Source organism: Ammospiza nelsoni, chromosome 26 (assembly GCF_027579445.1).
Source record: "Ammospiza nelsoni isolate bAmmNel1 chromosome 26, bAmmNel1.pri, whole genome shotgun sequence".
Taxonomy (NCBI): domain Eukaryota; kingdom Metazoa; phylum Chordata; class Aves; order Passeriformes; family Passerellidae; genus Ammospiza; species Ammospiza nelsoni.
Window position 1 is genome coordinate 4,426,516 of NC_080658.1, and position 69,699 is coordinate 4,496,214.

Genomic DNA, 69,699 nt, shown 5'->3' on the forward strand with positions numbered 1-69,699 from the left:
CCTGGATGTCTTGCAGGAATTTTTATTCAGTTTTTTCCTGGATGTTTTGCAGGAATTTGAAGTGTCTCCTCCTTTCTGCTGTGTTTGAGGAACCCTGAGCCCTCTCTGCCCCACAACTGGCACTCCTGCTCCCTACACACACACACATATTTTTCCTATAATTCATTTTCCATAGAGGAAAGAGCCTGTAGGACACAGGAGCTTATGGGATGACACTTCCAGGTTGCAAGCAACACATTAATTTAGTAAAGAAGCACCACTGACAGAGGTTTCCCAAATCTTTCCCCACCCATGAGCAGCCCAGAGATTCCACTTCACATTCAAGGCACTTTGGAAACGCAGCATAGAAAAGTTTTATAAAAAGTTTTACTTGGAAAACAAGGAAGAACAATGACATAACTGCAGACAACAATAATAAAATTAACAAAATGCTAATGGCTATCCATTGCTTTGTCCTTGTTGATATAAAAAGTGTAACATCAGATCCAGTGTACAAATACAAAAAAAATTGTGCATAATAAATGTACTATAATACTGTACATACAGCATAAACCGTTCAATGAGAATGAATTAAATATACCTATTTGTCTCCTGACTTGGAAGACAAAAGAATAAAGTTCTAAAGTCCTAGAGTCAGTGTATAAACACTTTCTGGGGCTGAATCACGAGCCAACGGTATCCCTGAAAATCAGCAGAGTCAAATATTCCCTTAATGGAAGCCATTATTCATGGGACTGCTGGTTATGATAAACTAGGGGGGGAAAAAACCCACAGCATATCAACTGAGCCAACATTAAATCCAGACCGAGTTCTTCCCATCTCCTGACTTGCTACTGGCACTGCTTTTGTTGGAGCCAGCTTTGGATTTCTTCCCTCTGGAGCTGCTGGGGTTGTTTTGGTTGTTGTAAGCCTGGATGGCGAGGTCCAGGCGGTCCTGAGCCACTTTGATTTCCCTCTGCAGGATCTCCAGGTCGCTGGGGATGTTGCCCTCGTTGCTGCCATACTGCTGTTCCTGAGCTATGTTGGCTTTGTTCTGCCTGTAGGCCATCTTGGCGTTGGCCAGCTCCGTGCACTGCATCTGCTCCGGCTTCAGGGAGATGTTGTAGCCCGGGGGAGCTGAGGGTGTGTTCCAGGTGAAGGGGTAGTTAAAGGTCCCAGAGTCAACCATCTCCTTCTTCTTGGCGTTCAAGGTGTCCCGGATGGTGCCAAAGCCCAAGTGCAGCATCTCCCACACGTTCAGGAGCAGGCACATGCAGCTCACGCCGTACATTATCAGCAGGAAAATGGTTTTTTCCGTCGGCCTGGAAATGAAACAATCGACGTTGTGCGGGCAGGGCTTCCTGCTGCACACGAACACGGGGCTCACCTGGAAGCCGTAGAGGAAATACTGCCCCACCAGGAAGCCAACCTCAAACAGGGCCCTGGCCAGGAGCTGCAGGACATAAATCCTCATGAGCCCGTCCTCCCGGATCTGCCGCCGGCTGTCGTGCTTGGCTTTGGCCGGGCTCTGCTTCTCCTTGCTCTCCCTGACGCTCTCCACCTCGATCTCCGGGTACATCATGGGATCTTCCTCGTGGTCACCCTCAGCTTCCTCCAAGCCCCGGTGCTGTTTCCAGCGGATGGGCAAGCTCCTCCTCCTGGCTCTCCTGCTGGCCTCGCTGTGCTCCACCATCCTGGCGATTTTGTGGATGGCATAGCCTAGGTAGAGCACCGAGGGAGTGGCCACGAGGATGATCTGGAACACCCAGAACCTGACGTGGGAGAGAGGAGCGAAGGAGTCGTAGCAGACGTTCTCGCAGCCCGGCTGCTCCGTGTTGCACACGAACTTGCTCTGCTCATCGTAATAAATGGATTCTCCTCCCACGGCGATCAGGACGATCCGAAACACAATCAACACTGTCAGCCAGATCTTGCCAACAAAGGTTGAGTGGTTCTGGATCTCCTCTAACAGGCGGGTCAGGAAACTCCAACTCATGGTGGTCAAATGAGTTTATCTAAAAAAACAAAGAGCCCCCACATATTTATGAGTTTATCAGCTCGAGCTTAAATGGTTCAAACTCATCTTTTACACCCAACACCCCTCCATGTTCGTGACCACCACCTGCTATCGGGATCCAGCTGCCAGAATTTGCTTGAAGATCCTACGTCTCCACCGCAGGCTTTTGAGGAATCTGCTGGAAGAAAAAGCAACAGTTTAGAAAAATTTCATTTAAAAAGCGCTCCCAAAGCTACTCCCCAGCCCAAGACAGACACACAGCTGCTCTGAATGTCATAGGTTGATAAAAACATTTAAAGTGGAAGCTGAAGACTCCAAAGCACAGTGGATGGGAAGACAAGTGCTCATGATATTTTTGGGTGCTGTTGGCCACTGAGAAAAGGATTTATTTTTATTTGTTAAAGCCTGGGCTGGTGATCATGGTCTCAGCCACAACCCATGGGACACACTGCTGTCCTAATTCAGGAAGGGATGGCCCAGCCCACCTGTGATGCAAAGGCAGGACAACCTGGTGTCACCCTGAGCAGTGCCACCCTGCAGGGCCAGCCGAAGGACAGGGCTGGGCCAAGGAGCTCCTAACTATGCTCGAACCATCCTGTGGATGGATTTGGGTCCAGCCCCACTGGGAGGCTCAAAACCTTCCTCCAAGGGTCAGAAAAGATTTCAGCATGGATTTTGTAGTGAAAACCTGGTTGGAAAGAGTTACCTATCAAAACTTTTAGAGGAGCAGTGAGTGGAGGGGGCTGAGGGGAGAAGGGAGGGCGCTGGCAGGAGCTGAGCGAGCGCCGGAACTGCCGGGGCTGGCCGCGCTCCCGAGCGGGGCTGGCACAGCCTGCCAGGGGCTGCCCTGCCAAATTCCAATGCCTGCAGAGCCCAGGTTGCCCAGAGAAGCTGGGGCTACCCCTGCATCCCTGCAAGTGTTCAAGTGTTTAAGGTTGGAGTGAGCTTGGAGCAAGCTGGGGCAGTGGAAGGTGTCCCTGCCATGGCAGGGGTGGCACTGGATGGGCTGCAAGGTCCCTTCCACACCAAACCATTCCAGGACTAAATTTGCAATCCTAACAGTGAAAATCCCAGCCTTGGAAACTCCAGTCTGGCAAACCCAGCAACACTGCAGGCCCTCCTGGGGCTCCAAGGAGTGAAACTGATAAAACACTGCTGGACACTGTTAGAGCAACAGGGGATGAGGCATCTTTCAGACTTTTGATGATGTCAAAAATATATCAGTTTGACATAAAGATTATTAAAAGAAAGTATTACATCAGAAAAACATTTGGTGACAGATCCTGAACCCAGAACTGGACAAATCTCTAGCACTCTGATCTTAACCTGAAGAAATTCTTATTATTAGAATAAAAATTAAGAATTCTTATTCTTAACAATTCTTACTCTTAACCAGAAGAAATTCCAGGAAACTGGAGGAAAACTAATTCTTGGAACTATTCAACTTCTTCCACGTAACTACAGGGTTGTTTATAAGCAAAATAATGAAATGTGAGGAGATGAAAGCAATGCAGAATTAAAGGATACAAATGTGATCTCCCTCTGGTGGAATTCAGTGTTTCACTGAAAAGCCAAGAGCAGGGATATGGTGTGGATGGGTTGTGCAGGACATTTGATTTATCCCTTCATGACAGTGGGAGAAAAAAAAATAGCACAGGAGAGTATTAAAAAAAGCCATATTAAGTGATTAGAAGTAACAAAAGTCTTGACAAACGATTCCCATATTAGGTGCAAGATCAGCTCCATAATTCCAGCAGCTCTGAAAATCCCTGGCAGCCAGGCTGATCTTCCCAAGCTCAGCTGGGAAATGGGCCCACGGGACACGAGTTTGCAGGCTGAGAACTGGAGATGGGAGTTACCAGTAGAGGAAAACACAGATTGCTGGGGAGGCTGGAACAGCCTAAGCTGCCTGAACCACACTCAGGGCAGCTCAGGAGCAGTTTTGTAACAGGGGGAGAGGTTGCTGTGGGTGCTCTGTTAACAGGGAAGGGAATGAGGCCCCTGAAGGATCAGGGTCTCAGGGAGGGCTGTTGATAGAGCGCAGGGGATGGATGGAGCCCTGGCTGTGTCACCTGCAATCAGCAGCCAGGGCAGTGATCTTACCTCCTTGTCAGCGAGACAGCCCCGGGCGCCTGCGGCTGCATCCTTCAGCACTTGCTCCAGCATCAGAGAGTGGGGACAGGAGGCTCAAAACCAGCTGAGGGACAGGGAGGATGCCTAAAAGTGAGTGATTTACAAAGATCAATTTGTTTAGTTGGGAAACATAGGAGGAAAATGAAAGTGAATCCCAACAGCAATGAGTTAGGATGATGATGTGTCATTAAAATTACCAATTAGGACAAAATCCCCAGCCCTCCCTCAGGTGGACAGGCCACCTGTACTCTGCCCTGAAGAACATGTTTGAGTCATTTGTGTTCCACAGATAACAGCTATCAGAGGTGCATGCAATCCTCCCAAGGCTTCCACCCAAGCTCTCCCTGCTGCCATCACTCCATACAGCACTGGCTGAAATCCCTGCTGCCATCACTCCATAGAGCACTGGCTGAAATAACACATTTTTAACAGGCAAAGGGACCAGAGGTTCCAGTCCCAGATCAGTCCCTTCCTACAGCAATGGCACCCCCATTTCAGAAAGGCACCCAAGAGCACTTGAATTTTGTGTTAGTGGGATGAGACAGTGCTTCAGACACCCCACACTCAGCATTTCCCACTCACATTTGGGGTCCAGATGAGGGGAGTGAGTCTGGGGGTGAGAAGGGCAATGGGCAGCAAAGGCAGGTGAACCCCACATCTGGAACAGGAGGTTAACAGAGAGGAGGAACCCCAAAACCCCTGTGCCACCACATCTCATCATCCTGGGCACCAACAGGACAGGCACATCCTCCCCCTCAAGATTCATAAACTAAAAACAATACAAAACCCACAGGAGTTTAAGAGGCTAATTCTTATTCTCTGAAAATGTCAGGGCCACACTTTTCACTGAAAGTAAACTACTGAGTAAATTTGAAATTAATTAACCACTGTTGCCAATGTAAATTTGGAGTAACAGCAGGAACCAGCCTTTAAATTTTCATATTCTGTCACATTCCTCAGGAGTTAAGGACAGGGAAGTTTGAAATGAGTGCAGATTTCAGTGAGAGAATCTTCACTTTTAGACAAGCTGCTGCATCCCATCTGAGAAATTTCTTCAAGGTACATGCCAGCTTTTCACAGTGCATTTTCTACCTGCAGACAGGTACCAAAAACACCACAGGAATCATTCCTGTGATTCCCAACCTGAATTCCAGCAGTTTTATCAATGCAGAGTGCCATGTACAGATACATACTGGGGCTGCCACAGCCCTGGGATGCAGGAAGATTTACCCAATTTAACAACCAATTAGTGGGTCCTGGCTGTGGAGCTCTGAAGCTGCCCAAGAGCTGATTGGCTTTGCCAAGAAAATGTCACTTTGTCCATTTAGTCCTAGCCCTGACTGCTGGGACAAACACAGGAGGACCCATGAGCAGGCAAAGAACTTCCTGAGCTTTAAGGAAATGTTTTGGTTCAAGCAAAATGACAGTCATTAAGTCTTGGAAAGGTTCAGCCCATCCAAATTCAATGCAGAACAAACCCAAGAACTTGCAAGTGGAATTGCTTCCGTTCTGTGGGATCAGCCAAGGTTAGAGGGGCTCATTCTGCCTCTCCTCTTCCTGATCCTTCTGTATTTGGGATCAGCCAAGGTTAGAGGGGCTCATTCTGCCTCTCCTCTGCCTGATCCTTCTGTATTTGGGATCAGCCAAGGTTAGAGGGGCTCATTCTGCCTCTCCTCTTCCTGATCCTTCTGTATTTGGGATCAGCCAAGGTTAGAGGGGCTCATTCTGCCTCTCCTCTGCCTGATCCTTCTGTATTTGGGATCAGCCAAGGTTAGAGGGGCACATTCTGCAGCACCCAGCCACATCACAGTAACCTTCACCCAATGTACACCCACGCTCCTGCAGCTGCTGTTTCTGGCAACATTTAACTCAATAATTTTCCAATGTTTGAAAGAAAAGTCTATGGACACTGACACGCATCTGAGGAAGGCAGAATGTCAGCAATTTCAGCTCATTTAAGTCATGCCAGAAAGTGCATTTGAGAGAGACTTTCATTTCTTGTATTTGTCATAAGTTCATTTCAGCACTTCCAGCTGAGGAGGCTCCTTGGAGCGGGCAGGATCCATGATGAAATATCAGGAGGTTTATCTGTGACAGTGGGCTGGCTCCTGAATTAAAGCTTTGCAGGCTCTGACATCCAGAGAAAATGAAGAAAAATTTGGAGCAGGTAGATGGGAAAAAAGAAATGAGCTTCAGGTGGAGAATTTCTGGAGTTAACACAGCTGGGAATGGCGCCTCAGGTGTGCCCTCTCCTCTACCCAGCCCATGGGGGGTTGGCCATGAATTTAAACATTTTAACATTCAAATTTTCACCTCCTTTCAGCTTTCTCCTCAAACAGAGATGACCTCCTGCCACTCAGGATGGGAAGAACTGCAGTGTGGAGCAACAGTTATTGTAAAATGCTCCAAATCCAGCCCTTGGATGGGACAGCTGAGGTGTGGCAGGGACAGCAGTGGGGCAGGAGGAAATTAAAATGTTCCAGCAGTGTCCCCATTCCCCTGAGATGGAGAGGACCTGGAGGGCAGCACCATGTGGGTGCCAAGGCAGCCTCATTCAGGGCTGTGAAATCCCAAACACCTTTGGAGCCATCTCCTGGCCTTGTCCTGGCACAGACTGGGCCCAGCTCAGCACAAACTGGAGCCCCTTGAATCCATCCCAGCACAAACTGGAGCCCCTTGAATCCATCCCAGTGCAAACTGGAGCCCCTTGAACAGCACAAACTGGAGCCCCTTGACTCCAGCCCAGCACAAACTGGAACCCTCTGACTTCATCCCAGCACAAACTGGAGCCCTTTGATTCCATCCCAGCACAAACTGGAGCCCATTGACTGCATCCCAGCACAAACTGGAGCCCCTTGGCCCTAGCCCAGCACAAATTGGAACCCTCTGACTCCATCCCAGCACAAACTGGAGCCTCTTGATCCCAGCCCAGCACAAACTGGAGCCCCTTGACTCCAGTCCAGTACAAACTGGAACCCCTTGACTTCATCCCAGCACAAACTGGAACCCCTTGAATCCATCCCAGTACAAACTGGAGCCCTTTGATTCCATCCCAGCAAAAACTGGAGCCCCTCAGCCCCAGCCCAGTACAAACTGGTGGAAGGTGTCCCTGCCCTTTGATAGCAGAGAGTGGTGGAGGGTCTCTAAATTTTCATATTTCACCAGCAGCTCCTCAGACAAGGCTTCTCTGAAGGCTTCACAGCCTCAAGGAGAATGAATATATCTACAGAAGACTTTTTTTCCTCCCTAAATTATGTCTTCCCAGGTCATGCTACTAAAATTTGATTAATTTATTAATGATTTATTTGTTTTGTTTTGTTTTTAAGCAGTTTAAAAAGACGTGCTGAGCAGGGAAAAAAAAGAAGAAATGCATGGCAATTCTGTTGTTAATCAAAAGAGGTTTCATGCTGCATGAAAGTGAAATTGAGCCTACAGGCTAATTAAAATAGTGTTTGAATTAGGACGAATGAATAATTAGCATTATTCATTCAGATCTCATTTACATTGAAAAGTAAGAAATTACATGATTTACAAGTACTTTTCAGGAAGCAGAGGGGTTCCTTTCCTGGAAAATGAGTAAGACTTTACTGCTCAAGAAAGCAGAGAGCTGTGGCCAGACCTGGCATTGGAATGGTGCCTGAATCCTGGTGACACCATTCTGAATCCTGAATCCTGGTGACAGAGGATTCAGGGACCATTCTGAATCCTGAATCCTGGTGACAGAGAATTCAGGCACCATTCTGAATCCTGAATCCTGGTGACAGAGGATTCAGGCACCATTCTGAATCCTGAATCCTGGTGACAGAGGATTCAGGCACCATTCTGAATCCTGAATCCTGGTGAGTGTTGTGCTGATGCCACCTGCATTCCCTGAGCAGGAATTCCATTGTCCTGAGTGACACCAGAGCAAGGATGTGAGGATAACACAACTCACAACTACCACTCTTCTATCCTCTGTGAAGGAAATGGGTTCAAACCCCACCAATTTTACTCCCTTTTTCAGCAATAAAGATGAAAAGGAATAAGAAGAGTGCACTGAATTTTATTTTTAATCTTATAGAATATTTAGGAAGGAAAAAGCTGGGACTTTTTGGAGAGAACACAGTGCTCTTTCAAATAAATCCTCTGTCAGCTGGCAGGGCTCACGTGGCAACAGCACAGAATGGTTTGGAAAAAGCCACAATGTCAATGTCAATTTGGAAACCATTTGTGAATGGTGCCTTCCAATCCCAGGCATGCTAACAAGGCTCTGCTGATTCCCAGACCAACCCACCCCACGCTGAATGATGAGACCACAGCTCCTGGGAGGGATATAAATAGAACAGGAAAATATGGGTAAGAGGTAGGGATATAATAAGATTCTTACGCTGTCAAAAAAATCAAGATGTCAAGTGTGTATCTATTTGAAAATCAACATATCCCCAGTGCAGCATGGAGCTCACAGATAAACTGGAATTTGCAGCTAAGACATGAAGCTCTGGTCGCCTCGGCGTGCCCTCCAGGTACTGCTAACATGAAGCCAAGTGACAATTTTAGCAACACTCCCCCGCAGTGACAACATTCAGATGAAATCACGACGTGTTTTGTGCTGGCCCAAAGCTGCTTTTGCTGCACCTCCAGCAAGAAGGGCTGCTGCAGGAGGCAGCGTGTGCAGGGCAGGGCAGAACCCAGGAAATCTCAAAAAAAAATCTAGGAAATTCCTCTGGCTGCCCCTGCAGGACTCCAGACCCTATTCAGGGCCTCACCTGTGCCTTCAATTTTAGCCCTTGGAAAAAATTACCAAGTAGCTCTCCATGGAAAACGCTCCATTCCATAGCTCACTCTCCATGGAAGACTCACAATTCTATAGCTCATTTTCCATGGAAAGCTCTCCATTCCATGGCTCATTTTCCATGGAAAACTCTCCATTCCATGATTCATTTTCCATGGAAAACTCTCCATTCCATAGCTCATTCTCCATGGAAAACTCATCATTCCACAGCTCATTCTCCATGGAAAACTCATAATTCCACAGCTCACTCTCCATGGAAAACTCTCCATTCCATTTCTCTGCTCATACTCCATGGAAAACTCTCCATCATTCCATGGCTCATGCTCCATGGAAAACTCTCCATTCCTCTCCTCACTCTCCATGGGAAACTCTCCATTCCATAGCTCATTCTCCATGGAAAACTCTCCAAATAACAAGTAATGAAATCTTAAGTAGAATTATAGTTAGTTTGTTACAAGATATAAAAGTAGGATTTTGAGTTTTTAGAAGCCAAGATGGAGAGATTTCGGTGTGTCCTTCTTCCTTCTTCTTCTTGGCCTCCATATTCTGGGTGATGGTGACACTTTTGGATTGGTTTAGAGTAGAAGCTCACTGTCTAACATAGGTGAATATTGGGAAATTATTGTAAATATTGTACATGCAGTTTTTATATAAAAGGTAACACCAGTGTGCCTCAACCCGACCAGCCAGACAGACCTTGGCAGGTCAGAGAAAGAATTTTATAGATAAGAAATAATAAACAACTTTGAGAATCAGAACAGCAGAATCCTGAGTCCTTCTTCAGCTGGGAAAAGAGACATTCTAACACATTTTGAGGTCATCCTGACCACAGAGACCCCAGAGACTGGCAGGGACAGTGGGACCCTCCCAGCAGCACCAGGACAGGACAAGCTGAATCTGACCAGAGTTCATCTGAGAGCAGGAGCCTGCAGTGCCAACAGACTCCAGGTGGCTCTCCAAAATGCAGTTTATTGCACTCAAAATGCAGTTTATTCCATCCAAGATGTTACAGCAGCCCAGGGTCGTGGGTGACAGAGCTGTGCCCACAGGTGTCAGCTCCAGAGACCCCTAGTTTAGGTTACAAATGCATTATATACTTTGGTTTTGGTTACAATGCATTCTATACTTTTCTTTTGGTTACATTGCATTCTATACTTTTCTTTGCTGAACATCTTCATACAGTAGAACCAATCTATACCTTAACTTTTATCTCTAGCCTATCATAACTACTGTAATTACCATATTCATGTTACTGTTCTCCAATCACTCAAAGTTAGTACACTACAGTTTAACCTGGAAATTGTTTTTCAGTTTTCTTGCAGTGGAAAATTCTGAGACCTTTTTCTATTAACTTGTTTGCCTGTCTATCTTTCTGCTTGGTAAAAACATTTTGTTTGAGATGGGTTTATCCTTTGCTGTAAGCCATAAAAACCCCCTTCTAACTAACACATCCTTTGCCTCCTTGGTTATCCAGTAAGACTGGCTCAGCAATTCTTTTCTTTTATATCAAAACTTGCTTTTATTTCTATTCTTTCTTCAAATTCTATATTCAAGAATATTTCTGCTGAGCATCCATATCTGTGAGACTTTCTTGTCAAACTTTCATCCTTCCCAACACCATGGGAAATGGACACTGGGCTCTACAGTCTCTGTCACCTCAGGAGAATTTTGGAGGCCATTGTGGGGTTTGTGTCAGCCTGAATCCCTTCACACACACTCAGCAATCAGCAGCCCTTCCAAAGGATGGGAATGACCATCTCTCCTCCAGCCTCAAACATCTCACAGCTCTTCTCCACCACAGTTTAACCTCGTGAGCCCACATGGTTTGAGCAGCTCCTGTAGGAACTGGGCTCCTGCAGCCCTGGGTCTTGCTGGAACTGACAGGTCCAGCCTGGAGAAAAGGAGACTCAGGGGTGCCCTCATCACTCTCACAGCTCCTGAAAGGTGCCTGTGCTCAGCTGGGGCTGGGCTCATTCTCCAGGAACTGACACAACCAGAGGTCACAATCTCAAACTGCACCAAGGGAAATTTAGGTTGGATATTAGGAAAGAGTTGTTTACAGAAAGAGTGATAAAGTTCTGGAATGGAGGTGGTGGAGCCACCAAACCTCAGGCCACGAGCCCAGGCCCTGCAGCGAGGCAAGGAGGAACAATTCTCTTTCCCCAGACAGAGTCACAAGGGTCCAAAGGGAAGAAAGAACAGAACACACAGAACTCTGAGTGTTACACCCCTGGGAAGCACAGAGGGACAGGCTGCACATCCCTGTGCTTACCTGGATCCCTGCAGCAGGACTGGACCCTTTGGACAGGCTGCACATCCCTGTGCTTACCTGGATCCTGCAGCTCCCTGGCAGTGAGGTCTGGGGAAGCCAAACTCACTCCATACAGCTCCAGTCAGGCATCAAAGACCTCCCTGCCTTGAAACTTGGGGTGAGCAGAGCCTGGACAATGCAAACCCAGCACCTGAGCAGCACCTCAGCCCACCCAGGAGCTCAGACCACAACCCTGAGCCTGCAGTGAGGCAAGGAGGAACAATCTGCTTCCCCAGAAAAACCCACAAATTTCCAAAGGGAAGAAGGCACAGAACACACAGAACTCTGGGTGCTGCATACCTGGGAAGCACAGAGGGACAGGCTGCACATCCCTGTGCTTACCTGGATCCTGCAGCTCTCTGGTAGCAAGATCTGGGGAAGGCCAAACTCACTCCTACACAGTTCCAGTCAGGCATCAGAGAGACCTCCAGGCCTTGAAACTTGGGGTGAGCAGAGCCTGGACAATGCAAACCCAGCACCTGAGCCCACCTCAGACCACAACCCTGACTCTGCAACAAGGCAAGGAGGAACAATCTGCTTCCCCACAAGGGTCCAGAGGGAAGCAGAACACACAGAACTCTGAGTGTTACACCCCTGGGAAGCACAGAGGGACAGGCTGCACATCCCTGTGCTTACCTGGATCCCTGCAGCAGGACTGGACCCTTTGGACAGGCTGCACATCCCTGTGCTTACCTGGATCCTGCAGTTCCCTGGCAGTGAGGTCTGGGGAAGGCCATCTGCACTCCACACAGCTCCATTCAGGCATCAGAGAGCCCTCCCTGGCTGGATGTGACCAGAGACTCAAATAACCACAACACCCCTTTAACTACACCCGATTCCAGCACAGCCAACAGCTCCACAGCGTTTCCCCAGGGCTCCTCCTCTGTGCTCACAGGGATGAGTGGCAAAAGAAAATGACACACTGGAGGCAGCTGACCCAAATATCACTCTCATGGCCATCTCAGGGAAGGAGAGAGAAGCCAAAAGAGAGCAATTCTGTCGGCTCCTGTACATCAAAATCAAAGTTTCTCACTTGGCTGAGCGGGATGGGGATGAACACCTCACGCTCCCACCACCATCTCATGGCAGTCAAGAGAAACCACGGCAGTGTTTGCTTCATAGATAAGCCTCAAAACCTCCCATGAACAGCTTGGAAATGAAACAGACACCACAGAGCCCGACACAGTCTGCCACAACCTCCCCAGTCACCCATCCTGCAACATGGCAGCTGCTTCTCTGTGACCTACATTCAAAAAAATAAAAAAGAGTTTTATTCCCCAGCTCTGTCTGGTCTAGTGGGAGCCACTGCCTCAGCCTGCAACTCCACCAAATCCACAGCACATTTTCTACAAGAGCAGCTCTGCACAGAGGCAGAGGAGGAAACTGCAAACCAAACATCACCACTGCAAACCCTCCCTGCCATGCTGGGGATTTCAGGACACCCAGCACTCAGAACTCTGCTAAACTTGGCCTGGATTGTTCCCATGTTGGGACACAGAGGAGCAGAAAGCCTTGGAGCCCTTTGGCACTTCACCAAACAGGAGGGTAATACATTAAAGGGAAATCTTTGGTATCAGGTGTTTTGGTAAGTCTGAACCTCTCAAGTACCTCAGCCAATGGGGAAAGAGAGAAGGGAAATTGGGATACAAAGGGAGGCTGAGTCCTCCAAAAATTTGAGAGATGCCCCATGGCCTCTCCCTTTATTGGAATAAAGTCAAAGGACTCCTCTGCCTCCTTTTTGGACATAAACCTCTGGTGTTTGTGGATTAATTTTCCTAACAATGGTGTTGGGACACACAGCCAAGGACAGCACCTTACCAGAGAACCACAAGCCAGCATTTCACTCATTTTACTGCTGCTTCAACTTCTCCCAAGTTGCTGCTCAACCACAGAAACAGCTGAAGAGTTTTGTTTCAATAAAGTTGGTTTTACACACAGTTTATTCTGAGACAAGGAGCAGAGTAAGGCAGCAGATTGCCATATTGGCATTAAAATGTTACTCCAGCTTGAGTTCAACAGGAGTCTTAACAGCTTTATTTTGCCAAAGATAAAATTTAGAATATAAATATGCATAGATTCGCTAAGTGACTTATTTGTTGAAAAAAAAAAAAATTCCCTGTAATGAAATAAGAAACATAAAACTGTCCATTTCTGAAAGACTTGAATACTTTGAGACTCCCTTGGGAAGAGACCTGAAGCACTGATGAACTCCCTGTGCTCCATCACTCCAGCTGGGAAACACACACACACCAACTGGGGCTTTTCCCCCTGAGAACAGCTGGAAATAACTCCTGTTTGATGAAAGGAGGCCAGGAGCCTTTTCCCAGCGCCAGGCACTCTGCACCAAGCACACAGTGGCAGATGGGTCAGTTTTTCCACCTGACTGCTCTCCCTTGGCCGAGGATTTTATCTGACTTGTTATGGACACAAATTGGGACAATTAGCAGCAAAGTGAAGGCAAATCAACCTCCCCAGTGCTGAGTCAGGTGTGAGATTTGACAGGGGAACAGCAAAGGGACATGGGGATGGTGTGTACTGAGTTATGGGGCTGCTGGAGGCAGGAAAATCCCACTGAGACTCTGCAGCCACAGCTATGGTCAGGGCAGCAGTGCCAAGATGCCCTCAGGTTCTTATTTCCAAGATTTTAGGGGCTGGCGACATTTTGTTAAGGAGCCAGCAGATCACCTCTACTGGGTGACTTCCTAACAGAGCCCAGCAGGTCTGCCACAAAAAAACCCTAAAAACAAAGAGTAATTGAGCATCTGCCGTGTCACAGTCAGGACAACAGTGCCAAGCTTCTCCCAGCTTCTCATTTCCAAGATTTTAGGGGCTGGTGACATTTTGTTAAGGAGCCAGCAGATCACCTCTGTTGGGTGACTTCCTAACCCAGAGCTCAGCAGGTCTGCTCGCAAAAACATCCTAAAAACAAAGGGTAATTGAGCTGCCGTGTCACAGCTCGCTCACTCTCACAAAGGGGAATTAGCTGCAGATAAGATCGCTCCTGATAAGGAACCGCTGGCTGTTTGGTGGGTTGTCACACAATCACAGCCTGGTTTGGGTTGGAAGGGACTTTAAAGCTCTTGTTCCATCCCCCTGCCATGGCAGGGACACCTTCCACTGTCCCAGGGTTCTCTAACCTCCGTCCTTGGGCACTGCCAAGGATGCAGCCACAGCTTCACTGGGCACCCTGTGCCAGGGCCTGACCACACTCATGGTGGAATACCTCATTTTAATGTCCCCTGTTCCAGGGTGCTCCAAACCCTGCCCAGCCCGGCCTTGGGCACTGCCAGGGATCCAGGGCAGCCCCAGCTGCTCTGGGCACCCCGTGCCAGGGCTTTACCACACTCACAGTGAAATATTTCATTTTAATGTCCCATCTAACCTCATCCTCTCTCAGTTTGTGTTGTCTCTTGTCCTGTCACTACAGGACACAGTAGAAAATCCCCATTTTTATCCTAAAGCCACTTTATAAGCTGGAAGGCCACTAAGGTGTCCTCAAAGCCTTCTCTTCTCCAGCTGAACACCCCCAGCTCATCTCCAGAGCTGTTCCAGCCCTCAGACCACTCCCAATTCAGATTCTCACCTGCACCTCGACAGAAAGCCACCATCAGGAAAGCCACTTTCCCTGCAGAAAGCCACCATCAGGAACAGCTTTATTGTCACTAACAGAGATGACAAAGAGATGACATTTTCCCATGCAGGGAAAATGATGTGACTCCTTTCCACACAAGTCACAGTTCCAGGCTCTCTGCCAGCCCTTTCCCCTGGGATTCACTGGGAAATTGGTTCCCACTGCTGAAGGGACTGGGGAGAGGTTACAGAGCAGAGAGGAGTCACTGCAGGAAGGACTGGACAGATCCACCAAGGGGTTAATGGAGAATGGAGTACAGCCATTCCTGAAATTGTCTTGGGACAGGGAAGCAACTGCAGGTCAACTCTGCAAGAGAGGGGTTGTGAAGAAAATCCTGGCAAAATGAAGTTCTCCAAACCCAACATTCACACAGAGCACAATTAGTGGGCATTGATTCCCTGTATAAATACAATAAACCAGGGGGAAAATCAGCGTGGCTTCTGGAAAGGCACCTCCAGCCCCACAGAGGGCTCCAGAACTTCTGGATTTTATCCTCCCTCATCTGAGGCTTCCTGCAGGGACCCCAAAAAGCCACTGGAGGGACTGGAGGGGAGGTTACAGAGCAAAGAGGAGTCACAGCAGGAAGGACTGGGTGGATCCACCAAGGGGTTAATGGAGAATGGAGTACAGCCATTCCTGAAATTGTCTTGGGACAGGGAAGCAACTGCAAGAGAGGGGCTTTGAAGAAAATCCTGGCAAAATGAAGTTCTCCAAACCCAGCATTGACACAGAGCACAATTAGTGGGCATTGATTCTCTGTATAAATACAATAAACCAGGGGAAAAGTCAGCATGGCTTCTGGAAAGGCACCTCCAGCCCCACAGAGGGCTCCAGAACTTCTGGATTTTATTCTCCCTCATCTGAGGCTTCCTGCAGGGACCCCAAAAAGCCACTGGAAAAGGGATTGTCCCTGTATGGAGACAGCTGGGTGGGAGGGAAGGGAATAGGAGTAAACAATGATTTCCTGCAAGGGAGGGAAGTCACAGCAAGGGTCACAGGGAGAGGCTGGCTGTGCCACACCAGGACACTGCCTGGATGTGACCCAGCATCCTGAAGGAAATATTCAAAGGGGAGGTGGATAAGCAGCCATGAAAAGCAGCACAGGGACCATATGAGTCGATGCAACCTGGAAATAAATAAAATGGCAGATGGAATTCCACATGGATAAAGTGATGCATACATCGAATAAGAATAATAAATCTCAATTTCACCTAAAAATAGATATGTGCCCTGAGATGGCCTCAGCAAGCAGGAGGTCTTGGGGCTGTCAGGCTGCTCTGTGAATGCTCTGGCACAGCTCAGCACGGCCCCAAAACAGTGTCAGAGGACAAGCACAGCCAGCACACGCTGCTGTGCCACCCTGTGCCTGTGACATGCAACCATGGCATGTGGCTCTGGTCACTTTGTCATGCCCTCCTGAGTGCCCACAGCTCACCCATGGTGTGGCTCTGGTCACTGCTGTGTCCCCCTGAATGGGTGAGTGGCTCTGGTCACTTTGTCACATCCTCCTGAGTGTCCATGGCTCAGTCATGGTGTGTGGCTCTGGTCACTCTGCCATGTCCCCAAGTGCCCACAGCTCACCCATGGTGTGTGGCTCTGGTCACTGCTGTGTCCCCCTGAATGGGTGAGTGGCTCTGGTCACTTTGTCACATCCTCCTGAGTGTCCACAGCTCACCCATGGTGTGGCTCTGGTCACTCTGCTGTGTCCCCAACTACCCATGGCTCAGTCATGGTGTGTGGCTCTGGTCACTCTGCCATGTCCCCAAGCGTCCAAGGATCACCCATGGTGTGTGGCTCTGGTCACTGCTGTGTCCCCTGAATGGGTGTGTGGCTCTGGTCACTCTGCTGTGTCCCCAAGTGCCCACAGCTCAGCCATGGCTCACCCACGCTGTGTGGCTCTGGTCACTCTGCTGTGTCCCCAAGTGTCCAGGCTCTGGTCACTCTGCCATGTCCCCAAGAGCTCATGGCTCACCCATGGTGTGGCTCTGGTCAGTGTGCCATGTCCCCCTGAGTGCCCACAGCTCACCCATGGTCACTCTGCCATGTCCCCAAGTGCCCACAGCTCACCCATAGTGTGGCTCTGGCCACTCTGCCACCTCCTATCATGGGAACAGAGAACAGAAGGAGCTTGGAGAACAGCTATGGAGGGGCTGGTGGGGGAAGGACAGTGGAAAAAAGCCACAAGGATGAGGGGGGAAACAGCTGTGACACCTGGAGCAGCTGGAGAAGGAAAACCCCTCAAAAACAGCCAGAGCAGTGCCTCAAACAAGGGTAAGTCACTGATTTGTGTAGGCACAAAGCAGTGAGAGAGTCCAGAGCTTCTCCCCTGCTCTGCTGCAGCCCCGCACGGGGCAGGTGAGGAACAGGACCCTGGAGCAGGAAGATTCCATCTGATCCATGTGGTTGCTCCAAAGGAGCCAGGAAGGAGTGAGCAGCTCCAGGTGCTGGGGAAAAGCCCCTCCATGAACCAGCACACAGCAGAGAGAACAGAACTGGTTCAGGGGCTGATAATCACTGCTCAATTCCAGTCCCCTGGAACTCTGCATGTGCAATGGGAACACCTGAAGGGCAGCCATGGTTTATTTCTGCCCAGCACAGCCCTCCAGGGAATCAGATTCCGCCCAGATCGATGGGGTTTGGTCACAGATTGCAAAGAGAGCAAGAGCAGGTGAGGAATACAAACCAAGCTGGGACAGCACTGAGGAGGAGGAGGCTCCAAGGCAGCTCCAGAAGGAGCAAAGACTTCACACGAAGCAGGGAATAAAGATAATTTCCATATGGCTCTGTGGAAGATGGCCATGTGCTTCCTCCCAAACACTTCAGTTTTATTTTGCTTTATAATATCTCAGCAATCACAGTTTCCACCGTGAAAATTCTTCTCATTTCAAAATAGTTGAACTCCATATCTGAGCACAAGCTGAGTAACTGCTGCAAGTAAAATTCAGTCATTTCTCAGCTACTTCAATGTTTACCCTGAGAATCAGGAGATTTTTCGATTTTTAGGAGGACATGCTGCATGCAGGGCAGCACAGCTGCAACACACATTAGGAACTTCAACTATTTTTAATTTTATGCCATTAAAAAATGCAGTGACACCAAGGGCAGCCCCATGTGGGCTACACCCACCCCCTTTCCTGCCTATAAACAGGATTAACCTCAGGATTACACAGTGCTGGGTGTCATTTTTGTCCCTGAATCCACAGCAGAGCCAGGCTTCCAGGAGTTAACAAGGAGCCAAAACTCCCCCTGAAGGGAACATGGGCACACACAAGACACACAATCACCCTTCCAGGCTCTTGACTATTTTAAGCACGAGAGAGAGAGATACAGAACTTCACAGGCAATGGATTGCTCCGAGTCTGGCAGGGCTGCACCACTCATGCCAGGATGTCACCTCGGGCAGGAGCTTCATCCCCTGCTGCCACCAGCATCATCCTCATCCTGCAGGAGCTGCATTCCACAGCCAGACCCACAAGTCATTTATCTACATTATTTCATCAGAAAAGCAAAGTGGACAGTATCCCCAAGATGTGGCACTTTTCAGGAAGATTTTGGGGATGTTCAGAGGAGAGGAAATGCTGTGCACAGCCACCTACAGGGCAAAGCCTGCTGCCACCATCATCATCCCTCATCCTGCTGCATTTCCCTGGCACAGCACAGCCAGACCCATGGTCAGACCCACAAGCCATTTATCTACATTATTTCATCACAAAAGCAAAGTGGACAGAAGCATCCCCAAGATGTGGCACTTTTGGGGAAGATTTTGGGGATGTTCAGAGGAGAGGAAATGCTGTGCACAGCCACCTACAAAGCAAACCCTGCTGCCACCAGCATCATCTCTCATCCTGCAGGAGCTGCATTCCCTGAGCACACACCACAGCCAGACCCATGTTCAGACCCAGAAGTGATTTTTCTACATTCCTTCATCAGAAAAACAAAGTGGACAGCATTCCCAAAATGTGGCACTTTTGGGGAAGATTTTGAGGGTGTTCAGAGGAGAGGAAATGCAGTGCACAGCCACAAACCCTGCTGCCACCAGCACCATCTCTCATTCTGCAGCAGCTGCATTCCCCAGCCAGACCCGTGTTCAGACTCACAAGTCATTTATCTACATTATTTCATCAGAAAAGCAAAGTGAACAGCATTCCCAGGATGTGGCACTTTTCAGGAAGATTTTGGGGATGTTCAGAGGAGAGGAAATGCTGTGCACAGCCACAAACCCTGCTGCCACCAGCACCATCTCTCATCCTGCAGGAGCTGCATTCCCCAGGCACACACCACAGCCAGACCCATGTTCAAACCCACAAGTCATTTTTCTACATTATTTCATCAAAATAATCAAAAACAAAGTAGACAGAAGCATTCTCAAGATGTAGCACTTTTGGGGAAGATTTTGGGGATGTTCAGAGGAGAGGGAATGCTGTGCACAGCCACCTACAAGGCAAACCCTGCTGCCACCAGCATCACCCTCATCCTGCAGGAGCTGCATTCCCCAGCCAGACCCATGTTCAGACCCACAAGTCATTTATCCAGATTCCTTCATTAGAAAAGCAAAGTGGACAGTATCCCCAAGATGTGGCACTTTTCAGGAAGATTTTGGGGGTGTTTAGAGGAGAGGAAATGCTGTGCACAGCCACAAACCCTGCTGCCACCAGCACCATCTCTCATCCTGCTGCATTCCCCAGGCACACACCACAGCCAGACCCACAAGTCATTTTTCTTCATTCCTTCATCAGAAAAGCAAAGCAGACAGAAGCATCCCCAAGATGTGGCACTTTTCAGGAAGATTTTGGGGATGTTTAGATGAGAGGAAATGCTGTGCAAAGCCACCTACAAAGCAAACCCTGCTGCCACCAGCACCACCCCTCATCCTGCAGGAGCTGCATTCCCTGAGCACACACCACAGCCAGACCCATGTTCAGACCCAGAAGTGATTTTTCTACATTCCTTCATCAGAAAAACAAAGTGGACAGCATTCCCAAAATGTGGCACTTTTGGGGAAGATTTTGAGGGTGTTCAGAGGAGAGGAAATGCAGTGCACAGCCACAAACCCTGCTGCCACCAGCACCATCTCTCATTCTGCAGCAGCTGCATTCCCCAGCCAGACCCATGTTCAGACTCACAAGTATTTATCTACATTATTTCATCAGAAAAGCAAAGTGGACAGAAGCATCCCCAAGATGTGGCACTTTTCAGGAAGATTTTGGGGATGTTTAGATGAGAGGGAATGCTGTGAACAGCCACCTACAAAGCAAACCCTGCTGCCACCAGCATCACCCTCATCCTGCAGGAGCTGCATTCCCTGAGCACACACCACAGCCAGACCCATGTTCAGACCCACAAGTATTTATCTACATTATTTCATCACAAAAGCAAAGTGGACAGAAGCATCCCCAAGATGTGGCAATTTTGGGGACGATTTTGGGGATGTTCAGAGGAGAGAGAATGCTGTGCACAGCCACAATCCCTGCTCCCCAGCACAGCAGATGAATGGCTGAGAGGGACACCAGAGCAGGGACTCGATGGGAAATAACCCAGTGCAGTTGTCAGCCTCCCCCAGCGCCACCGACTGTGAACTCGACATTGGGACTGCAAAGGACACGAGGCACAATCTGCTGGTCATCCATATGGATGTGCCCTCCCTCCCTCCTTCCCTCCCTCCTTCATCCTCCTCAGTATCTCAATCGAGGTCAGGCACGCACACTCAGGCTTGTTTCCTGACAAATTTGTAACTAAAAAGCTGGAACTAATAACTGCAAGAGCCCAAAGCTGGTTTCATGGATTTGTTTAGGCCAAAAAAGCTGAATGACTCCACCAATTTCCATCTAGGCAAGGTAATAGAGAAGAAATCCTTCATTCCTGTGTAAAAATGTAAATCCCAGCTCAGTGAGTCATTTAAACACATGCTTAATGCAAAGCTTGAAACAAATCCTGCTAATAATCTGGGCTGCTCACTTATTTACAGCTAGGCATGGCTTAAATGCTTATTTACAGCTAAGCATGGCTTAATTACCTGGATGATTTGGGGTGCTGATTTAAAACCAGGCATGGTTTAAATACTTGGATGATTTGGGGTGCTGATTTACAGCCAGGCAGGGCTTAAGTATCTGGAAGATTTGGGGTGCTAATTTAAAGCTAAGCATGGTTTAATTACTTGGATGATTTGGGGTGCTGATTTAAAACCAGGCATGGTTTAAGTATCTGGATGATTTGGGGTGCTGATTTAAAGCTAAGCATGGTTTGAGTATCTGGATGATTTGGGGTGCTGATTTAAAACCAGGCATGGTTTAAGTACCTGGATGATTTGGGGTGCTGATTTACAGCTAGGCATGGCTTAAGTACCTGCATTATCTGGGGTGCTGATTTAAAACCAGGCATGGTTTAAGTATCTGGAAGATTTGGGGTGCTGATTTAAAACCAGGCATGGTTTAAGTATCTGGATGATTTGGGGTGCTGATTTAAAGCTAAGCATGGTTTAATTACTTGGATGATTTGGGGTGCTTACTTAAAACCAGGCATGGTTTAAGTACTTGGATGATTTGGGGTGCTAATTTAAAACCAGGCATGGTTTAAGTACTTGGATGATTTGGGGTGATATTTAAAACCAGGCATGGTTTAAGTACCTGGATTATTTGGGGTGCTGATTTAAAACCAGGCATGGTTTAAGTACCTGGATGATTTGGGGTGCTGATTTAAAGCTAAGCATGGTTTAATTACCTGGATGATTTGGGGTGCTTACTTAAAACCAGGCATGGTTTAAGTACCTGGATGATCTGGGGTGCTGATTTACAGCCAGGCATGGTTTAAATACCTGGATGATTTGGGGTGCTGATTTACAGCCAGGCATGGCTTAAGTACCTGCATTATCTGGGGTGCTGATTTAAAACCAGGCATGGTTTAAGTACCTGGATGATTTGGGGTGATATTTAAAACCAGGCATGGTTTAAGTACCTGGATGATCTGGAAATACCCCTGAAAAGAGCCTAAATCAGGCTGGTCTGGGAATTAATCACAGTGGTATGAGCAGAAGTGCTAATATGAACTGGGGGAGGTCTGTGTTTGTGTGTGTGCTGAAGCATCTGTTCAAGTTTAGGCATATAAAACATTTTTCAGCCCAATGACTCCAGAGGGGAATGCTTCATACATCAGCTCATCTGACTCAATTTTTCCATCACATTTCCTTTAATACAGTTTTGTCCATAAATACACTATTTGTTTTTTCCAAATATAGATTTTTTTTTATTTATAGCTAGAAAACCTTGTAACTTGTGTTATTGCTTGGGTTCTTCTATGAAACAGAATCACATTCTTCCTTAAAACAGAATCACTGAGGAATTACTGGCCAGCACTGAGGTATGAAACCAAGCTCTCTATGTTTGCAGAAAGAAAAGGGATTTCTTTTTGCCATTCTCAGAATTTCCTACAGTAAGATCACAACTTCCCAGCCCCACATTGAATATATCAATTATCCCACATCACACGCAGGAACTTTCACCTGAAATCTTAATTTTATGCCAAAATTAATTCAAGTTTTTAAAAATCCCAGCCAGATCTTCCAGACAGTCCTGAATTTGGGAAGAACTGTGTGTCACTACCCAAGCAGCAATAACAATTCATATTTATGGTATGAGGAGGTCAGAGAAGGAAATGCTAACATTGCCCTTTCCCCTCCAAGAAGCATTTTGGAGATAAAATCCCTTTTTTTAGCTTTTAATGGAAAGCTAAACCAGCTTCCCAAAACCAGGACCAAGAATGGAAAATTCAGTGATATTGATGTTTTAAAAACACGGGTTTATTTCAAGGGTGGAATTTACATACTGAGCAATACTGCACACAGCAAGTGCAATGTGATTTAATCATTTTGACCATTATTAATTATAATTTCAGTCAATAAAAAGCACAGCCATGGCAGAAGCATGGGGCACTGGAACTGCACTCCTGCTGCTTGCAGGAAGTGCTGAGAGCAGCTGCAAACACTGATAAATAAATGCCAATGCGATAAATGCAATAAAACCTTCACTCCTTTCCAAAGCAGGGCACACAGGGGTGAGGGGCTGGCAGCAGGGTCTAGGGGACATCTGGAACTCAGGGAGCCTCCCTGCTGGCTGGGCAGGGATGTGCTTCCATGTGCACCATAAAAATCAGGGAATTGGAATGGAACTTTTAAAATGGCAATCATTTCCTTCCTATCAAGCAGATTAAAAATCCACAAATCTGGAGCACGGGTCAGCTTTGTGGAGTGGCAGCACAGAAACAAAGTGTGGAAAACAGGATGGGAGCAAAAAATCACCTTCCCCCTAATGAGGCAGCAGTGCCCATCCCCCGGGAGCGACAACAAAGGGCTCCATTATCCAGCAGGGTTTCACTCCCGGTGTTTAATGATCACCACCCTTGTCCCAATTCCTGCTGGGATTCAGGGAATCCTGTCCCAGCAGGAAGGGAGAGGCACAAGAGAGGTGCATTGTACAGGGAAACGTTCTTTGTGGTTTCTACCTTTAAAAAAGGGGCTGAAAATGTGAAATGGTGTAAGGGAAGTGACCCAAGATCAGCTCCCTGTGATGGTGAGGCACAAGAGAGGTCCTTTGTATGAGGAAACGTTCTTTGTGGTTTCTACCTTTAAAAAAAGGGCTGAAAATGTGAAATGGTTGAAGGAAAAAACCCCAAGATCAGCCCCCTGCGACGGTGAGGCACAAGAGAGATCCCTTGTACAAGGAAATGTTCATTGTGGGTTCCACCTTTAAAAAACACGTTGAAAATGTGAAGTGCTGTAAGGAAAGAGCCCCAAGATCATCCCCCTCTGATGGTGAGGCACAAGAGAGGTCCCTTGTACAAGGAAATGTTCATTGTGGGTTCCACCTTAAAAAACATGTTGAAAATGTGAAGTGGTGTAAGGAAAGAGCCCCAAGATCAGCTACCTGTGATGGTGAGGCACAAGAGAGGTCCTTTGTACAAGGAATCGTTCTTTGTGGTTTCTACCTTTAAAAAAGGGGCTGAAAATGTGAAATGGTTGAAGGAAAAAACCCCAAGATCAGCCCCCTGCGATGGTGAGGCACAAGAGAGATCCCTTGTACAAGGAAATGTTCATTGTGGGTTCCACCTTTAAAAAACACGTTGAAAATGTGAAGTGGTGTAAGGAAAGAGCCCCAAGATCAGCTACCTGTGATGGTGAGGCACAAGAGAGATCCCTTGTACAAGGAAATGTTCATTGTGGGTTCCACCTTTAAAAAACATGTTGAAAATGTGAAATGCTTTAAGGAAAGAGCCCCAAGATCAGCCCCCTGTGATGGTGAGGCACAACAGAGGTCCCTTGTACAAGGAAATGCTCCTTGTGGGTTCTACCTTTAAAAAAGGGGCTGAAAATGTGAAGTGCTGTAAGGAAAGAGCCCCAAGATCATCCCCCTCTGATGGTGAGGCTGCAGCCCGATTTCTGACAATCACAAAATATCCTGAGCTGGAAAAAACCCACAAAAATCATCCAACTCCGGATTCTATCACTTCTTCACTCAACCAGCAGCTCCTTGCAGGTGCCAATGACCACAATCCCCAAAATTCACCTCAGTGAGCAGGGTCTGCCCAGGCTCACACACATGTGGGGCTCCATGGAAAACTCACCATTCCATAGCTCATTCTCCATGGAAAACTCATCATTCCACAGCTCACTCTCCATGGAAAACTCAGCATTCCATAGCTCATTTTCCATGGAAAACTCTCAATTCCACAGCTCATTTTCCATGGAAAACTCTCAATTCCTCTCCTCATTTTCCATGGAAAACTCTCCATTCCACAGCTCATTTTCCATGGAAAACTCTCAATTCCTCTCCTCATTTTCCATGGAAAACTCTCCATTCCACAGCTCATTCTCCACGGAAAACTCACAATTCCATAGCTCATTTTCCATGGAAATGGAAAGCTCACCATTCCATAGCACATTTTCCATGGAAACCTCTCCATTCCTCTCCTCATTTTCCATGGAAAACTCACCATTCCATAGCTCACTCTCCTTGGAAAACTCTCCATTCCATAGCTCATTTTCCATGGAAAACTCTCCATTCCTCTCCTCACTCTCCATGGAAAACTCACAATTCCATAGCTCATTTTCCATGGAAAACTCTCCATTCCTCTCCTCATTATCCATGGAAAGTTCTTCATTCCTCTCCTCACTCTCCATGGAAAGCTCACCATTCCATAGCTCATTCTCCATGGAAAACTCTCCATTCCTCTCCTCACTCTCCATGGAAAACTCTCAATTCCACACCTCATTTTCCATGGAAAACTCTCAATTCCACACCTCATTTTCCATGGAAAACTCTCAATTCCACACCTCATTTTCCATGGAAAACTCTCAATTCCACACCTCATTTTCCATGGAAAACTCTCAATTCCACACCTCATTTTCCATGGAAAGCTCCCAATTCCACACCTCATTTCCCAGCATCACAGCTGGGTCAGGAATGAAGCATCAGCATCACCACCAAGCCCTTGTGGCTCTGGATTCTCCAGCCCCCCAAATCACAGAATTTTCAGCGACCCAATCCCAAGGAAGGCAATTTTTTGGATTATCCAGCTCCTAACTGGGTGTTCCTAAATTTCTCTGGTGATCCTCTGGATTATCCCCAGCTACAACCCCAAGCACTGGATCTCATCCTTTCCTTGCCAAAAGTGGTGGGTGAGGAAAGTTTGGGGATTTTTTTTTGACTCACAGAAGTTGATGGCAGTCAGCGAATTATTAAATCAACAAATTTAGGTGTTAAAATTCATCACAAACTCTCCATCAGTGATTAAATTTCACAGCTTATAAGAAATTTATTCTTGTAAACTCTAAGACTATCCAAACCCAGAAAAGACTTTTTAAAATAAAGTTTCACCTAAGCACATTAATTTCCACACTAAATACCTTTAGAACCACAGAATTCTTTAGAAAAACTGTGCCTATAATTAAAAATCTCCAGGCTGTACCAAAATATTTCCTAAATTCTTAAAATTTATCACAATTTCCCCAACATCTGGGTTTTAATTCTCCCCCTGCCAAGGGCTGGGACCCCAGGAATTCCTCACATTCCCAACCCTCTCTGCCTTGTTCAAAGCAAGCTCTGTGCTCTCAGTCCTTGACCCAAATTTTCCAGTTATTTCCCAGTATTTGCATCACTTGCACGTTATCTGTCATGAGCTGGGTGTTTGCTTTGAAGTGAGGGGCAAAAAAATCCATTAATGAAGGGCTGAGGATGGTACATATCTAAAAAAGAGATATTTCATGACAATTCTTTGTCTAGAATCCTGCATTCAGACTTGTGAGTTGTTTTAAAAAACCCAAAAATTTATAATTTTGTTCTAAAAACTAAGAGAACACTTAGATTTGTACATGGAAATGTTTTCTTTAGCAATATCTCAATAATCTCCTCCATCAATGGAAGGACAAATTTACAAACTCCAGTCTGAAAGCACTAAAGGCAGTCAGACCCTTTGGTAAGGAAATTAAGCCTGTCAAAAAGAAAAATTTTTAATAACTTTTCATCACTCCAAACTGATCTAAACCTTGATAAACCCATTTCAAAAAAGACAAGAGGTGCTGGGTGACAAACTCCAAGGGGCAGCTGTGTTTCCAAAAACCAGAGACACTCCTGTAAAACAAGTTGCTTTAAAAACCTCAAAAAATTGTAATATTGTTCTATAAGAACAATAAAAAACCCCAAAATTTGTTTTTAAAACCCCAAAAATTTGTAATTTTGTTCTATAAATCAAGAAAACAGATTTGTACATGGAAATGTTTTCATTAGCAATAACTCAATAATCTCCTACATCAATGGAAGGACAAATTTACAAACTCCAGTCTGAAAGCACTAAAGGCAGTCAGACCCTTTGGTAAGGGAACTAAATAAAATGTTTTTAGTAATTTTTCATCACTCCAACTGATCTAAACTTTGATAAATCCATTTCAAAAAAGAGAAGAGGTGCTGGGTGACAAACTCCAAGGAGCAGCTGTGTTTCCAACACAGCCCAAAAAACAGAGACACTCCTGTAAAAAACCCCCAAAAATTGTAATTTTGTTGCTTTAAAAAACCCAAAAAATTGTAATATTGTTCTAAAAACTAAGAGAACACTTAGATTTGTACATGGAAATGTTTTCATTAGCAATAACTCAATAATCTCCTACATCAATGGAAGGATAAACTTACAAACTCTAATTTGAAAGCACTAAAGGCAGTCAGACCCTTTGGTGAAGGAACTAAGCAAAACATTTTTAATAACTTTTCATCACTCAAACTGATCTAAACCTTGATAAAAAAGACAAGAGGTGCTGCAGCTGTGTTTCCAACACAGTCAAAAAACAGAGACACTCCTGTAAAACAAGTTGCTTTATAAACCTCAAAAAATTGTAATTTTGTTCTATAAGAACAATAAAAAACCCAAAAATTTATTTTAAAAACCTCAAAATTTGTAATATTGTTCTATAAATTAAGAAAACATTTAGATTTGTACATGGAAATGCTTCTACTCAATAACTCAATAGTCTCCTCCATCAATGAAAGGAAAAACAAACTCTAATCTGAAAATACTAAAAGCAGTCAGATTTTTTGGTAAGGGAACTAAGCAAAACATTTTTAGTAATTTTTCATCACTCCAACTGATCTAAACCTTGGTAAAAAAGACAAGGGTGACAAACTCCAAGGAGCAGTTGTGTTTCCAACACAGCCCAAAAATCAGAGACACTCCTGTAAAAAAACTCCAAAAATTGTAATTTTGTTGCTTTAAAAAACCCAAAAAATTGTAATTTTGTTCTAAAACTTAGATTTGTACATGGAAATGTTTTCATTAGCAATAACTCAATAATCTCCTCCATCGATGGAAGGACAAACTTACAGACTCGAGTCTGAAAGCACCAAAGTAAGGGAAGTAAGCAAAACGTTTTTAGTAATTTTTCATCACTCAAATTGATCTAAACCTTGATAAAAAAGACAAGAGGTGCTGCAGCTGTGTTTCCAACACAGCCCAAAACCAGAGCCACTCCTGTAAAACAAGCTCCATGTGATGTGACACCTCCTAAGGGACCTCTCACCGAGCTCCTGCTGGCATTTCCATTTGGAAATTGAAATTAAATTAAATTTCGATTTGGAAACATCAGACGAGCTCCTGATTCTGAAGAAACACCCTGCAAAGGCTCTTTTCAGCAGGGAAATGCTCAGAGACCCCACAGCCAGCCCCACAGCTCTTACCTGGTGCCTGCAGAGCCCCGGCCCTGACATTTCCATTTGGAAACTGAAATTGAATTAAATTTCGATTTGGAAATGTCAGACAAGTTCCTGATTCTGAAGAAACACCCTGCAAAGGCTCTTTTCAGCAGGGAAATGCTCAGAGATCCCACATGCAGCCCCTCAGCTCTTACCTGGTGCCTGCAGACATGCTCAGAGCCCCGGCCCTGACATTTCCATTTGGAAACTGAAATTGAATTAAATTTCGATTTGGAAATGTCAGACAAGTTCCTGATTCTGGAAGAACGCCCTGCAAAGGCTCTTTTCAGCAGGGAAATGCTCAGAGACCCCACAGCCAGCCCCTCAGCTCTTACCTGGTGCCTGCAGACATGCTCAGAGCTCCTGAAGCAGCCACGGGGACAGCCAGCGCGCCACTGCTGCCACCTCAGTGTCACCCAGGGCCAGCCCTCGCTCTCTGAGCTCTGCATTCACCAGTGACAGCTCAGCCCACCCCCAGGAGCCACCAGTGACCACAGAGCTCCAATGCAGGGCTTTCCCTCCCAGTCAAACAGCACAAAAAGGCTCAAATTCCCTCCTAAAACTCCTTGCCCATCCTGCTTTCCAGTGAGATGATGTGTTCCCTCAGAAAGCACAAGCAGAACTTTGGAAAGTACCAAAAATACAGAGAAAGGCACCTTGAGTTTTCCCAAACACGAGTCTCGACAGAAAGCCACATTTTCCCTTAAATGACCTGAAGAACGGAGGGTTTGGTAACTGCACTGACAGCTGGTTCATTGAACATCCCCAGGACACAGATTTCTAACAGGAAGGGACAGTTTGGGGTTTTTTTTAACCAATTATCCTGACTTGGAGCAGGCAGGAGACATGGAAATAATAACAGCAATCAGCGGTCTGTCAGAGAGAAGGGTTTTGTTCTCCCTCTCATTTCCAAACACCAATCAAACACCCAATGAAAAATCAGAACCTGGTGGTACCAACTGTTGCTCCAGAATCCATATGGCACATCCATGCCCTAATTAATCCCTATGAACTATCTCCTATTTGTAATTAATTTGACTGTGGAACCAAATCAGCAATTCACTGGGAAGCAAGGTCACACTGACCAGAGAAGTGTCAGGACTAATTCCTACCAACAGAAATGAGAATTGCCTTTAAAAGGCCAGTAAAAATAGCTGCACAAATGTCACTCCTGTGAAATTTTATGACGCTGGGTGAAAGTTGGGCCCAAGGGAGGCAAAAACATCTGACACCAGAGCAGGATTCTTCTCATGGTGCTCAGAGAATCACAGAATGTCCTCGGTGAGAAGGGACACACAAGGACATCGAGCCACAGGACACCCCCAACAATCCCCCCACGCGTCTCAGAGCTCGGTGCAAACACTCCTGGAGCTGCAGAAGCATTTCCTCAAGCAATGCCAAACCTCAGGGCTGCAGCCCTCAGCTCCAGGCAGGGCCGGGGAGGTTTAACCGGGCAGGGAATGGGGACAGGAGCTGGGGAGGTTTAACTGGGCAGGGAATGGGAACAGGAGCTGGGGAGGTTTAACTGGGCAGGGAATGGGAACAGGAGCTGGGGAGGTTTAACGGGGCAGGGAATGGGGAACAGGAGCTGGGGAGGTTTAACGGGGCAGGGAATGGGGAACAGGAGCTGGGGAGGTTTAACGGGGCAGGGAATGGGGAACAGGAGCTGAGGAGGTTTAACTGGGCAGGGAATGGGAACAGGAGCTGGGGAGGTTTAACGGGGCAGGGAATGGGGAACAGGAGCTGAGGAGGTTTAACGGGGCAGGGAATGGGGAACAGGAGCTGGGGAGGTTTAACGGGGCAGGGAATGGGGAACAGGAGCTGGGGAGGTTTAACCGGGCAGGGAATGGGGAACAGGAGCTGGGGAGGTTTAACCGGGCAGGGAATGGGGAACAGGAGCTGCTGCTGCTTCAGGGACTGTGCTGGGGATCCACTGGGAGCCCTGAGCTGCCTGGAGCTGGGAGGGGGACAGGGTGACACTGGACGGGAGGTGGGCACGGGGGTGACAATGGAGAGGTGGGCACGGGGTGCCACCGGTGGAACGGTGGGCACAGGGTGACACCGGAGAGGCGGGCACAAGGTGACAGGGGAGCAGATGGACACGGGGGTGACACAGGAGGAGAGGTGGGCAGGGGGTGACACCGGAGGAGCGGTGGGCACAGGGTGACAATGGAGGTGGGCACAGGGTGACAATGGAGGTGGACACGGCGTGACACGGAAGGCTGGCACAGAGGGTGACACAGGTGGCGTCTCCCGGTGCGCTCGCTCCGTTCCCGCGCTCCATTCATCACCGAGGGGCTCCACACGTGCAGCCGCGGGCGGGCACCGGCCGCTCCGCCCGGGAAAGCTCTTCGGGCATCGCTTCCCCCGGCATAAACACCCCGTGTGTGGAGGAGGCCCGTCCGGAGCGGGGAAGGACGCGGGGACCCGGGGGGTGACACCGGCCCCTCGCGGCGGCACCGGCGGCGGAGCGCGCCCGGCTCATCCCGGCGTGCTCGGGGATCCCCCCGGAGCGCCCGGCTCGGTCCCTCCGGGATCAAGGACCGGGGGCAGCGCCCGGCTCGGTCCCTCCGGGCTCCCGCCTCCCTCAGCCCGCCGCGGCTCCGTCCCCTCGGGGCCCGCGGCTGCGCTCCCGCCTCCCGGTGCCCCCCGGAACGGCCGCTCGGTGCCCGGAGCCCCCCTGAGTCCCCCCCGTGGTTCTGGCCCCTCGGGGGGCGCCGCTCGCAGCCCTCAGGTCCCCGGGCGGCCCGGCCCGGTCCCGCCCGCCCTCAGCCCGCACTCACCGGGTCCGGCCCGTGGCGGCGCCGGGGCCCCTCGGCCGCCGAGCCCGGGCGGGGGGCGCGGGGCGCATGCGCGGAGCCCCCTCAGAGCGCGCGGGCCGGGGCGGGCGGGGACCGGGAGCGGGACGGGGACAGGGACAGGGACAGACACAGGGACAGGGACGGGGGAGGGGGACGGGGACAGGGATAGGGACACAGGGACAGGGACAGACACAGGGAGAGGGACACAGGGACAGGGATAGGGGACAGACACAGACACAGGGACAGACACAGGGAGAGGGACACAGGGATAGGGACACAGTGATAGGGACACAGGGACAGGGACAGACGCAGGGACAGGGACGGGGGAGGGGGACGGGGACAGGGATAGGGACACAGGGACAGGGACGGGGGAGCGGGACGGGGACAGGGATAGGGACAGACACAGGGACGGGGGAGGGGGACGGGGACAGGGACGGGGGAGCGGGACAGGGATAGGGACACAGGGATAGGGACAGGGACAGACACAGGGACGGGGGAGGGGGACGGGGACAGGGACAGTGATAGGGACACAGGGATAGGGACAGGGACACAGGGATAGGGACACAGGGATAGGGACAGGGATAGGGACAGAGACAGACACAGGGACGGGGACAGGGACAGAGGGACAGGGAAAGGGACAGAAGGACAGGGGGACAGGGGATAGGGACAGAAGGACAGAGGGACGGGGATAGGGACAGGGCTGGGACAGGGACAGAAGGACAGGGATAGGGGATAGGGACACAGGGATAGGGACAGGGAAAGGGATAGGGATACAGTGGGGACAGAGACAGGGACACGGGACAGGGACACACGGGGGACAGGGCTGGGACAGAGGACAGGGACAGAATGGGGACAGGGACAAGGACACGGGACTGGGGTCAGCAGGGCATATAGGGACAAGGACATGGGAAAGGGACACGGCAGAAATCAAGGACAAGGACATGCGACTGGGGTCAGGAGGTGGTATAGGGACAAGGACACAGGACAGGGACACAGCAGGGGACAGGGACAATGACACGGGCTTAGGGTCAGGATTGGGGTGTAGGAACAAGGACACAGGACTTGGGTCACCAGGGCGACACAGCAGGGGACAGGAACAAGGACACAAGACTAGGGTCAAGATCAGGTATAGGGACAATGACACGGGACTGAGGTCAGGATGGGGCACAGGGACAAGGACACAAAGCGGGGTCAGGATGGGGACACAGCAGAGGAACAGGGACAAGGACACAGAGCAGGACAGAACATGGGGAGCAGGACAGGAATAGGGAGGAACACTGGAACAGGGCTGTGGACAAGGACACCATAAAAAAAGGTGGGGACAGGGACATTGGGAGCAGGATAGGGACAGGAGCAGAGTGGAATGGGGACACTGAGAGCAAGGTGGGGATGGGGGAAGCAAGAATAGGATGAGGACAGGGACAGGGGCAGGGTGGGGATATGGAGACCAAAACAGGGTGGGATGGGGACATCGGGAGCAGGACAGGGACGAGGACACAGGGAGCAGTACAGTGATGGGGACAGGAGCAGGATGGAGGCAGTGGAAGCAAGAAGGGGACAAAGATGCTGGGATGGGGACATAGCGAGTGGGACCAGTATGGAGACACTGGCAGCAAAATGGGTGATGGGGACACTGGGAGCAAGATGGGGATGGGGAGAGCAGCAGGATGAGGACAGGGATGGGACATCAGGAGCAGAAGGGGAATGGGGACACAGGAAGCAGGAATGGGACAGAGACATGGAGAGCAGGACAAGAATGGGGACACTGGGAGCAGGGCTGGGGACAGGGACAGCAGGAGAGGATGGGGACACTGGGACAGGTGTGGGGATGGGGGCATCTGGAGCAGAATGGGAATCAGGGCATCAGGAACAGCATGAGGACAGGGACATGGGGCACAGGAAAGGGACAGGATGGGGACAAGGGACACCAAGAGCAGGGTGGAGGTTTGGGACAGGGACCAGGGCACTGGGAGCAGGATGGGAACAGGGACATGGGCAGCAGGATGGGGACATCAGGAGCAGGATGGGGATGGGGACATGGAACACAGGAAAGGGACAGGATGGGGACAAGGGACACCAAGAGCAGGGTGGAGGTTTGGGACAGGGACCAGGGCACTGGGAGCAGGATGGGAACAGGGCAGGCACACCAGGAGCAGGATGGGGATGGGGACATCAGGAGCAGGGACGAAACCAAGGACGTTGGGAGCAGTAAAGGGACAGGAGAAGGGAGGGATTGGGAAATCAGAAGCAGGACAGGGACACAGGCACTGCAAGCAGGATGAGGTCAAAGACACAGAGAGCAGGACAATGATGGGGACAGTGTAAACAGGATGAACAACAGGGGCAGGATGGGGGCAATGGGATCAAGAAAGGGACAAGGACACTGGGACATAGGGAGTAGGAAAATTATGGAGGCACTGGGAGCAAAATGGGTGATGGGAGCAAGATAGAAATGGAGAGAGCAGGAGCAGGGTGGGGACAGGGACATTGAGAAGCAGGACAGGGACTGGGGCAGGATGGAGACAGGAACACCAAAGCAGAGTGGGAATCAGGAGCAGGACAAGGACACAGGGAGGAGGGGACAGTGGGAATGGGGCTGTGGACAGGGACACCAGGACCAGGGTGGAGGCACTGGGGCCAGTGGAAGCAGGACTGCAGCCAGGGTCCCCAGGAGCAGAATGGAGACAGGGACACGGCACAGGGTGGGGGGGTCATCCCACGAGGCTGCTCAAGGTTCCAGATCCTGTAGGACCTCCCAAATCCCTGGGGATGGGGACAAATGGAACAACTGGGGGGTCAGCACAGGGTCACTCAGTGCTGATGGCCCTGATGAGAGTGGGGGGCACATCCCCGGGGCATGTCCCAAAGCTGAGCCCAACTCATGCCACAGATGGACTCCCAGGGCGTGATTCCATGTGCCTCAGTTTACCTGCACCATGCCAGGGCAGGCACATCCCAAGCACATCCCTTGGGTCATCACAGATCCTTTGTGTGGGGAAATTCCAGCCACACAGCAGGAGCTGGGGTCAGGGCAGAGCATTTTCCGTGGAAAATCCCCAGCTCAGGGCCAGGCTGGGGCTGGTGGCACTCCCGAAGCAGAGCCACCCCCAAGCCTCGGTGCTGGGGAAGATGAAACAGGAAAGCCTTATAAATATGATTGTCTGGCAAAAGATTTTGAGAATATGGAAACTATAAGCGAGATTGAAATGAAAGCAAGCTTTGAGATCCCTCAGTTACTGAACAACTGGAAAACAATGGTGTGGCCAGCTGAAGGTGATCCCCTTTTGATGGAACAACACCCTCTGCTTGCAGACAGGCCCAAGGGTCAGAGCAGACCCTACAGCTTGGCAGAAGGGGCCCAAAGAGGAGTTTTTAGGCTTTAAAATGTAACACAGTGTGGTAATGTAATGATTATTATAGGCTGTATGGAAATGCTGTAGGATTTGTATGTTGTACTGGATTGGTTAGTGAGAATTAGAATATTCAACACAGAAGATGATTTATTGTATTGGAATAGGAACTTTGCTTGCTTACCCCTTTTACTCTCTCACCCTCTCTCCCCCTCTCTCCTCTCAGCCTGCTCTGAGCTGTGTTTGGCAGCTCCCAGCAGGGCCCTGCACCCAGGCCCTTTGCAATAAACCCCAAGTTCCAAACTTGGCTGCAGAGATCTCTCATCTCCATCCTACCCCTGACACTCCAACACCCCGGGACCAGAGCTCCAGAGGCAGGGCCACCCCCAAGCCCTGGGATGGGCAGGGCAGCACCACCAAGCCCCAGAGGCTGATCCTGCTGCAGCATCCCAGGGTTTGCTCTTGAGATGCCCGGCCTGGTCTCTGCAGGCCCAGTTTGGTGCTGGGCTGTACTGGGAGGTGACAAGCACCCCCAGCGTGGCCATGTGTCGCAGACATCTTTTATGAAAAATCCTTTCCTTAGGATTTTTCCTCCTGAGAAGCTGAAAAGGCTCAGGAACAAAATGCAAACAATGGTTATCTGCTGCTGTGGAATGCAACAGGTGCATCTGGGATTGGTCTCATGTGGTTGTTGCTAATTAATGGCCAATCAAGTCAGCTGGCTTGGACTCTGAGACACAAACCTTCGTTATCATTCTTTCTTTCTTTTTCTATTCTTAGCCAGCCTTCTGATGAAATCCTTTCTTCTATTCTTTTAGTATAGTTTTAATAGAATATATATCATAAAATAATAAATCAGCCTTCTGAAACATGGAGTCAGATCCTCATCTCTTCCCCAAACCTCAGACCCCTGTGAACAGTCACAGCCATGGGGGTGCCAGGGTTGAATTCTGCTTGCACCAAGTCAAGATTGAGCCCCACTTTCCCCCAGGACAGAGGTGGGACATGCCATTGATGAGACCACGGTGCCAGGGCAGATGTGGGAGGTGAGGGGCACTGAGAGCAGGAAAGGCTGAGCCTGGTGACAGGGCTGGAGAAGCAGATTGCATCCCTGCAACAGCTGAGCCTGCTGATAAGGCCAGAGCCCTCCTGCTGGCCATGGGGTGGGGCAGCAGCACGGCCTGGGGGGTGATGCTGATGAGGCTGACAGGAAATCCTTCCCCTCCCTGCTTTTGATGCTCCTCTGGCCTGAGTTATCCCCCAAAACATGCATTTTCCAGAAACCCAGCACCTGCTGGGAGGGCTGGATGTGCTGGCCCATGGATGTTTCCTATCCCGTGCTCGTGTCAGCCCAGTGCCTCCCAGCTTCCACCAGCAGCTGGCAGATTTTGGGAGGAGGGAGGAGGTTGTCCTCAGGTTGTCCTGCTGTCCCAGGGCCATCTCAAGCCCCTCTGAGCACAGGGATGCTCTGGGGGGGCTTCCCAGGGATGTTGCTGTGATGAACGAGGCTGCCAGGGCCAAATTTAGCACAGCAGCACCAGGGCAGGGCCAGGCCAGCCCAAGCTGGGGGCAGCAGGGGACAGGGAGGGCAGGAATGTCCCCAGCAGACATTCATCCCCATAAATCAGCCCTGCTTTCACAGCACACACTTGGGACAGAACTGGGGCAGAGTTCAGAGAGGGAGAGACAGAGCAGGGAAGTGGAGAGGGAGCAGCAAAAACCTCAGAGGATGAGCAGCTGAAAAATCCCTGAAAACTCAGCAAGACTGGGGGAGAAAGGGGAAAAAATAGGGGTGGCTGGTCCATTCACTGGCACAGGCAGGAGTGGGAGAGCTGGGAGACAGGGAGTCCTTGGGAGTGACACAGGGCTGAGGGTGGGAGAAATCCTGGAAGCACTGGGAAAGCAGAGCCTCCCCCAGCACTGCCATGTCAGGGCACAATCAGGCCAAGTCCAGCCTGGAAATTTGTACTAAACATTTTAAAGGGTTCAAAAAAAAAGGTACAGAAAGGTCAAAGCCACATTTCTCCCCCAGCATCCCCCCCTTTTTCTCAGCTGCCTGAAATGCTTGACACAGCTGAGGCCCAGTCCTCAGGAATCCACACTGACATTGCTCAGCTCTGTGAGCTGGAGGAGCACATCCAAAAGGAAAAAAACCTCCCTGGAGGCAACTGGAGACCAAGAATACAAAATGCTCGGGGCTGCTCCCTGTATGGAAATGCCCACAATTGGTCCATGGAGACTCCTCCAGCCATGAGGAGCAGCTCCCTGCCTGCCCTGAGCCTCCAGGAGCCAGGCTGGGCAAGCAGGGATGGGGAGGGACCAGCAGGTGCCAGCCAGGCCTTGGGTCAGCCCCCATGCCAGGGCAGCAGGGTTACATGGGGTAGTTGAGAACGACGTCCTGCTTGGCCAGCTCCAGCAACATGGGGTCATCAAAGAACTTGCTGATGCTCACATCCTCACTGAGGCCCTGCAGGTAACACAAATCCAGGGTTATTCCCCACACAGCCACTGCCCAGACCTCATAAAATAAATTTTCAGGCTCCAAAAAAGGCATGAGGTGCAGCTTGAAGGCATCTAACACTCCTCAGGAACCTACAAACATGGTTTCTGCTGCTGAGCACATCTACCAGCTCACTGCTCCCCACAGGAGAGCCTGATTCCCTCTGCAGCCCCTCAGTCCAGCTAAACCAGTACAGAAACCAGTTCTGCTGGACAAGGGGGCTGCACCAGACCACTAAGGGCTCCCCAGTCAGGCCCTGCAGATAACACAAACCAGGGTTATTCCCCACACAGCCCACTGAAGAGACCTTGTAAGAGAAATTTTCAGGCTCCAAAAAAGCATCAGGTGTTTGTCTGCAGCTTGAAAGCATCTAACACTCCTCAGGAACCTACAAATGTGGTTTCTGCTGCTGAGCCAGCTCACTGCTCCCCACAGGAGAGCCTGATTCCCTCTGCAGCCCCTCAGTGCAGCTAAAGCAGCAGAGAAAGCAGTTCTGCTGTTTCTGCTGGACAAGGGGGCTACACTGAGGGCTCAGAGGAGCTGGGGAGGGAGCAGGGCTCAGCAGAGACCACAGGATCCTGTTTTGGACTGGAGTCACTGGTTTTGGACTGGCAGGTTCTGATGGGCAGCACAGGGAAGGTCCTGGGGCCATTCTGGGAACACAGAGGGGATGTGGCACAGCCAAGGGACAACACAGCAACAGCTCAGCTGCTGGGACAGAGGCAGAGCACAGGGATTTGTTCCCTGCTGGGACAGAGGCAGAGCACAGGGATTTGGTCCCTGCTGGGACAGAGGCAGAGCACAGGGATTTGGCCCAGACACACCTTCCTACGCCTGGTCTTGATCATGAACTCCCTGGCCAGGTGTGGGGCTGGCTGTGGCTCCAGTGGTCTGATAACGATGCTCTTGTCCAAGGGGTCCCCAGGCACGATCTGAAACACAGGGCCAGGGTGTGAGAGTGATGCTGGGGCTGCTTCAGCCTCCTGGAGAAACATCCCTGGGTCCCACAGACACCCCAGCACCCCACCTGGCACACAAACCCATGTCACTGCTGAGAAGTGAGAAGTCATAACACAGGGCTGAGAACTCAAGCCAAGGACGTGTCTCTCCCCTTGCAGGACCTCACAACACCTCCTAACAGAGCAATCCATGCAAGTCCTGCTCAGCACAACCTCCTCAACAAACCAGGCATGTTTGTTGTTTCAGAGCTGAGCCTTGGGCTTTGACACACCAACCTTTAGGCCAGGGCTCAGCCTGCAGCTGCTGCTCTCATGGGGCTGCACCCCAAAGCACTGTGCACCTCCCAGGACCTGATCTGCCCCAGACACAGAAGTGGCCAGAGAACAGCATTTTGTCCCCAACTTTGCTTCCTACAGGTTTAAAACACCATCTCTGTGAGACACAAAGTGTGGCACAAATCAAACTTTCTATGGCAGGTCAGTGAGTCTGAGCTTCACTCCAAGATTTCTGCTGCATGAAGTGGACCCAAACATGTTCCCTCCTCCCAAGGGGTTTGTCCTCTCCCCAGGCACTGCAGAATCCTAACACTCAGCCAGCAGCAGCTTCCAGGGCTCCCTCACTGTGACTGGGAGTGATGGGACTTAGAACAAAGCCTGGCAGACATGGAACAGCTGGCACACAAACCTCCCCAAGATCCTCTGAGGATGCTCTCCAGAGCTTTCCTGCTCTGTTGGAGCCTGATCCTGTCTGTCCCTCTTCCCCACCTCCCCAGGGCATGGACTCACCTGCCAGTGGTGGAAGACAGAGAGGGAGAAGGCTTGGCCCTGTGTGTGGGTCCTCAAGTCTGTCTCAAAGCCAAAGGAATCAATGGCTGGGATGAAGGCTTTGATGGTGTACAGGGGAGAGCCTGGGATTGGAGCATCCTGGGTGACATGGCCTCTGCAAAAGTGTCAAAGGATCAGCGTTCCTGTGTCACAGAGTCATGGAAGGGACCTCAAACCTCACACAGTTCCACCCCCTCTATCATAGGCAGGGACACCTTCCACTGTCCCAGGTGGCTCCAAGCCCTGTCCAACCTTGGATACTTCCAGGGATGGGGCAGCCACAGCTGCTCTGAGCAACCTGTGCAGGGCCTCTCCATCCTCACAGCCAAGAATTTCTTCCCAATATCCCACCTAACCCTGTTGTTTGGCACTGGGAAGCCATTCCCCCTTGTCCTGGTGTTGCAGCAGAGAAAAACAGAGAAGTTCCCCAGGCATCATTCTGGGAAAAGCTTGAGAAGATCAGAGAAAAGAATCAGAAACAATTCTTAACTTGCTGCACCTGCTACTGTGAATGTGTGGAATGTGTTATGGAGATTTGTTTACCAAAGGGTGGTTTCTTAATTAGCCAATGGTGATGGTGTTTTAAGTACAGGACCAATTTATATTTTTTAAACCTGGCTATAAGAAACTCATTGCTTTTTTACATCCAGGTTCACCTGTAGTGAATTAAGGTATAAAAAAGCAATGGGTTTCTTAATAAAGAAAATGATCAGGCTTTATGGAGTCTGTGTCAATCATTACCCAGCTGGGGACTCACTGTGCTGACACCCTGGCACTCCAGGCCTTTTCCAGCTCTCTTGGAGCTCCTTTAGGCATTAAAAGGGGCTCTAAGGTTTCCCTGCAGCTTTCTCTTCTCCAGGTTGAACCACCCTAAAATTCCCAACCCGTTTTTAGTTGCTCCAGCCCCCTGAGCATCTTGTTTGGAGCCACTGAAGGAGGTCCAAGTCCTTCCTGTGCCCCAGGGCTGAGCACAGAGCTGTGCACATTCTCCTGACACTCAGCAAGAACCAGGCACAACCCAAAGGCTGTGTGTGATCCTCAACATCCCTCCCCACACTGCTCAGGGCCAGGATCAGTCAGGAAGCTTCCAAATGTCACATCACAGAGATTTCACCCTCTGCAGCAGTGGCAGGAATTCTCCAAGAGCCCAAATCCCAACAGCTTCACCCTCTGCACCAGAATTAAGGCTGCCAAACATGGTGAGATTTGTCTCAGAATAAAGGAATTCTCCAGCAGCCCAGGAATTCTCCAGCAGCTGCAGGAATTCTCCAGCAGCCCAGATCCCAACAGCTTCACCCTCTGCACCAGTGCAGGAATTCTCCAACAGCCCAGATCCCAACAGCTTCACCCTCTGCACACTTCACCCTTTGCACCAATGGCAGGAATTTTCCAAGAGCCCAGATCCCAACAGCTTCACCCTCTGCACCAATGGCAGGAATTTTCCAAGAGCCCAGATCCCAACAGCTTCACCCTCTGCACCAATGGCAGGAATTTTCCAAGTGCCCAGATCCCAACAGCTTCACCCTCTGCACACTTCACCCTTTGCACCAATGGCAGGAATTTTCCAAGAGCCCAGATCCCAACAGCTTCACCCTCTGCACCAATGGCAGGAATTTTCCAGCAGCCCAGATCCCAACAGCTTCACCCTCTGCACCAATGGCAGGAATTTTCCAAGTGCCCAGATCCCAACAGCTTCACCCTCTGCAGCAGTGGCAGGAACTCTGCAACAGCCCAGACCCCAACAGCTTCACCCCCTGCACACTTCACCCTCTGAAGCAGAGGCAGGAATGCTCCAACAGCCCAGATCCCAGTTCTGCTGCTCTCAAGCCCCCAGTGCTGGCAGCAGGAGCAGCTCACCTGCGCCGGGCCAGCACGGTGTACACAGCAGACACACAGTCAGCAGGGGCCTGCACCTCCACAAAGTAGTAGGGCTCCATCAGACGAGGGGTGGCCTGTGAGAGGACAAGGACATGAGCCACTGAGTCTCTCACAGCTCAACAGCACAGTCAGACTCAGTGCTTGGTGAGGTTACAGGGGTCCTGCTGCCCCATGGCTGCCCAAAGCAGCAGCACAAACACTGCAAGGACCTTTTCTCCCTCTGGCCATGAGTCACACGCCTCCCTCTCCCCCTGCCCACCCTTCCCAGCAAGCCCAGCAGGAGCAGCAAGGGGAGAGTGAGCAGATGCACACCAGGCTGCAATGCAGGCCTGCAGGACTCTGCTGCAGACAGTGATGGTGAGTGACTCAGAGTGCACCCAGAGCCCCAGGCAGGGCTGGGGGCATCAGCCCAGCCCAGGCAGGCCCTCACCATGAGGAAGGCAGAGTACACCACCCTGCGGGCCGTGGGGATGATCTGCCCTCCACCCCTGTGCAAGGGCTCCTGAGCAATCACTGCATCCAGGATCTTGAACTTCACGTTGCGGATCACTGCAGAGGGAGAAATGACAGCCAGCGACCTCAGGGGACATCCTCTGCCAGCACCAACCACATCCCCACATGCCCAAACACCCAGCAATTCTCCTAAATTTAATTCCAGCACCACCACATCATAACCCTGCATATCACAGAATCATGGAGTGGAGCCTTAAAGCTGATCCAGCCCAACTCCTTGCCATGGCCAGGGACACCTTCCACCAAAGCCTGCTCAGCCTAGAGCACCTGAATGCTTAAAAATGGAAGAATTTAACCAATTTCTCATTGTTTCACTTTCCACACAGGTCTCACTTACATTCATCACAGAGAGGCCCTTCCCTGGTCCCCCACTGGAAGCCCTGCACGATGCTGTCCTTCACTGAACCCAGCAGAGACTTGTCCACCTACAGACAGACAGACAGATGGACAGACAGCTTCAGAGACCACACCTCATCACAGCCACTAACACAGCCAGTTCCCAAACCAGCAGCAATGTTCCCCTGTGTTCCCATGTCCACCTACTCCCTCTCACAGACCAAGAGCATCAGCACAATGTAATTTCTACAGCACTAGAAATTAAGAGCCAACATTTTAGGGGATTCTGAAAGGCAAGGTAAAAAAATAAAAAGGTTTTTTTTTGCCTTTTGGCTCAAACAGCAACACCTGAAAAAAACAAGTGACCTGGTAGGATCATTGTGGGGAAAGTGCAGCAGGTCTGAGGCAAACAATGATAACCCCAAAAGCACCATGGCCTTGCTGAAAGTTCTGAGAGCACTGAGCACCTCCTGGCACCATGGACAAAGGTCTCACTCCTCACCTCTGAGGGCAGTGTGTCATCTACCAGGATGTTTGGGCCAGTGGCATCAGGCCCAAAGGCCCAGATGGAACGGGCAGCCAGCAAATCCCAGTCGTATTTGGTCTGGAAGAATTCACCCAGCTTCTTTCTGATAAAGAGAAAGGGAAGAAGCTTTAGGAAACAAGAATCTGACCTGAACTCGATGTATTTACAACCCTGTTCCCTTCAGGCACAAAAGTCTCAGTCAGAGATGCTCACAGAGTGGCTGGCAGGAAAACCAAGCCAGGATCTCTGCCTGATCCTGTGCACCTGCAGGTTCCAGCATTCCCTTTTCCCAGTTATTTACTTCCAGCTGCATTCCTGCCCTCCCAGATTGCTCATACCTGTTCCATGTTATCTGCACCACTTCATTCTCAATGTCCTCTGCCAATCCCTTCTCCAGGGGCTCAGCAATCATTGTGATCTTGTTCCTGAGGAGAGACCACAGTGATGGAAATGGGGCTAACTGGGAAGACTGGCAGCCCTGGAGGGGCTGGGATGTATCCAGAGAAGGGAACAGAGCTGGAGGAATCAGCCTGGATGGAGAAGATGAGGCTCAGGGGGCACCTTCTGGCTCCCCATAATTCCCTGATAGGAGAGGCAGCCAGGGGTGGGGGTCAGACTCTGCTCCCAGGGAACAAAGGATAGATTGAGAGGAAGAAGCCTCAAGCTGAGCCAGAGGAGGTTTAGGTGAGATATCAGGGAAAATTTTACACAGAAAAGGTTGTAAAGGCCTGGCACAGCTGCCCAGGGCAGTGATGGAGTCATCATCCCTGGAACTGTGCAAAAAACACATGGATGTGGCACTTGTAGATATGGCTCAGTCGTGAACATGATGGAGGTGCTGTGTTGACAGCTGGACTTCATTTAGGGTCTTTTCCAACCTTAGTAACTCCACAATTCTGTGATTCTCTCACTGCACCCAGCTTGGATGCAGCTGGGCTGATGAAGCCCTGTGAACACATCCCAGGGACAGCTGAGGGACAGAGTGGCTCCAGCCCTCCTGTCCCACACCCAGGGCTGCAGGAGGGAGCCCTTGGGCTGGGGAAGGTGTCTCTGGGAGCTGCATCTGACACACCAAATGCTGCCTCAATGCCTGAAACCTGCCTCCAGCAAAGAAGGTCAAAGCCTGACCTAAGACTGGAACAACCTGGTCTGGTGGAAGCTGTCCCTGTCCACAGGAGGGTTTGGAACTGGATGGTTTTTAAGGTTGTTTCCAAGTCAAACCATCCTGTGATTCTGTGAGGACTGGAACATCTCTGTTCCCAGAATTAAGGCTGCCAAACATGGTGAGATTTGTGTCAGAATAAAGGAAGGCAAGAAGAACCAGAAACCACAGGGGAACACAGGAGAGTCCACTTCAGCAGATCATGATTTCTCTGAAAATTCAGGTATGGGAACATCCTGTGCACACAGATCTCCCTTTTCCAATCTCATGCACTGTGAGGGGCTGGAGGAGGGAGATGAGAGCAGCTGCAAGGCTCCAGGGCATCACCAGGAGAACAAATCCAAGATTACATATGGATAAGAGAACACACAGCTCTTCCTCATGAAACTCTTGGGGGAATTACTGAAGGCAGCACTTTGGCACCTGCTCCAGGATCCCAGAACTGCTGAGAAGGTGTGACACTTAGGGAAAAAGGAGGATGTGGATTTGGCTTTGTTCCCTTCATTCTCAGAGCTCCTACACAGCACAGGAACATCCCTGGGACTCTGGTGTGTCCCTGAGGAGCTCATTGCTCACTCAGGAATGCCATTTGGTGGACAACAGCCTTACTTCTTGTTGGGTGTCTCAGCAAAGCACTTCAGGGAGGATGTTTCCACCACTGTCTCACAGAATGTCACCACTGGATCAGCCACCTAAAAGAAGAAAAAGTTTGTCAAGTTTTCAGTACTTTTCTGCTTGTAAAATGACTGTTTGAAACCTCTAAACACCTACAAGACAATGTTTTAATCAGGGTCGTGCATGAAGCACTGAGGCTTTCAAATAAGACAGGAAAATTTAAATCTAATTGCAGGTATGAAAAATCCTGCTCAATTTATTTATTTGATGCTAGCCAGGCAATAAATAAATTGAGCAGGCAATGCTCTAAGCACAGGGAAGGTTGGAATATGGAAAATTCTTCTCCAAGCCAATGTGCCACTCTCAGTCCCACTGGTGACAGGCTGGAAGAGACCCTTTTACACCCTAACAGTTTTATTTTTTTTTTAATTTTACAGGAAGGTAACAAAATCCATGTTGTATGTTCAGGCAGGTTCTGAGAGAGGGGATCAAAACCCTGTCCAGTGTTTCCAGTGGGAAAATCCCTCTCTGATTGCCTCACCTTGATGTCAATCTCAGAGTACATCTTCCTCAGGTCGTGCATCACACAGTCCAGGTACAGCTCTCCTGTTCCCAGGATCACATGCTCCCCAGATTCTTCCACCTGGAAGAGAAAAGAGGGATTCAGCTGGCAGCTCACAGCTCCTTCCTGCTCAAGCCTGAGGAAGGATCAGCCTTAAATAGACTTTGGTAGAGTCAGAACACCCCAAGGAAAGCTCCCAGAGCCTTTTCCAGCAGGAAGTGCTGCTGGGCTCTTCCCTGGCACAGCAGGATGCTTTTACGTTTTTCTGCTGGATTTACATTTTTCTTTTATTTCTACATAATTGATGAGATCAACTGAAACAGCATGAAAAGACCCACAACAAATATAACAACCTGTGGTAAAAACCCTGATTATTTTGAAGATCAGCCCAGAGGCTGCCCCCAGCACTGGCTGGAAACAGCCACACAAACACACAGAGAAATCACAGAATAGAATGGCTGGAAGGAACCTCTGGAAATGCTCTGGTCCAGGTGCCCCCAGCAGTACCTTGGTTGTAAGTGAGGGGTAGCTCTTGTTGACTTTACGAAGACCATCCAACATTTTGGGCAGCTCTGAGGGGTTCACTGGCTCCACAGCTATTTTGATCACAGATGTGGTGTTGAACTTCAAGGGACGAAAGATCTGAGCCTGAAACCAGAGAGGACAAAGAGCTGAAACTGCATCCCTGCATGTCCTCAGGGTCATACACAGCATGTGAAGCTCTTCTCTTTCCCTCAGGGTGTCACAGACACCTTTTATGAAAAACCTTTTCATAAAATTCTCAGGATTTTTTCTCCTGAGAAGCTGACCAGTGTCATAGACATCTTTTATGAAAAATCCTTTCCTTAGGACTTTTCCTCCTGAGAAGCTGAGAGGCTTCAAGAACAAAATGTAAACAATGGTTATCTGCTGCTGTGGAATGCAACAAGTAGATCTTTGATTAGTCTATGTTAGTTGTTTCTAATTAATAGCCAATCACAGCCCAGCTGGCTCAGACAGAGAGTCCAAGATGAAGTTTTTGTTATTAATTCTTTCCTTTTCTATTCTTAGCCAGCCTTCTGATGAAATCCTTTCTTCTATTATTTTAGTATTGTTTTAATGTAATATATATCATAAAATAATAAATCAGCCTTCTGAAACATGGAGTCAGATCCTCATCGCTTCCCTCATCCAAAAACCCCTGTGAACACAGTCACAGACCAGAGTTTGTAACTTTATCACATGATTAAGTAAAATTCTCTATTTTATTTAGCAAATTTATGTAAAATGGTGTTGATTTGTGTCAGTTTTGTTCATATGATTTCCCAGTGAATTTATCCTTTGGATAAATTATTTTTTATTATTTTGCCTAAGATTAGCAAGAGCATGGAGCTCTATAATTACTGAGATCATACTGCTTACCATCCTCAACCATTAGCAGAAACTGCTAGCAGTCTTACTGAATTTCTCTGGTGCTCCAAAATGTACTGAAAATCAGCATCACTGAAATGATCCTCTCACATTTTTAAGGCGGCCTCAGAAACAAAATGTAAACAATGGTTATCTGCTGCTGTGGAATGCAACAGGTGCATCTGGGATTGGTCTCATGTGGTTGTTTGTAATTAATGGCAAATCACAGTCCAGCTGTCTCAGAATCTCTGGTCAGTCACAAGATTTTATTATCACTCCTTTCAAGCCTTCTGATGAAATCCTTTCTTCTATTCTTTTAGTATAGTTTTAATGTAATATATATAATAAAATAATAAATCAGCCTTCTGAAACACGGAGTCAGATCCTCATCTCTTCCCTCACCCTGGGACCCCAGTGAACACCACCACACTCAGTGGCTCTTGTGCCCTGGCACCACATCACACAGGGATTCTTTAACCCCTGTAGAGGAGTTTTTGGGCTGTACCCCATCACCCTGCAAAGCTGAGCAATGCCAGCCATGCCTGGTACCTCCTCATTGCCCCGAGGCTCTGTCACAGTTGCTGTCTTCACTATGGGCTGGTCCACGCCCTCAATCAGCACCCAGTTGCCAGCAGGAACTCTGTTCACCTCAATGTGATACCTGAAAGACAGGAGAGTATCACTGCAGCCTCACACCTTCCAGAACCTTCCTTCTCCCTCCCAGTCCTTCACCAGGTGACTCCTCTCCCAATAAACACATTGCCAGAGCTTTGTGTACCTTGCAACTGAGATCCAGAGGCGTCCAACGGTGCAAATCTGGGAATCCTCCTCGTCCTCCAGGGTGTAGTTCTCCCCAAGGACCTTCACAGGCTGCCCAGCATGGATGGTGCCACTGAGCACCCTGCCAAAGGCGTGGAACTGCACACCATCATCAGTGCTGTACATCTTGGTGGTGTGACACATCAAGGGACCCTTCCCGTGACACAGAGAGACAGAAATTAGCTTCTTGCAAAACAGAGTAAAGAAACAGACACAGATCTGGCAGGACTGGACTTTGATGATCCTTGTGAATCTCTTTTAACTCAGAATAGTCTGATTTGTGGATAAAAAATTGGAATTTAGCCAAGTCCTTCAGCTCCTGCCACTGGAAGCCCTACATTTCCTTGCCCTGCATGGAAAGCTCTGGAATGACCATGGTGGACTTTTCTGGAGCTCCTGTAGAGCAGCAAATGGTGGCTGGGACAAAGCCATGAGGAAAAATGTCACCTGCTCAGGGCAGAGCACCTGAGCTCCCCAAGATGACAGCTCCCAGTGCCACAAGGTCACTCCACACTGGTGATGTGGTGACAGTCACCACTGTGGAGTTTTATGTGGATAATCACAACTCATTAAAATAAATTTCTCTACAGACATCAGAGCAAAAGTCACAGGCAAATTTCTCACTCAGCTGCCAGCGTTGGTGGCTCCAGTCAACTCCAAATGACAGCTCAGTGCAAGCTGTTGGAGGAGGAAGGGTTTGCAGGGCTGGGAGAGAAAAGGTGCTGACTAACTAACACAGGGTTATTTTTATCAGCACCATGCAGTTTTTTAGAGTTTAGAGAGAGAATTAAACTTCAAGGAAAAGAGACAAAAAGACTGCAAAAGGACACAAAACTACCCTGCAGCTCCCACATGCTCTGGAGTCCTGACCTAGTCCTGTTCTTATCTGAACACAGTGAAACAATTCCCTCTCTCCAGGGCTGCCCTGGCAGGCAGCTGAAGCTCCTTGGAGTGAAGAGATTTGTTCCAGTGTCGGGTGAGAGGTTTCAGAGTGCTGCAAGTCAAATCTGTGCAGGGAGGCAGCAGCCCTGGCAGGGCAGGGGGAGCAGAGCCTGCTGGAATTGGTTCTGCACACTCAGAGCACACAGGAGTTTCCTTACATCAGGGTCACACTCGCTCATGGCCTCGCCCAGGTCGGAGTCGACGCCGCCGGTGTAGGTGTGCTCAATTTTGGTCTTGGCCCCCACTTTTGGGGAGGGAATGTGCTGCACACACATGTCCACAAAACCTACAACAGGAACACTTGGTGAGGACAGGGTTAAGCAGTGTGGAGGAAAAAATTGGACTCCATAAACACAAGGCAAAGCCACGGTGACCGCAGCACCCACAGCAGCAGGGAGAGGGGAGCAGTGCCTCAAGCTGTCCTGTGGTGTCACAACTTAGATTTGGGAAACTGAGCAGGATCTGTGCAAGTCAGCACTCCTTGGCCAAAATATAACCCTCAACTCTTGGTGTGAGGTGAAAATTGTGGAGGGGAAGACAAAGAGCTTGTTTGTACCTGTGAACTCCCCAAAGAACTTCTTGCAGACGAGCCGCAGGAGGGGCCGGATGTTCAGTTTCAGCTCCTCCTTGGTCAGGTGGATGCCAAGCTCATCCAGAGTCCTGGGCAGGGTTGTGTCCACATCCCCCACCACCTGCAAGACCACAAGTCCCACTCTCAGGTTCACTGTGGGAGTCCCAGTCAGTAACTCCCCAATGCAGCATCACAAACCAGCCACAACCTGCAGGGCTCTGGAGCTGCACTGGGTTATGGCTCACAAAAGAGCCAGATGGGTCAAATCCATGAATCATGGAATTAAGGCTGGAAAAGCTCTCTAAGATAATTTCCCCAGCACTGTCAAGGCCACCACTAAATCATCTTAGTCCCCAAGTGCATTTACATGGCTTTTAAATCCATCCAGGCATGGTGACTCCATCACTGTCCTGGGCAGCTGTGCCAGGACTGGACAATCCTTTGGGGGAAGAAATTTTTCCTAAACCTCCTCCTGCACAATCTGAGGCCATTTCCTCTCATCCTTCCCTGTTCCTTGGGAGCAGAGCCCGACCTCCCCCAACTTCGCCCTCTTGTCAGGAGTTGTAGAAAGCAAGAAGGTCCCCCCTGAGTCTCCTTTTCTCCAGGCTGAGCCCCCTCAACTCCTCCTCATCCAAATCTTTGCTCCAAGTCCAAGCACTGTCTACTTGGCTGCTATCAGAGCACACAAGGAAGAGCAAGGATTGTTCTATACACTGCAAATGCAGCACTGCACTTGCAAGAAATAAAGATTCCTGTGCACCCCCTGTGCAGACCCCACTGCAGAACAGGACAGGACCAGACCCAGTGCCCAGCCCCAGCTGCTCCTGCCTGGAGCTGTGGGAGGAGGAATGACCCACGACAGACCTGAGCCAAGATCTTGTACAGGGGCTCCAGAATGAACTCCACGAAGCTGCGCTGGGAGCTGCTTGTCGGGGCCTTCTTGGTGAATTTGCGGCTGTTGGAGACCAGAGAGGTGAGCAGCAAGAAATGCAGCCTGCCAGAACCCCTGCACAGCCTCTGCTCCTCCCTCCCATCCCCTGGAAAGCTGTCAGGGACACACGGGCCAGGTTTACTCCAAATGAAGGCCAGAAGAGCCTCTCTGCTGCTGCTTGTGGTGTGAATCCAAATGGATTCACGTTAGGCAGGATCTTTTCCTTAGGATTTTTTCTCCTGAGAAGCTGAAAAGCCTCAGGAACAAAATGTAAACAATGGTTATCTGCTGCTGTGGAATGCAACAGGTGCATCTGGGATTGGTCTCATGTGGTTGTTTCTAATTAATGGACAATCACAGAGAGTCTGAGCCGCAAACTTTTGTTATCATTCCTTCTTTTTCTATTCTTAGCCAGCCTTCTGATGAAATCCTTTCTTCTATTCTTTTAGTATAGTTTTAATATAATATATATAATAAAATAATAAATCAGCCTTCTGAAACATGGAGTCAGATCCTCATCTCTTCCCTCATCCTCGGACCCCTGTGAACACTGTCACACTCCACCACAGGATCACAGGATCAGGAGTGACCTTGGGTCCTCATTTAACAGGGAAAGAAGGGAAAAACCCAGGAATAAAGTAAAATTAAAACATTTAAACAGGGTTCTTACGTTTTTGGGTTGAAGTAGATGTCGCCCCAAAGCCTCTTGGCAAACTCCTGGTAATTGATGTCTCCTGAAGGAAAAAGCAAATGAAAAAGCCTCTCAGATATCACTGCTTTTTTCTTAGTTTAGAAATCTTTATATTTTGGTTTTTAAAACAAGCCTGAGGATTCAATTTAATGAACTGATGCTGATGAGTGAAAGCCTCGTCCCAATTCTGAGTGAAAGATTAAGAACTGTCCTGGGGAGAGCAGGCAGAGATGAGCAGAGAGAGTCCAGTGGGGATGTGCCCAGCAGCCCAGGGACACTGCAGCTCACAGAGTGACTGCCCAGGAACATTCCAGCTCTCTACCCACAGGGTCAGAGCTGAGAGCATTGCAGGAGCCCAACCTCATGTGCTGCACTTCCAAACAGGAATGCTGTGACTGCTGCTGCAGTGCCAAGGTGCTGGGATGGTCCCCAGCCCTCACCCTGCAGGCTCAGCACCAGCATCTTCTGCCTTGCTGAACATCTCCAGGCTCCTTCCTCTTCCTCAGGGAGCACACAGCCAAACACCCAGCACTGAAGGTGCTGTGATGGTGAATTTATAAATCCCAGGATGGAATGAGAACCTTCAGCAGGTTCCAAACAAGCTTTTGCTGTGGGCAGGTGTGTGAACACAAGGAATTGCCTGGTGGCTGCAGTCTGGACACTGATGCTGCTCTAACCCCTGTCAGTGACATGTGGTGGCTGCACACACAATTCCTGGGGACCAGAATTCACTATTCCCAACTCTAAGCTCCTGTCTTCCCCACCTGGTTGGCATCTCCTGCCAACTGTGCTGTCCTCAGCCCCCCAAGGCTCTGAGTTAATGCTGTGACACTTCAGGGAGCTCATTTATTGCTCCAAACTCTCAGGACACGTGACAGTCCTGGCACCATCACTCCCTGACCTCAACAACTTCATCCTCCCTCAGGCCAAGTTCTCTGCAAGAGCTGCCCCAGCTGCTTTACAACCTCCTTCTTTCCCCTGCTCTCAGCTCCTCCAGATCCCCAAATTCCCCAGTGGGGCACTTCAAAAACCTGGGCTGTGCAGCTGCTCATGCCAGCACAGAGCCCACTGCTACAGGCAGCAGATTGCCTTGAGTGGGCACCTGGGGAGCAGAAAATTAAATCCAGGCCAGAAAAAGACAGTTTCTTAAAAAAGAAAGAGGGCAAGAGTGCAAAACCTTGTGGGCAAAGCTTGTGCCCAGCTGCAGCTGAGTCTTGGACTTTTGGGAAAAGGCAGGAAGAGCTTAACTGCTTCACTCCTGAGCTGCTGACAGGGAGGCAAAGCACAACACACACACACCTGCCTTCAACTGCTTGTTATTTCTGCTCAGGGTATGAAAAAAATCTTGGCTTCTGACTCAAGAAACATTTATCAGGAGAAAATATCTTTGCTCAAACTGTGTTTGTGCTTTTTAACCCCCGAGGCTCAGCTCTGCAGCACCACTCAGCTCTCAGCAATTCCAGAACACAAACACTGGCCATGTGCAGGGGAAGCTGAATGGCTCAGAAAACCCCCACAAGAAAGGTTGGGGAATGAGATGTTGAAGTGCACCAGGTTTCTGGCTAATCCTCACCATATGTGTCTGCATAAATCTTTGCAAAAGACCCCAGTGTGAAGCAGATGCTGTACTGAGAGCTGGAGAAGCACACATTCCCCAGAAGGGGAGACAGCACGAGGTTCTCATCGGTGGAATACATGCTGGGAGGAGAAAAATAAAATCAAATCAATGTTATGAACCAAAGAAGACACTTCAGCCCACTTCCCACACCCTACAGCAGTGACAGGCAAGGAGCCTGCATTGCCAAAAAAATTTAAACAGGCTGCAGCTTGCTTGCCATCAGAATCTCAGGGTCAGGAACATTTTCTGCCTATAAATTTCAAGGAATAATGCAAAGATTTAAAGATCCTAGAACTAAAAAGTCACCAGCACGAATGTTTCAGATTTTTTTATCTGGGATAACTTTTCTTCTTCTAAAAAAGCAGCCAAGTTGGTCAACCAAGTAAGGGAAAAGAAAATACAGGGATATAATTTAATCCAAACAGGTTTAATGAGCTCACAGCCATGCTAGGAAGGATGAATTATTCTGCTCTCAGCACACACTGAACAAAAACATGCCAGGGAGCTTGTGTGCAAACACACACACTCACTTGAAGGGCAGAATGCTGTTAAAAAATCCCTGGGTGCAGAAGAACCCACAGAAATGTCTAAGATGTCCCTGGCAAGGAGATGGGACTGTGTCACTATCAAAATCCTTGTCCAGGAGTTGAGACAGCAAATCCTCTTTTAGTTTTGTAGCAAGTATTTAGGAGCTTTGAGATATCTCAACCTCCAATTTGGGATACAACCCAATAATTTCAGTGTATTTGAGACATCTGGGAGCACAAATTCCCTGCTCTGGTCATATGTCCACTTTCTTTACTTTTTAATGGAGGAAAAATGAAATGGGGCAGGGGAAATGAAATCTCTGGAGTTTTCCAAGAAGAGCCAATCTTCCTTAATTCAATGTATCAGCAGAGATGAACTCCCAGGGGTTCTTCCTGGCCCATTTTCTATGACTCAACACACCAAGAGACAAACTGAGGAGTTTTCTGTGAGCCATGGGACAGGGACAGCAGCACAACAATGCAGCCTCACCTGATCAGACCATTAACTTCATCCACAATGTGTCTGAGTTTGTAGTAAGCATCTGTGGGGGGCAGTTTGAGCTCCAGGATGAGTCTGTCAATCTTGTTGATGCACACAGTCACTGCCAGCCTCTCCTGCACTGCATGCTTGATCAGCCTCTCTGTGTTCAGCATCACCTGCAGGGAGCAGAGAGCTCAGAGCCCCAAGAAAGCCCCCACAAAATGTTATTTAGGGCATGAGGGACAACCAGTGACCCTTAGTCTGCTGCCAGGCTGCAAAAAGGCCCAAGCTCAGCAAGCAGCTAATCCTGAAACTCACAAATAGGTGCTAACCCAACCAAATTCCTTGAATCCAAGCCTGTGGACATCTCTGATATAAATAAGCTGCTCAGTTTTAGGTACCATGGGCATGGAGATGCACACAAGTCACACAATCAGCCTGCAGGCCACAGCATCGCATCAGTGTGGACACAGCAGCCACAGGCTTGGCTGCCTGTTCAGCTGGAAAACACCCTCAAACTGCCCTCCAAAAACCCTTCACCCCAGAAAGCTGAACCCAGCCCAGGCCTTCATGCTGAGGCAGGAGCACAGAGTGCAGGGTGAGAGATGGAACCCCAGGAGGAGGAGGAGGAGGCACTCACCCCCTCGGCCGCGTCGATGAAGAGCACGACGCCATCCGAGATGCGAAGGCCGGCTGTCACCTCATCTGAGAAGTTCACATGACCTTCAAAACCACAACAAAGGGGACAATGAGAGGCACAGAGAGCCCTGGTGCAGCAGCAGCAGCACACAGGGTGGGAAGCTATGGGGCTCTGCAGATTCCTCTGGTTGCTGGTACCCAGAGAGGCAGAACAGAGATGGTTCCTCCTCAGACAGGGACATGGGAGCAGCTGCCAGAGCTCCCCATGAGGGTTTAGCATCAGCTCTAATGCTATTTTTTTTAAATACACACAAGTTGTTTACCAGACACTCTTCCTCACATTTGTGACTGTTTTTCTCACAGCTCTGTGCAAGGACTTTGAGAAGAAATCTTCCTTCTTTTCCCAAAGACAACAGATGTCTCTCCCCCCAGCCTCCTCTCCTGCGCTCTAACCTCCCTCATCCTGAGCTGTAGCTCAGCAGATGTGTCCCAAGACCCTCTTCCCTAAAGTTTCTTACAAATTCATTTGTGATTATTTTCCCTCCACAGAAGCCTGAGGAACTTGCTGAGTCTCACTGTGGGGCAACAGCATTTGAGCAAAGCAGGGTCAATACTGCACATGGCAATAGCTGGGAAAATAAATTCTCCCTGTGTTGCTTAAGAAACACCTCTGCAGCCTCATCACCTCTTAATTAGGCCAGCTAATCACATACATGAGCCTGACTTGTCCCTGCCCATGGCAGGGGGTTGGAATTAGATGGACTTTAAGGTCCCTTCACCCCAAAGCACCCTGGGTGATTATGGGTCAGTGCTGCTGGAAGTGACTCCAGAGGAATGAACTCAGCTGAAGGCTCAGGACTAGGCTGGAGTCAGCCATAAAAAGTACAAAACAAAGCTAAGTGCTTCCCACAGCAGGATTTTCAGGAGTGCACAATCACCTGGAGTGTCAATGATGTTGAAGAGGAAAGATTTTCCTTTGGTGTCTGGCAGAACAATTGTCACTGGGGTGCTCTTGATCCCCACCCCTCTCTGAAACACAAGAAATCAGGATTACATTAAAAAAAATAAATAAAAGGATCACCCTGTACAGAAACACAAGGATCATCTCTAAAAGAATATCAAGGAAAAATCAGAAAGATGGAAAGAAGTAAATATTCATCCTGGAAGAGAGTAATAACCTCAGATCACCCAGCCCAGCTCTCCCATCTGTACTGGTCAGACTGGTGAGCCACCACTGCCCCCTCCACAGCTGATTTCAGCTGAGGAGGTACCACAGGCAACACCTGAGACAGAATGTGGGTGTTTGTTTGTGCTTTCACCCTCTGCTGCCACCAACTTATGCCTCAAAGCACAAGATTTGATCACACAGAGTATAAAATATAAACATTGAGAGGAGAAAAAAAAATGCTTCAAAGGATTGTTCTGGTCATGACACAAAATAACATTCTCACTCATGCCCAACACAGAGTCAGAAAAGGAGAAATGTATTTATTTTGAAATAATTTTTTTCCTCTTCTACCATTGGTGCAAATCCCTTCCTCCTTTTTCTCTCAAAGAAAGTAAGAATTAGCCCCAGACTGGGGTGACTCTGCTGCAGATTTAACATTACACAAGTTATAAAATCATACATGGAGATGAGGGAAGGAAGTTGGATCAGGAATCTTCCTGAGGCAAACAAGAGAAGCAGATTTTCTTTGTCAATAAAAAGTACAGAAAGGCATTAAAATGGACAAGGAAACTGCCTACAACTGTGAGTAAAGCATGAGACAACTGGATAAAATCACTACAAGACCACTCACCTCCTGCTCTGTGAACAATATATCAGTGTAGCAGAGCTGCAAAGGCAAAACAAAAATCAGAGTGTCACATTTTGGTACCAGATACTCAGTTTGAAGCAGGAGACAACAACTCTGGCACATCACTAAGGGGACAAGGGACAGAAGCAGGAACATTTTTGTATCATTCATATATTAATTCACATAATGCATAATGTGTATATTATGTACATTTCACATATTTATATACATTTTCATATAATTAAGATTCATTTTAATATAATTCATATATTCATTTAAATATAATTCATATACTCATTTTCAAATAATTCATCTATTCATTTTCATATAATTCATATAATGCATTATGTGTGCATTATATGCATTTCACATATTTATATGCATTTTCATATAATCAATAGATTCATTTTCATATAATCAATAGATTCATTTTAATATAATTTGTATATTCATTCATATAATGCATTATGTGTATATTATACACATTTCACATATTTATATACATTTTCATATAATTCATCTATTCATTTTCAGATAATTCATATATTCATTCATATAAAGCATTATGTGTATATCATATACATTTCACATATTTATATACATTTTCAGATAATTCATCTATTCATTTTCATATAATTAATATATTCATTTTCATATAATTAATACATTCATACATATAATGCATTGTGTGTATATTATATGCATTTCACACATTTATATACGTTTTCATATAATTCATCTATTCATTTTCATATAATTAATATATTCATTCATATAATGCAGAATGTGAATATTATATACATTTCACATATTTATATATATTTCCATATAATTCTTATATTCATTTTCATCTAATTCATATACTCCTACATATAAGGCATTATGTGTATATTATATACATTTCACATATTGTTATACCTTTTCATATAATTTATATATTAATTTTCATATAATTCGTATCATGCATAATGTGTATATTATATACTTCCTTAGGGTGTACATAATATAAAATCCAGAGCTAAAACTGAGCTCTGCCTTCCCAATCCTACATTCCAGCCACTGAAGCACCCTGTCCCCAATGCAGTGTCCCCTCCCTTAGGGTGTACATAATACACAATGCAGAGCTAGGACTGAGCTCTGGCTACCCAATTCTACATTCCAGCCACTGAAGCACCCTGTCCCCAATGCAGTGTCCCCTCCCTGAGGGTGTAAAAGCCACCCCAGGGTGTCCCCAGGGTGGGAATTCCCCAGCAGCTCACTCACATCCTGATCGTCGCGTTTCCGGATTTCGGGGTGCGTCTGCTCTATCAGGCAGTCAACAAAACACGTCTGGAAAAGAGCACAGAGAGGAGCTGCCTCTCTCCAGACAGACACAAACACAGCCCCATCCCTCCAGCAGCAGCACAGAAAACCTACTAATTCAACCTACAAAAATATCTGTACGTTTCACAGGGAAACCCAGCTCCAGGACAAGGGGGAATGGACTTAAGCTGGAGGAGGGCAGGGTTGGGGGTATTGGGAAGGAATTGTTCTCTGGGAGGGTGGGCAGGCCCTGGCACAGGGAGCAGCTGTGGGTGTCCCTGAACCCCTGGAAGTGTCCAAGGCCAGGTTGGATGGGGCTTGGAGCACCCTGGGACAGTGGAAGGTGCCACTGGATGAGCTGTAAGGCCCCTTCCAACCCAATCCATGTTTGAATTCTGTAAATAAATGCATGAGCAGGAGAAGCAGAAGGTGCTGCTGCAGAGAACCAGGGGCCAGGAGGGCTGGCAAAGCAGCAGGTCACCCTCACTACCCCTGATTTTGGATTCTTTTGGCCATTGACAGCACCTTGCCGTGGTGCAGGTGCCCACACAGAGTCACATTCCGGATCAGCTCCGAGTTGTCCATCAGATCTGCCAGGAAACTGCAGGAACAAAAACACAAAAGACTGTTGGAGGCTTTCTGCTGTGCCTAAGAAAAGTAGGTGCTGCTTTTCAGCTCCACTTTCTATGCAAGGTGCCCCCTGAATCTTTGCCAAACTTTTATCCTGGCAGTGCCCTGCGGAGGAAGAATCCCACTTTCCAGATGGGGAGGACAAGAGAGTTGGAGTCCCAGACAGATGGCAGTGGGTGGGAGGATACAGAGCTGGTAAAGCTGCCAGCAATTGAATATTATTGAATATTTTTCTTCTCTTCTAGTCAGTACTGGAGGAAAAAATCACATCCATGTACTCAGATGATGAAGCACTTGCACTCAAAGCAAGGCAGGCAGGCAGGTAAATGGTGGTGGTGGATAACAAGCACCCCATGGAGCTCTGAAAGCAACCACAGACCATTAATTCTGATTTTCAAGCCTTAAAACAGTGACATTCCAGGCACTTAAGGAATTAAGTCTTTTTCAAATTAGCAGCTGAGCTGGGTAATGATGAGCTGGTCACTTCTGGATGGATGCTGGCCAAAAGATAATTGAGATCCTAAATTACCACCCCTAAATAATAATGGGAAGCTATAAAACATGCAGCCACTGCCAGAGGCCTGCAGAGAATAAGTGCTGTCAAATAATTTCCTTTTTAAACAGATTAAATTTTCACTGATACAACAGACTTCTTAATGTAAAACATTTTGATTAAGAGCTAAAAAATACAGCAATCAATATTAACCCTGATTAGAACCTTCCTAATTGGTCTGAAAATAAGGCTAAATGGGAAATCAATAGCAAGCTTGCAGGTTCCTGGCTACACCCCACAAGGAATTTCTTGTGGCCCATCCTAACCAATTCTATCAACAAACAGGAGAAAAATGAATTAATTACAAATGGAATGAGCAGAGCACACAGGGATCAGGGAAGTGGTGGATAATGCAGAGCCCAGGTCAGGACTGAGGAAAATCAGCCCCAGCAGCTCCTGGGCTCTGCTCCAGCTCTGCTGAATTCCCCCTGGGCAGCTGAGGGACCCCTGAGGAAACACCAGCTCCAGGAACATCTCCAAATGTTAAAAAAAAAAAAATTTAATGCATTTGGATTTTTTTCCAGGTTTTCTCCCAGCTCTGGTGCCCAAGAAGCTGCTTTGGGACACAAGGAATGGACCCAGTGTCCTGCTGACTGCACAGCACTCTGCACTCACCCAGCAGCAAATTCCCAGTGGAAACTGGAACGGATGGGATCTAATCTGGGATCAACCCAAAATGTGCCAATATGATGTGTGCTACTCTCTGAGCATGTGGATATTTAACAGGGTGCTCAGAGAAGCTGTGGCTGCTCCATCCCTTGGACAGGGTTTGGAGCAGCCTGGGACAGTGGGAGGTGTCCCTGCCACGGCAGGGGTGGCACTGGATGAGCTTTAAGGTCCCCAAACCATTCCAAGAAGGTTTCCTGAGGCACAAGCTGCTGCTATGGGCTTGATCTCAGCCCCTGAGGTGAAATTCCTTTTGTGTCCATCCCTACCCTGTGCTCATTTTCCATGGGGAGGGAAAGTGAAATAGTTTGTCCTGCACTTGTCTTGTTTTGGGTTCAGAACCTGGGAATTGGCTGCTCTCAGGTCAATGAGACCCCCAGATCTGCTCCCCCCTCAGCCCCACACTCACTCCATCTCGTAGACAGTGACTGGCAGTGTCTGCTCCATCAGGGAGAACTTCTTGGTTTTCACAGGTTTGATGATGGGCTCTGAAACAAGAGACAGAACAACAAACTGTTCCCAGAGCCCCTGAGCCAGCAGGGTCAGGAATGGCCCCCAGGAATGGGGAATTTAGCTGAAAACCCCTCAGTTTTCTGGCTGACAGATTCTCTCAGCTGTTTGTCACAGCTGCAGGAGAAGATCACTGCAGGGCCCTTCCAGCATGCAGGAATCAAAGGAGATAATTTAAATGTATTTATTCTCCCTTAAATCACTTCCCAATCTCTGCTGATTCCTGTTCTTCCAAAGACACCTTTGTTTGTGGTTTTTGCAAACCCAAGTGCCCAAATCTGCACACAGCAGGCAGAGATCTGAGGCTATGAGTGGGCTCCAAAGGGGCAGGACAGAAGGAATATATGTTATATTATATTATATTATATTATATTATATTATATTATATTATATTATATTATATTATATTATATTATATTATATTATATTATATTAGCTATAAAGATAATATATAATATAAGCTATAAATATAATATATAATGCAATATATTATGTTATAATATAGGATATTACATTATTATATTATATATATTATATTGTCTATATTATATTATATATAAAATAAATATATTATATATGATATAATTATATTATTATATAATTATAATGTATTATATTAATTATATCATATATAAAATATAATTAATATCAAAATGTATTTAAATATATTCTATAAATATATTATATTTATTATAATACATACTACAATAATATATTATATTATTATCTATAAAGACAATATATAATATAATGTAGTAAATATAAATATAATATAGTTAATATAATATAATATAAATTGTTTATATTATACTATATAATATCAAATAATATATTATATTCCATCATATCAAATCATATCATATTATAAATATACAATAATAATATATTGATATTAAACAATATTATTTTTATTTTCCCCTTTCCAAGGATGCCTTGAGAGCCCTCTCCCCTCTCACCAGTGAGTGGCTGTGTGTCCTCCTCCTGCACGATGGTCTCCACCTCAGGCCCATAGACCTCCTCTGCTGTGGGGTAGTACTTCTTGTCCTCATGCAGCACCACCTCCATGCCAGGGTGCTCCTCATCATGTTCTCCCATGTCATCATCATCATCATCATCCTCCAGCTGCAACCAAAGCTCGCCCTGAGCTGCTGTGGAGCCCCCCAGGGGGACAGGCCTGGGGTGACCCCCGAGCCAGGGACCCCCAGAGCAGCCCCAGCACCCACAGGGGTGCCCTGGGAGCAGCTCCTGGGTCAGGAACAGCCCTGGGCTGGCAGGGACACCACAGAGGCCAAGAACCACACCTGGTAACGCAACCCCCACACACAGAGCAGCAGGACACCAATCCCCAAAACCAATCCAGGGCACAAACCCCAAAAATCAGCCCAAAATCCAAGGCACCAATCCCAAAAATCAGCCCCCAATCCAAGGCACCGATTCCAAAAATCAGCCCCAAATCCACAGCAAAAATCCCAAAAATCAGCCCCAAATCCAGGGCACCAATCCCAAAAATTAGTCCCAAATGGGAAGGGGCTCCCTCAATTCCCCCATGGGGCAGCCCCTCTGCTCCCCCCGTGTCTGTGGGGTCTTGCTCTGCCTCCCCCTATGAAAATCAGGCTCCCTGCAGAAACCTCAGCTCCCTCCCGAGGGGCTCCCAATGGGACCTGACACCAAATGCAGCCAGACCCGACCCAGTCAACCCCAACCCAGCCCAACCACAGGAGCTCCCATTCACCCTTCCAGCAAGATCTGGGTGTTCCTCTTTACCACAGGCACAGATTTTGTAAATTCTTCAAACACCAGCCCCACTCGGACCCTCAGCACTCGGACCCCACCTCCGAGCAGCCCCCTCAGACCCGCACAGAGCGGGAGCAGCCGCGGGCCCGGCCCCGCTCCGGTCCCGGGGCTCGCTGTCCCCGCCCCGGGTGCCGCCGTCCCCGTTCCGGTCCCGGGGCTCGCTGTCCCTCTCACCTCGTCCAGGTCTTTGGCCTCCCGGCCCAGCTCATCGTCGTCATCGTCCGAGTCCAACTCGGGCCCGATGTAATTCCCAAACTCGTCGTACAGGTCGGTGTCCATGCTGGGGGGTGGGAAAAGGGTCGCTGGGGGCACAGAGACCGGGGCCGTCACAGAACCCCCCGGGGGCCGTGGTACCGGGGGCCCAGCCCTGCCTGAAGCCCCGGTCCCGCTCCCCCTCTCCAGCCCCGGCCCCGCTCTCCTTCACCAGCTCTAGCCCCAAGCCCTGGTCCCGCTCCCGCTCTCCCTCCCCGGTCCCGGCACCGATCCCGCTCTCTCTCTCTGGCCCCGGTCCCGGCTCACCCTCCTCGGTCCCGGCCCCAAGCCCCGCTCTCTCTTCCCGCTCCCGGTCCCGCTCTCCCTCCCTGGTCCCAAGCCCCGCTCTCTCTCTCCCTCCCCGGTCCCGTCCCCGCTCCCCCTCCTCGGCCCCAAGCCCCGCTCTCCCTCTCACCCTCTCCGGTCCCGCTCTCTCACCCTGCCCGGTCCCGGCCCCGCGTTCTCTCCCCGGTCCTGCTCCCCCTCTCCGGTCCCGGTCCCGGTCCCGGCCCCGCTCCCCATCCCCTGCTCTGGTCCCGTCCCCGCTCTCCCTCCCCGGCCCCGCTCCCGCTCTCCCCCACCGGCCCCAGCCCTGCTCTCTCTCTCTCCCCGTCCCCGGTTCCGGTCCCGCTCCCCCTCACCGGCCCCGTCTCTCTCTCTCCCTCACCTGCCCCGGCTCCGCTCCCGCCGCTGCTCTCGCCTGCGCCGCCGCTGCCGAAGGCCCCCGGGCTGCCTCTCCGCCTGCCGCGATAGAGAGTCCCGCGCCCGCCGCCAGCGCCGCGCCCGCTGCAGAACTGCCGGGTGCGTCCGGGACCGGGTCGGGACCGGCTCCGGAGCGTCCCGGGGCCCGCAGGGCGAGCGGGGCAGCGCGGGGCGGCGGAGCCGGTTCCGCCGGGCGCGGCCGGGGCAGCCGCGGGGGCCTTGCGCGGTGCCGGCGCCCCGGCTGCGGGGCGGGGCTATCGCGATAGAGCGCGCGGCCCCGGGGCCCGGCTGCTCATCACCGGGCGGGACTATCGCGATAGAGAGCGCGGCGGTGTGTCCGGGGGGTTCGGACAGGGGAGAGGTTCCCAATTGCCACCCACGTGCGCGGCCTTGCGCTGTCACAGTGCGGGGCACAAGGCGGGACCGTCACGATAATATCGGGCCCGCCTGGCAGCGCCGTTGTGACAGAAATCTGTCCTGGAAGCCACTTCAGACAGGGCTGTCCGGGCACGGAACCGGGCATGGAGCCGGGCATGGATCCGGCCGGGGCGTTCCCGGTGCTGGAGCGGGAGCTGCGGGCGGCGCTGGCCGAGGACGAGCGGCGGCAGCGGGAGGGCGAGGCCAAGCTGCGGGCGCTGCGCCAGGGCGTGCCCGACTACGGCCAGTTCAGGTCCGGGGCCCGGGGAGCGGCCCGAGGGGGCTCCGGGGCCCGGAACAGCCCCGAGGGCAGAGCCCGCTGAGATTTGTCCCAAAACTCCTCAGGTGGCCCCGTGTGGGCTGAGATGTGTCCCTGCTCCTGGGGTGGCCTGGCTGTGGCCAGCAATGGAGTGGCACTGTCCTCTCCCCTCTCCCCAGGGCTCTGTCACCTCCCCGGGACACTGTCACCTCCTCCCATTCCCACCCCAGCCCCCGTTTCGCGCCCAGGCCATGCTGGGAGTGCAGAGCAGAGGGTGGCTGTCCCCTCTGTCCCCTGTGTCCCTGTGTCCTTCCCAGCCTGTCCCTGCTGTGCCCAGGGGGTGTGGGCAGGCTGGGATGGCAGAGCTGCCCCACAGGGGCATTCCCAGTGCCCTCCAAACTCCAGGATTCTCCAGGGCTCCATCTGAGGGCTCCCTGTGCTTTGACATCCGGGTAGATCCAGGGCTTTGCCACATTCTGGGACCTGTTCAAATTCCATTCATGGGGTCACATCTGTCTCATTCCCCCTTGCCACTGATCCCTGAGGGGCAGGAAAACACCTTCAAGTGGCTTCTCCCCAAATATCTTGATGGGATTCCAGAGGGATTTCAGGTCAGGGCCTTCTCCTCCAGCCTGTCCAGCCCCTCTGGGTGCTCACACAGCCCAAAATCAGAAATTAGAGCAGCAGCCTGGAGCCTCAAAGTGTCCCTCCTGTGCCCGTTCCCTTCAGGGAGATTGTGCTGGCTTCTCACCTGAAGCCTCTGGAGAAGAAGGACAGGCTGGGACAGAGGAGGAATGTGCTGTGGAATCCCTGTGCAGCCCCAGCTCAGACAGCACCTGCCCACGCTGTGGACATCCCACAGGTGAGGGAGAGGCCCCAGCAGCTGGGAATTCCTCAGGAATCACCTGGGTGTTAATTGGGATGAGAGATTTACTCAGGATTCACTCTGGGTGTGAGCCAACCCTCCTGGCCCTTGAAATATCAGGGTTTGGATCAGGCTGCAGAGATTCCCTGAGCACAGGGAATTTATTTAACGGTTTAATAGGCTGAGTTAATCAATCCTGCCCAATCCTGATGAGCTCACTGGGTCCCTCAGTGTTGGGGACAGGGACAGGACATTTTCTGTCCCTCCATTCATGGCTGGAGTCACCTCAGTAGTCCTGTCCCTGCTGGGGTGTCCTGGTCATTGGGTGTTTCCCATGATAAGGAAATTTCATGGATTGCCTTACAAACAATCTCAAGGGTTTTTTATGCTGCTGGGGTTTCACTGAGCTCTGTTTATTGGATCTTTTGCAACTCTCCTGGTTGGGGCTGGGGTCACTCCACAGCCATCTGTGTTCACACTGGGTGTCACAGCTCATCCACACTTCCCTTTCCCCCTGGATTTTCCTGGTTTCTCAGGATTAAATGCACTTGGCTTTTCCTTGTCTTCCCTTTTCCTCCTGATTTCTCAGAGTTAAAGGCACCTGGCATTCCCTTTCCCCCCCTGGTTTCTCAGGGTTAAAAGCACCTGGCATTTCCTTGTATTCCCCTTTCCCCCCTGGATTTTCCTGGTTTCTCAAGGTTAGAGGCACCAGGCATTTCCTTTTCCCCCTGAATTTTCCTGGTTTCTCAGAGTTAAAAGCGCCTGACATTTCCTTGTCTTCCCCCTTTCCCTCTGGTTTCTCAGGGTTAAAGGCACCTGGCATTCCCATTTCCCTCTGGATTTTCCTGGTTTCTCAGGATTAAAGGCTCCTGGCATTTCCTTGTCTTCCCCTTTTTCCCCCTGGTTTCTCAGGGTTAAAGGCACCTGGCATTCCCCTTTCCCGCTGGATTTTCCTGTTTTTTCAGGGCTAAAGGCACTTTTCATTTCCTTGTGAAATGCCAAAAAGGCAGCTCCTTTTCCCTCTGAATTTTCCCCCTGGTTTCTCAGGGTTAAAGGCACCAGGCATTCCCTTGTATTCCCCTTTACCCCCTGAATTTTCCCCTGGTTTCTCAGGGTTACAGTAACCTGGCATTTCCTTTCCCCCCTGGGTTTTCCTGGTTTCTCAGAGTTAAAGACACCTGACATTTCCTTGTCTTTCCTTTTCCTCCTGTTTCTCAGGGTTAAAGGCACCTGACATTCCGTTTTCCCCCTGGAATTCCCAGGTTTCTCAGGGCTAAAGGCACTTGGCGTTTCCTTGTGTTCCCCTTTTCCCTCTGAATTTCCCCCCTGATTTCTCAGGGTTAAATGCCCCTGGCTTTTCCTTTTCCCCCTGGATTTTCCTGGTTTCTCAGAGTTAAAGACACCTGACATTTCCTTGTCTTTCCTTTTCCTCCTGTTTCTCAGGGTTAAAGGCACCTGGCATTCCCTTTTCCCCCTGAAATTCCTTGGTTTCTCAGGTAAAGGCACCTGACATTCCCTTTCCCCACCCTGGATTTTCCTGGTTTCTCAGGGTTAAATGCACCTGGCTTTTCCTTGTGTTCCCCTTTTCCCCCTGAATTTCCCCCAGGTTTCTCAGGGTTAAAGGCACCTGGCATTTCATTGTCTTCCCCTTTTCTCCCTGGATTTTGCCAAATCCCCCAGTAAAATCATCCCAGCTATCCATGGGCTGATTGGGGTGAGGGAATCAAAGTCTTCAAACCAAACAGAAGGAGCTGAGTGTCCCTTTCTCCTCCAGGAGCTGATCCAGCTGCCCGGCACCGCTGCGGAATTTCACCGCGATTGGCGCCGATGCCTGAAAAGTGGGACAGACAAATACCAGTTTTTGCTGGAGCTTGGAGGGGAGGCCTTGGGCAGGATTTTCCAGGCTGATGTGGGCTTTGGCCTCCTGGGGGAGTTCCTGACAGTGCTGGCAGAGAACATCCATCCTGGGGACAGAGCTGCCATCCTTCAGATCCTGCAGAGCCTGGCGGGCACCGGGCGCTTCGGGCTCAACGTGGCTCTGCTGAGCCATGCAGAGAAGGAGAGCAGCCAGGATTTGTTCAGGAAGCTGCAGAGCAGGGATGGGCAGGCTGCTGGCCAGGGGGAAGCCCATCCCATAGAGAACCACCTGGAAAAGGAAACTGAGGAGGAGAGGACAGTGGTGGAGCTGATGAAGCGGTACCAGGTCAGCTGAGGAGCACCAGGATTGAGCAGAAACCTCAAAGCTTGACTTTGGCATCACTTGTTGTTGTTCACAATAAAGTTTAGCTCCCAGGCTGTGGTGCTGTGATCTCTGAGCAGGGTGTCCTCACAGATGGGTATGGGTAAGGAGAAAACCAAGGGAAAGAAAACAGGGTGGTAGTTTTGAAGGAGAAACCCAAACCCAGATTGTGATGGTGTTCACAGGGGTTTTTGGTTGAGGGAAGAGATGAGGATCTGACTCCATGTTTCAGAAGGCTGATTTATTATTTTATTATATATATTACATTAAAATTAAACTAAAAGAATAGAAGAAAGGATTTCATCAGAAGGCTAGCTAAGAATAGAATAGCAAAGAATGATAACAAAGGTTTGTGGTTCCACTCTCTGTCTGAGCCAGCTGGGCTTTGATTGGCCATTAATTACAAACAACCAACATGGGCCAATCCCAGATGCACCTGTTGCATTCCACAGCAGCAGATAACCATTGTTTACATTTTGTTCTTGAGGCCTCTCAGCTTCTCAGGAGGAAAAATCCCAAGGAAAGGATTTTTATAAAAACGTCTGTGACATCAGATAGTCCCTTTCCTCCTCCACCCTTGCTCACAGTTACTGAGGGGTTTTAGGAGATGTAATCAATGACAGTGACAACCAGCAAATGGCAGAGTTACCCCAGCAGACTGGAAGCATGGCAGGTCCAGGTTCATCCCCGAGGCCTGGAATGGGAATATTGGCCTTTGTGGCAGCACTTGGGGGGACATGTATGTCCCTGCAGTCTGCTGTGGTGTCATTCCTCCTCCCTTTGCACATCTGATGGCAGCTGAGCACTGGAGACTTCAGCAAAAAAAGATCCTGGAGTTACCGAAGATTGGGAGATTGTCTTGGTTTGGAAAGACAGGAGTCTGCTAAGGAAGGCAGGAGCCTCCCCTGAAAGGGAAAATGTAAACCCTCCCCAGCCCTCTGAATTGCTATAAATTTTAAATTAAGGGGCTCTCCGGCAAAAATATGGGAGCAGGAAATAACAGTTCTTTAATAGGGAAACAGAAAAAAAAATAAAGGATAAAATAAACAATGCAGTGCACTAGAACAACACTGACATAGATCCCAGCCTGACACCCTGTGGGTCAGGGTGTTGGTGGCAGTGCCATTGGAATTGTGGCTCAGCCCTCCTGCAGTGTCAGGGGTGGTTCTGTTGGAGCAGGGGGATTTGCAGAGAAGGATGTATTCTGCCTCTGAAGATCCAGTGGAGGAAGAGGCAGCTGCTGTTCCTCTGGGGAATCCAGTGCAGAAAGCCGTGCTGGTGTCTCACAACCTCTGGATTATATCTGGGCAGCAATGCTTGGCTCCTCCCTCTGGGCTCACATCTCCCAATGGGATGTTACAGTTCTTATCAGTCATGCAGTGACATTCAATAGCTGTTATCAGCAATGTCCCCTCCCGAGGGAGGTGTGAATGTGGTCACTCAAAGAGAGAGATAAGGCAAACTGCCCACTTGACAAAGGTAATCTGCCATACAGAAACGGGGCTGGAAACAAAACCTGCACACTTGGGCCAGGACTGACACCCCACTGTCCCCCTCAGCCCTGAGCTGGGGATGTGTGGATGCCATGGGACAGAGAGAGAGAAACAGCAAGCGCTTCTCACAGCGGCTTGTGAGGAGTTTTAGGGAGCTGGAAAGATGTGATAACTTGTTGAGTATAAACAATTTGCAGGTCGTGTTTTTCTACTTTATTTTTCTGTTCCTCTGAAGGGCAGTGCGTGAGAAAGATGTTTCTGTTACTTAGCCAATAGAATAGTGTTGGGGAAGATGAAACAGGACGATTATAAATATGATTGTCTGGCAAAAGATTTTGAGAATATGGAAACTATAAGTGAGATTGAAATGAAAGCAAGCTTTGAGATCCCTCAGTTACTGAACAACTGGAAAACAATGGTGTGGCTGCTGAAGGTGATCCCCTTTTGATGGAACAACACCCTCTGCTTGCAGACAGGCCCAAGGGTCAGAGCAGACCCTACAGCTTGGCAGAAGGGGCCCAAAGAGGAGTTTTTAGGGTTTAAAATGTAACACAGGATGGTAATGTAATGATTCTTATAGGCTGGATGTAAATGCTATAGGATTTGTATCTTGTACTGGATTGGTTAGTGAGAATTGGAATATTCAGCACAGAAGAAGATTTATTGTATTGTAACAGAAACCTCGCTCTCTTACCCTTTTACTCTCTCACCCTCTCACCCTCTCTCCCCCTCTCTTCTCTCAGCCTGCTCTGAGCTGTGTTTGGCAGCTCCCAGCAGGGCCCTGCACCCAGGCCCTTTGCAATAAACCCCAAATTCCACAACCTGGCTGCAGAGATCTCTCATCTCCATCTGTCCCCACCATCCTACCCCCCTGACACTTCCACAGACAGAATCTATTGTGCCACTCTATAAAAACCGCGCGGTTTTTTTGAATAAAACCTTCTTTGCCTTTTCTACCATCCTGCCTCTCGCCTGTTCCTGCCTCAATCTTGGCACAAGAATGACAGGGATGTTGCCCCCCAGGGGCTCTGTTCATGTGCTCTCTGCTGCCTGGCTGCAAAGCTGCCCCTGGATTTTCCAGCCAGGTCCTTTCCCAATTCCTGTCACAGACGGAGCTTCTGGCTGTCACTTCAGCCCGTGCTGCTGCCAGGGGAGCAGCCCAGGTGGCTGCATGCTTTTCCAGCCAGCTCCCAGCTGGGCTCCGTGGTGGCTCCTGGATTCCTGCCTGCACAAATCCCTGAGCTGTGCTGGAATTCTGCCCTTCCTGCTGCCAGCTCTGCCTCCCAACAAGCAAAACCACGGCTGCAGAGGATACAGGCACAGCCCTCAGCTCCCAGCACTGCAGGGGTTAATCCCTGCAGGATTACAGAGCAGTGCAGGAAGCACTTTGGGTTCTACTGGGAGATTTTTAGGGATTCAGAGGGTGAGGCTGCCAGGTGAGTCTTGGTGGCTGTGTTCCCCCTGGCCTGCACACACAACCCTGGCTGGTGCCACCCTGGGGACACTGTCGGGCTCTGTCTGGGGCTGAGTTTGGTGGCAAAGTCTCCAGGCCTGGAGCTGCCTCTCTGTGTGTGAGCCCTCCCAGCTCATGCTGGGGCTTTGTTGCCCTTCAAGGACCCAACCAGCTGCATCCTGCTCCCTCCCTGAGCGTGGGAGATGCAGATTGTTTTCCATAGCTCTGTCCCTCCCTGATTTTGCTTCTCCTGTCATCACCAGGTGTTTGGTTCACCATCATCAACACGGTTCAAGCGCCAGAGCATCGCTGGGACCCACAGTGCCCTCCCAGACAGCAGGATTTCCCTTGGGAATGCTGACATCCTCAAGTCCCATCCTCAAACAAAGGAGATGAGCCTGGAGGGGGGCACATCCTGCTCCCTGCCGAAACCCTGCAGAGATGCCACCACCTTTGGGGGACGTGTAAGATAACTCTGTAGGGCACAAACATTGACTCCCAGTTCTGTGCTGAGTTAAAAACACCTCAAAAGCAGAGACAGTTCTGAAGAAAATTGCCAGATTATTTGAAAAAAAACCCAACAACTTTCCATTCAAAAAGTCAAAACCAAACATTGAAAAAATGTTGAAACTAAAATAGGCTAAAATGGTCCTCACATTGGAAATTCCCTGCATGAGGGTGATCCAAGCTGTCCAAGTGGTGGAGCTGCTACAACTTGGCCAGTTTCCTGAACACCTCAGCCCTGCAGTGGGACAGGTGGATGAGGAAGAAGATGCCGACGATGACGGCGAAGCTGATGCCCACAGCCCTCATGACGAAGATGGACTCGGGGTCGCTGGGGCTGCGCTGGCGCCGGGGCTCGAAGGTGACAGTGAGCTGGAAGCCGGCCACCAGCTCGCCCTCCCGCCAGCAGAAGTAGGTGGCTTTGTCCCTCCTGCGCAGCCGCTGCAGGTGCAGGTGGTTCCCGTGGTCGATGAAGAGCCTCATGTCCTTCCTGACCCCCACCAGGTAGTGGGCACGGTAGAGCCGCACGGATCCCTTGTCCCAGGCCACGGCGTGCTCTGGCCGCGCCCCCGGGCATGAAATCACCAGGTCAGTTTTGGGGGGCTGGTTGTGGTACTGGATGGGGACACGGGGCAGCTCTGGTTTCTCACCCAGCTTGTAAACCACGTTGGAGATGGACTGCACGCCCTCCTCGGGGGCTTCCTTCTGCTGGCAAGGGGCCAGGCAGCTCCTGACGGCCACCTCGGGGCTGCGGAGGCGGATGAGGCGCCCGAAGGGTTTGGGGACGGCCCTGGAGCCGCAGGAGCTGACGTTGGGCAGTGCCGTGCGGTAGCGGGGTTTCAGCTGGGGGCTCTGCACGTAGCACAGCCCGATGCGCCGCTGCTCGCCCCGCACCCCGCAGCGGTCACAGCGCGTCCAGTCCCAGAAGGTGGTGAACAGCGTGAACTCCTTCTCCTTGTGGTCCTCTTGGACGTGCTGGTCTTTATCCAGGAAAGCCACGGTGATCTTCTTGGTGGGCTGCACGTCCACGTCGTAGCCGTAGAAGAAAAGCCCTTCCTTGGTGCCGCACAGGTAATGGCCAGAGTCCCTCACCTGGGCTCGGAACACGATCAGGCTGAACAGGCGGATGCTGAAGCGCTTCAGGAGGTCGCTGCCCGCGCGCACCTGCTTGGAATCCACGATCACGGTGCCGTTGAAGTCCGTCAGCACCGTGGTTTCGTGGCTGTGCAGGTTCTTCTGGAAGTACCAGACCACAGAGGAGGCCTCCTCGGGTTTGCACTTGCAGGGCAGCTCAAAGGTCATGTCCGCCAGGTAGGCGACGTTCTCGAACACCAGGAAGGCGGGACATGCCGTCTTCTTGAACACATCCCCTTTCTTCTCAATGGCAAAGGCCTGGAGAACATCCAGCAGGGACAGGAGAATGGTGGCTCCCAGCAGCCTCATCCCCATTGCTGCAGGTGCTCCCTGGCCCAGCAGAACTCACAGAGCCCAGGCAGGGATCTGCTGGGAGCATCCTGCCCTGGAACAGCCCAGCCTCTGTCACCTTCTCTGAAAGCAGCTC

At 49.6% G+C, this 69,699-nt stretch overlaps 4 protein-coding genes across 5 annotated transcripts; 1 reads left to right on the forward strand and 3 right to left on the reverse strand.

Moving 5' to 3' along the window:
* Nucleotides 1-344: 344 nt before the first annotated feature.
* On the reverse strand, nt 345-28,480 carry GJC1 (gap junction protein gamma 1). The gene is made up of 4 exons (XM_059489343.1): nt 28,404-28,480; nt 4,100-4,213; nt 2,102-2,171; nt 345-1,994 (listed from the first exon to the last, which is right to left on the reverse strand). The coding sequence occupies exon 4, from the start codon at nt 1,973-1,975 to the stop codon at nt 794-796; it is 1,182 nt and encodes a 393-aa protein (XP_059345326.1). The 5' UTR covers nt 1,976-1,994; nt 2,102-2,171; nt 4,100-4,213; nt 28,404-28,480; the 3' UTR covers nt 345-793.
* A 7,701-nt stretch (nt 28,481-36,181) lies between these two features.
* EFTUD2 (elongation factor Tu GTP binding domain containing 2) lies at nt 36,182-60,959 on the reverse strand. 2 transcript variants are annotated; one of them, XM_059489136.1, is made up of 28 exons: nt 60,874-60,959; nt 60,129-60,234; nt 59,117-59,282; nt 58,060-58,138; nt 56,327-56,402; nt 55,763-55,828; nt 54,503-54,538; nt 53,642-53,732; nt 52,705-52,787; nt 52,074-52,240; nt 51,012-51,136; nt 49,418-49,481; nt 48,681-48,771; nt 47,802-47,937; nt 47,404-47,531; nt 46,263-46,456; nt 46,034-46,145; nt 44,603-44,743; nt 44,075-44,176; nt 43,528-43,610; nt 42,095-42,181; nt 41,733-41,859; nt 41,232-41,319; nt 40,812-40,930; nt 40,361-40,455; nt 38,465-38,618; nt 37,544-37,651; nt 36,182-36,686 (listed from the first exon to the last, which is right to left on the reverse strand). In XM_059489136.1, exons 2-28 carry the CDS (start codon nt 60,231-60,233, stop codon nt 36,591-36,593), a joined length of 2,919 nt encoding a protein of 972 aa, XP_059345119.1. In that variant the 5' UTR covers nt 60,234; nt 60,874-60,959; the 3' UTR covers nt 36,182-36,590. The 2 variants fall into 2 exon arrangements, with proteins under 2 accessions (XP_059345119.1, XP_059345120.1); XM_059489137.1 differs by having other exon boundaries at nt 60,129-60,256; nt 60,874-60,898.
* Nucleotides 60,960-61,285: 326 nt separating this feature from the next.
* Nucleotides 61,286-64,661, forward strand: CCDC103 (coiled-coil domain containing 103). The gene is made up of 3 exons (XM_059489450.1): nt 61,286-61,578; nt 62,314-62,446; nt 64,224-64,661. The coding sequence occupies exons 1-3, from the start codon at nt 61,430-61,432 to the stop codon at nt 64,659-64,661; spliced, it is 720 nt and encodes a 239-aa protein (XP_059345433.1). The 5' UTR covers nt 61,286-61,429.
* A 3,681-nt stretch (nt 64,662-68,342) lies between these two features.
* On the reverse strand, nt 68,343-69,587 carry FAM187A (family with sequence similarity 187 member A). Its single transcript, XM_059489327.1, has one exon. The coding sequence runs from the start codon at nt 69,585-69,587 to the stop codon at nt 68,343-68,345; it is 1,245 nt and encodes a 414-aa protein (XP_059345310.1).
* Between the last annotated feature and the right edge of the window lie 112 nt (nt 69,588-69,699).

Excerpts from the sequence above, each read along its gene's own strand:
- GJC1 (XM_059489343.1), bottom strand. The coding sequence starts at position 1,975 with ATGAGTTGGAGTTTCCTGACCCGCCTGTTAGAGGAGATCCAGAACCAC.
- CCDC103 (XM_059489450.1), top strand. The coding sequence starts at position 61,430 with ATGGAGCCGGGCATGGATCCGGCCGGGGCGTTCCCGGTGCTGGAGCGG. Across the intron at positions 61,579-62,313 it reads CCCGACTACGGCCAGTTCAG|GGAGATTGTGCTGGCTTCTC; the intron begins GTCCGGGGCCCG and ends CGTTCCCTTCAG. Across the intron at positions 62,447-64,223 it reads ACGCTGTGGACATCCCACAG|GAGCTGATCCAGCTGCCCGG; the intron begins GTGAGGGAGAGG and ends TTTCTCCTCCAG.
- FAM187A (XM_059489327.1), bottom strand. The coding sequence starts at position 69,587 with ATGGGGATGAGGCTGCTGGGAGCCACCATTCTCCTGTCCCTGCTGGAT.
- EFTUD2 (XM_059489136.1), bottom strand. The coding sequence starts at position 60,233 with ATGGACACCGACCTGTACGACGAGTTTGGGAATTACATCGGGCCCGAG. Across the intron at positions 44,177-44,602 it reads ACCCCTCACTTACAACCAAG|GTGGAAGAATCTGGGGAGCA; the intron begins GTACTGCTGGGG and ends TTTCTCTTCCAG. Across the intron at positions 38,619-40,360 it reads ACCGTGCTGGCCCGGCGCAG|AGGCCATGTCACCCAGGATG; the intron begins GTGAGCTGCTCC and ends ACACTTTTGCAG.